Raw genomic sequence first — 72,089 nt, forward strand, 5'->3', positions numbered from 1 at the left:
TGAAGCTTCACCACAATGGACTATGGCTCCGCGGTGACCTCAACCGTCTAGGATGCTCAAACACCCAAGAGTAACAAGATCCGCAAGGGATTAGTGGGGGAATCAAATTTCTCTCGGTGGAAGTGTGGATCGAGGCCTTCTCAACCACTCCCGAGCAAATCAACAAGTTTGATTGGCTAGGGAGTGAGATCAGGCGAAAATGGAGCTTAGAGCAACAATGGAGCTTAGGGTTGGAAGAGCTTAGTCAACGGGGAAGAAGGGGACCCCTTATATAGTGAGGGACAAAGATCCAACCGTTATCCACCTACCAGCCCGCGGCCAGCGGTAGTACCGCACCAGGCAAGCGGTACTACCGTGGGGCCACGCGGTACTTCCGCTTGCTGCCAAGCAGTACTACCGCAAGGTCACGCGGTACAAGTGCTGAGGGCGGTACTTCCGCGGGCACGGTACTACCTCTCCCCCTTGCGGTACTACCGCAAGGCAGGAATCCCCTAGCCTGGGAAGAGAGAGGATAAGGAAACAACCGTGCCTACTTCCGCTGAAAAACGGAAGAAGCAAAAACCCGACACAGTACTACCACAGAGGGGCGGTACTACCGCCTGGCAGCTGAGCATGGTACTATCGTGGTAGGCGCGGATGTAAAAAATTACATCCGCCCCTACTACCGCGGGGGAGCGGTACTAGCCTGGTGGGCCACGGTAGTGCGGCTCCAGGGGAGAGGTACTACCGTGGGCACCTGCGGTACTACCGCGCCGCAGCACGGCACTACCGCTCACCTGGGAGCAGTACTACCGCAGGCCAACACAGCAGCCAGAAACAAGGTGGCGAGATAAACAACGGAGGAAGCTCCAAGGTGCAAGGGAAAGGAGGGGACAAGGAAGAAACGTGTACGTGATGATTCCACCCAAACCTTTCCGACGTGGACCCCCTCTTAATAGTACGGCTTTCCTACGACTCAAATCCACCAAAAAGAAACGTAGAAAAGACGCCGTCTTCAACAGTCTTCGAGGGGCACCCAACCGTCTTGTGCCTAGCGATCAAATGTCTGGGATACTCAAGGCACACGATTAATCCGCAAACGCGTTGTCATCAATCACCAAAACACCTTAGGGATAAATATGCCCTTACACCTCGCCTATGAGTCCAATGGTGATGTGGGCAGCCATGCTCTTCCCTAAACTCTAGGTTGGTGCATCAAAGGAAAATTGAATGGGCTTGGTAATTGGTGCAAATGTCCTTCCTGGAACACGAACTTGAATCGTCCAGCGCTCCTCTTCTGGTAAAGTGGCGGTGAAGGTTCCGGTAAAGCTTGGTATGCCGATGTTCAGGTACCTAGTGACTTCCTTCAAGTGTCGTCCGAAAGGGGTGTCATCATCCGGTTGAGTGAACTTGTTCCTTGGGTCTGACATCTATAGTGTAGAAATAGAGAAGAGTTAGAAATGAGTAGAGAAGAGTATCATGTGGCTTTTCCTAGTGGTCGCGTCCTACAGTCGGCGTGTGCTCTGATACCATATTGTAGAGACCCGATCCCAATGGACCGTAGTCTATGTGCTTAAATGTCATCCCTGGATCAGTATTGCTGACACACAGTACTCGAGGATTTATATCAAAGTTCAATCACACACTTATTACATCGAGTGTCTCATAAAGAGTACTTATTACAATAATATGGCTGAAGGCCATCTAAATAACTGTGGAAGCTTCGAAAATAAATGAGTCCATCCAACTCTAAGGCAAAACTGAGTGCATGACAACGACTTATCGCACCTTACTCTTCGTCTGAAAATTCTGCAACATGATACGTTGCAGCCGTGTAGCTCAGCACATGGAATATGCTGGCAAGATCACACTATAGAGAAAAATGTTGAAACAATAGCTATCACTACATGCATATTTGACTGGTGGAGGCTCTAAGTTTAACATTTGCATAAAGCTAATTTTTCCCTATAACAAAAAAGAATATATTTTATTTAACTACCAAGTTTATGCCATTATTGAGAAGGTTCCCCAACTCAATCCCAAAAGAATATTAATAACCCAACAAATTCAATAAGTAAGTGTCGAGATCAAACAATAATTCAAATATCAGATACTCAAGATGTCCATAACCGGGGACACGACTAATCATGATTAGTTTATAAACTTTGCAGAGGTTTGCGCACTTTTCCCCACAAGACTCGACCATATCCATGATCAGAAGATCGAGACATAGTCTTTCTGAAGCATTAACTCTTTACTCTGGGTAGACAATACCACCTACTTTCTCCTACATCTGCTATAGCCTACCACTGAAAGAGGTCACACAACTTACTCAACTATGCCAGAGCCCATAATGGCTTGTGGCTGCACACGGAAGTTTTTAGCATGAACAATATTATGATCCCTTCGAGCCTGGGTGACATTCCATAGGATGATCACATGGGTACTCCGGGATAGCCTAGGACAACACTGGGTTCCTCAGGTGCCCGCAACCAATCCACCCCAGATGTGTATTAAAGTAGCCACCTTAAGTTTCCCTTAGGTATTACTCTCGCAACTTTCATGAATCACACATACCAATCCCCGTTTACGAGCCTGGCTAAGCAATATGAGCATAATGTATATTCCCGGGGTGACAAAAGGTATTAGGTTCCTACCTCATCAACTACTTAACAACAACTACATGTTCCCAATCCTACTCATGCAATGTTTGAGGGTTGAAACTAATGCATAAAAACTTGGTAATAAAGGGATATGATCAAAGTGTAACTTGCCTTACTGATGATCGGAAAACCCTAGATATACGTAGTAGCAAGCTTCGCACCCCGGAAAATCTATCATAGACAAACAATACATAAGCACTCAAGCATAAGAGGCAAAGGTAAAACCAAATAAAACGATCTAAACAGAAGGTTCAAGTGAAGCACTTCGATTTGCAAAAAGAATCAATCAAATCGGAGATACGAAACTCAAGTTACGAACAAAAGAAGTTCAAATTCAAATCTGATTGAAACCAAATTTTAAACTTTCAAAAACATGATTAAGTTGATTATCTGAACAGAGGGGATCATAGTGAAGAAATTTGGCGTTGGTTTCGTTGGATTTTGATAAACGAGCAAAAAGTTGTGATCAGTTAAAGACCAAGGACTAAACTACGAAGAAAATAATTATGGATAGGTCCCTAGCTGAAAATAAAAAGAAAAATCTAACGAACGAACGTTCGCTATAGAAACCTAACAAACGAAAACCGTTCGCTACCGAGGACTAACGGATGAACGTCCGCTAAATAAACTAAACTAAATAATAAACCGGGTTTTAAAAAATTGATTATGAAAAAACCCGTATCGGGGTCGGCGGTTTATACCGGTTCGGTCGATCGGCGAGAAAAACCGACGGCAGCGGCGACGGTTGGCGGTGGCGACGGCTCCGGCGACGACTGTGGGCGGCGGCTGCGGGGCGATGCGGGCAAGAGGCGGGGTGGCGTGGCGGCGGCGGCTCGGCTTGAGGCGGCGGGAGGTGGCGGCGGTTGTGAGGAGAGAGGGCGGTTGGGCCTCGCCTTTTAAAGGCCAGGGGGCGAGGCGGCTTGGGGAAGGGGGCGGCGGGCAGCTTGGGGAAGGGGGTCCCACCCGGACACGGGCGGCATCCCGCTCGGACACGGGCGGCGGTATAGGTGGCCAAACGGGCCAGGATAGTTGGGTCGGGCCGGTAGCACGGCCGGCACGGCACGTGCTAAACGGGCCAGGCCCGGCACGCGGCATGCCAAGGACCGTGCCTGGGCCTGAATGCCGAGCACGTGGGCCGGCACGACACGGCCCGATTATCTTTTTTGTATTTTTATGTATCCTAATGTGGCCCAAGAGGTAAAATTAGGCTAAAAACGCCCAGTGCGCAAAATAGAAGGCATATTAGCGGGCCTAGCGTGCCGGTGGGCTGGCCCGATTAACATATGGGTCGTGCCTGGGCTGCAGGCTGCAGCACGCGGGCCGGCACGACAAGGCACGTATAATAATCGTGCCTCGGCAGGCCAGGCCGTGCCAAGCACGATTAGGATGGGCCGTGCTGTGCCGGCCCGGGCTAGCCCGTTTGGCCAGCTATAGGCGGCGGCGACACCGTGCGTCGGCCGGACTCCGGCTCGGGGTCGGTGGCGGCGGCCTGGGCCGGCTGGGCTTCGTCCCAGTCGGTCCAAAGAAGTTTTTTTAATAGCACCGTGAAGAAAAATCCGAATAAAATAAAATAAAATTCCTAGAATTCCAGAAACAATTTTCGCCATCCCCTCCTAATATTTGGGACAATGTGAACATTTTTCTAGACTAAATGCAATTTTTAAAAATGGAACTTTTCCCCTAATTTAATAAAATGCAATCGAATAAAATTGCAAATAAAAATCAAATAAATATATTTTTATTCAAAATTAAATTTCCCATATTTTCCTAACTGTTTTGAAGAAGTCATGTGATCTTCTCTCATTATTTCATTTATTTGAAATAATTGGAAAAATAATTTCAAATAAAAAATCACTTTGATCCAATTTGCTAATTTAGAAAAATTCAAAAATGGATTTTTGTGAAAACCTCCAACTCTCTCAATTGGTCCTTGAGTTGCTTAAGATTTCTAGGATCAAAAGTCCAAATAAAATAAATTCAAAATGCACAAATTATGGATGCATATGATGACCTAATGAATAACATTCAAATTGAAAATTGGGATGTTACATGCGAGGGGGGCTAATAAACTCAGACATAGGTGGTAGTTATTGCAAGATGTCAGAAACGATAATGAATAGGTATGTCGTTAGTGTATCCCCCGCCCTTAGTCCATGTTTGTAAGTGATCGAGGCTCGATGCCCCATTCAACATGACTTCCAAAAAAATTTCATTGCTGTTTCATAAAACTAGATGGCGCCCTGCGCGTTGCCGCGGGAACCTTTCTAAAATAGCTGCATAAATAGGTGCTAAAAATAAAATAATTGCAAAAACAATTAAAGATTGCTCTCAATTTATATTCTAAAAACAATAAAGTATATGAAGCATGTGATAAAATGTTGTATAAAAATATCAAACTATTGGATTGAAGTCAATGGGGTGCCTACATAATAAAAACGTGTAACATGATTTACACATATTTGCTCCAGGCGTCCCGTCTATGCCGACAAAAAAATAGTGAAACAAATTGACATGCATGATTGTTGAGATAGCATGATTGAATGGATAGATTAGTGCACAAATTATAATTTATGACCACATGCATGACTCTTTGACGTGGCATAGTTGCACGAAGAGGGAAAAGTCATAGTGGGTTGCAAAAAATTAATAGTAGATGATTTGATTGTTGAGGTGGCATGATTGCATGGATATATTTAGTGCAGAAATTGTAACTTATGACCACATGCATGACTTATGATGTGGCATAGTTGCATGAAGAGAGAATAGGTAGTGGGTTGCAACTATTTAAGAATAGAAGATATGGAAATGAACCTTGCTAACCAATTTAACCTTTTTTGTATCCTTTTATTGTACTTTGAAGAAAAGATGCACATCAATACCTCATCCTTTCTTTAGGGCTTGTTTGCTTAATCCCTCCCCAAGAGGATTAGCGGGGATTGAGGGGGGTTTTGTCTCGCACGGGATTTGTTTCCCCTCAGTTCTCTTCAACCCCATTCAATCCCCACCAAAACAGACAATGCCTTATTGAATTCCAATGTTCACCCCTCAAGTTTGTTTTATGATACCTTTTACCCTATTTAAAGGAAAGAAAATTCCAAACTATCCTAGTTAAGCAACACCCTTCCAAGTTTTACCCCCTTTTAACCATTGCTCTGCTCTTTGGGACTGACATGTCGATGTGGGCATATTTAGTCAACTGATAGGGCAAAGGCATACTTCTTTGGGGGGCAATCATCATGGTGACCGGTAGGTTCGGTAACTCATAGACATGAACGAAACCGTTCGTTCGATGACCGATAGCGAAACCGTACGTGGACGTCCATATTGATCCCTATGAGCACACGAATGGTATTCGAGTGAACGCCTTTGGTTATCATGTGATGTTCCCTATGCTTCGCGATATTTCACAAAATCAGGGATGCATCGGTATCCTCGTGAGTCATCACACGCTCACTATACCGTTATCCTTGTTACCGGTTTTGTTATTCTTTCTCGTTATTGTGTTCCGGCATCCCCGTACGAAGTCACCTGTGTCTGGTCAGGCGGTGATGGATGCCGTCACACCGAGAGGGCCCTAAGAATATCTCTCTCCATCGTTGGAGGAGCAAATTCCACTCTCGAGATATCTAGCCCCTTATCAAACTTTCCGATGAACATGTAAGTTGTTGTTATGGTCACCGTGTTACAGGTGACGTTTGAGCAACCCGAAGGCCCACCATAAGGTAAGGAGTGACTACAATACTCTCATGGTCTAAGGAGCAAAATCACACGTTAACACTCTGTGTTATAACAATTGATTACATATGATATTAACTCAATTCATAATAGACAAGGTTGGTTCGATTCAATATGAGCGTTCTTCCAACGTCATATTCTCAATCTTGTTTTAGGACTATCGTTAACACTTAACGATATCTTAAGCTCTGGAAAACATAATCACCAACAACACTTGAGCTAGTCCTAGAGGCAAGATTAGGGACCTTTTATTTAACCGTTTATCATTTCACACGTGCATATGTGTTTTTCACTGAATCACATATTCTAGGACCATAACAGTTATAACATAGAATATAAACTCTTTAATTATGAATACGGAAATATAATAATACAAATATTATTGCCCCTAGGGCATATTTCCAACATTTGAGAGCGGGGCAAGGGAATGCAAAGGCTAGTCAAGATAAAATGGGCACACGAAGGAGCTCCGAGTGTGGTCTGAGGCCAAGCGACATGTATGGCGATGACTACCCAGGAGCGCGATGAAGCCTTAGCGATCTGCGGATCGCCGCTATCACATTGAGACGGTGACTCGGTTAGGGTAGGGCACCAGGTTGTCGCTAATAGTGAACTCCAGTTTCACCGTGTGTTTCCGGAGTTTTCGCTAATATTGATTTCCATTTCAACTGACTAACATGAAGTCTACAAAACAATTGAACTAGAGGTTCCCGAATACCAATTACCAATTGAGAGGCTGAATACATACATCCAAACGCAACCTTATATGTGACAATTCTTTATTGCAACAACACAAGGTAGTAACTTTGTATATACACATGGAATCTTTCATTATGGAGTTTCTTAATCATTTTTTTTTCTTATTGTTGTGTTTAGACGTCAATTCTTGGGTTTGCCCCCGAAAACTAAACAGTGGTAGATATACCCTGTCAAATGACAAGTAGTGTGGGTGCATCATGACAAGTTTTTTCGGCAACTTACGGTTGAACACAATGGTAATTATTTTGAAGCCCGTGTGAACAACATTCATATATTTTAATATAGTTTCTTCCAATCCCTGGCAAGTAATGTGTAGCATCATGACAATTTTTACACATAATTGTCAAGACATGTTTTTTTAGCACCATGACAAGTGCTCTCTCGATCCTAAATCAGCGACACTTATTTTGAGACGGAGGGAGTAGTGTGTACCCAACATGACGTTTTTTCGCACGATGGCTATGAAAGTGTCTGTGAACAGCATGACAAGTAGCATGTGTGCGTCATGATAATTTTTACACACAATTGACATGATGTGGTCTGAGCGTCATGGCAAGCAGCGTGTATACATAACAGCTAATCCACATACAGCTACCACTTTGTATTATTTTATCCTATAAATATACTGTCCATAGTCAATCATAATTGACCACATGCAATACGTTGGAGCTCGCCACGATTGGTCGCGCACAGGCGGCTCAAAAAGTCCAAAAATTGTTCTTTTCCGGTGACAAACAAGAAGGCCAGTACAGCAGCTAGGCGTCAAAGCGGCCTCTGGAGCTGAGAGCTGTGGCAACGGAAACGCCTTGAGAAACGCCAAAATCGCCTACCAGACTCAACTCGGCGAAGGTTATTGTTTTGGTGTGCCGGTACTTCTGTGGCGCTTTAGCATGACGACTTTTCGATTGTCTATTACAACAAGCTTTGTCGGCTTCATGATAACTTTTACACATGCCATGATGCGGTGTAATGTGTATGCATCATGATAACTTTTACACATGCCATGATGTGGTTTAAGCATGATGATAAATCCACATATAATGACCCATCTGGATTGTTTATCCTACTATCTATATGGTCAATCATAATTGACCCGAAAACAAAATGAGCGCATGCATTAAAAAGTTGGAGCGCGTAGCGATAGGTCGCGCGGAGGCGGCTCAAAGATTGATAAATAAATAAATTCCCCGGCGGCAAACAGGAAGGCCAGTACAGCAGCTAGGCGTCAAGACTCAAGAGCGGTGGCTGGAGCTGAATGAAAGCCGTGGCAGCGGGAAACGCCTTGAGAAGCGCCAAAATCGGCTACGAGCTACTGCTAGGAGACTCGACCGTTGCTGGCAAGCCGACGAGGAGGGTCGGCAAGAGGACACGCGCGCGCAGGCCAAGCGAGCCAGTCACTGACTCACTCAGTCGGCACCTCGCCCCCGGACGCGGCACGCGCTAGCGCACGTGGCAGCGGCCGCCCCTCCGCCCCGCCCCGCCCCGGATCTCGCCTCGGATCCTCCCTCCCTCTCTTCCGGCACCAGCCAGCCCAGTACGGGAGTACTACTGCTACCTGCTGCCAGTAGTACCACCGGACCGGAGGTCAGGAGCCTCTCCCTTCCTCCCATGGCATTGCGTGTGATCCGCTGCGTGGCGCGCGCCTGCTAGACTGCTTTGCCCGCTCCCCCACGTGCCCGCGCTCGCTCCTGCTGCCGTGCCGACGTGCCGTGCCTTGTGGACTTCCTCCCTCCCTCCCTCCCCCGGTTGCGGGCTTGCGGGCGGGCGGGTGGAGTTTCGGTTGGGGAGAAAAGGAGAGGCGGAGGTGGAGGAGGAGGAGCGCTGCCTGCCACGGCCGCTGCGCCAGGTGCCAGGCGAGGTGAGGTGGGTGGTGGCTCACGGGCGCTTCACGGGTTCCGCGCCGCCTTTGCCTTTGCTTTCACTCACACGGAAAGTGCCCTGCGCCGCGCGTGACGCCCCAACCGCCCCAACGCCGACGTCGCCGCGCCGCGCCGCGCCCCGCCCGCATACATATCCCGCGCTCCCCGCGTGCCAGTGCAGTGCCCGCTTCGCTCCTTCCGTCGATCTGCGGTCCCGCGCCGTGCTCCTGCTCGCGCCGCGCTCGACCGATTGGTTCCGACCGACCGGCGACCGGCTGCCGGCGTCGGTGAATGAGCATGGGGCGCTACGCGGCCTCAACGGATCCGGAGGCGGGCAGGGACGGGGACGGGTCCGTCCTGCTCCGCTCGCCCAGCGGGGCCACCGCGCGGGTGCGTCCCCCGTCTTCACTCTCACTACTGCTGGGTTGGGCGTGATTCTGAATTTCTTTCTGATGGGGTTTTGGGCGTTGGTTGCAGGTGAGCCTGCACGGCGGGCAGGTCGTCTCCTGGAAGAACGACCGGGGAGATGAGCTCCTCTTCACCAGCAGCAAGGTCAGCCTGCCCCTCCTCCTGTTCCCCACTCTTCAGTTCAGCTCTGTTCTACTCTGCTCTGCTCTCTTCTGTGCTGGTTAGAGATTCATTTTGGGGAACTGTACAAAATATGAATTCCCCATTCAGCGTGTCACTTGCTTTAACTGCTGCGGATAATTACGGCAATGTGGGGTTGGATTATCACGCAGGCTGTATGCATTTTCTGAATTTAACATTGGGAGGACAGACAAGAGTGTTCAAGTAGACTGTACTGGTGGTTGGAGATTTGGAGTAGACAGCTAGGAATTAAGGTTCATGAGTCACAATGCCTCCCCCCACAGCCAGTTCTCGTGGCTAGCTCCGTCCGATTTGCAAACATGTGGGGGCTGTACTCTACTCCCTCCGTCTCAAAATAAGTGTCGCTGATTTAGTACAAAGTTAGTACAAGGAGGGATTAGTAGTCACTCTTATGTCTTATGTGTTCCATTGTCTTACTAGGCACTTGCATATAACCCAAGTTGTTGGTGTGCAGGCAATCATGAAGCCACCAAAGGCGATGCGTGGCGGGATTCCGATATGCTTTCCGCAGGTACCACATTACTCCAGTTTCTATTTGATTGTCTGTCTACTTACCAGAGAGTACAAATACTGATAGGAGATAAGAGCAGAACTGCTTGTTTTTTCTTGGCGTTACTGATAACTGCAAAACTCTCTCAGTTTGGGAACTGCGGGACCTTGGAGCGACATGGATTTGCGAGGAATAGGATGTGGGGCCTCGATGAGGAGCATCCGGCATTGAGTCGCAGTGACAGTGGCAGCAGATCTTTTGTTGACCTTATCCTAAAGCCATCTGAAGAGGACACGAAGAGCTGGCCACATAGGTATGCATCTCATCTCTGTTGATTAATCTGCACCTACTTTCTGGCTGCACACACTCTCTGTTTTACAACTAAATGAGGGTGGATGTCGAGGTTCTGCAAGCGAGTACTCGAGATGCTTGGTTAACAGCCGAAGCCTGTACCTCTGATGATATTTCGTTCACAATATCCGTATGGTTAGATATGTGCATGTTTAGGTAGAGAGTGTAGTATGATAATACTGATGTTCATACATATAGGGTAATTTTTTTGATGAGTATGGTTAAGATTCAGCGGCACCTCTAATTGGCAACTGGTAGTCGCTTGGAACATAGATGCTGAAGACATAAGAATGAGAGGGGATTTCCTTGTGCTCTCATTCTTGTTTCATATCTGTATCCCTTCCCTACAATGTTTGCATGCATTTTACCTGATCACTTGATTTTGGTTGCAGTTTCGAGTTCCGGCTGAGAATCTCTCTCACAAAGGACGGTGACCTCTCACTAGTATCGCGCATCAGAAACGTTAATGGCAAGCCATTCAGTTTCTCATTTGCCTACCACACATACCTCTCAGTTTCAGACATCAGGTCAGGCGACATGTACCCAACATAAGCGCTTTCTTGCGCCTCACTGTCGAACTGCTTTCTGTTGATGTCATACAATGTTGACACAAATGACTTTTGTCATGCCCTGTTAACTCCAGCGAGGTGAGGATAGAAGGCTTGGAGACCCTTGATTATCTGGACAATCTCAGCCAGCGGGAACGCCATACCGAACAAGGAGACGCCATAACGTTCGAATCAGAGGTGAATAACTGAATATTAAGAGAAGCTTCAACAATAATGTACTACTCCCTCTGTTCACAAATGTCAGACGTTTTGGCAGTTTAAATTTGTGAACAGAGGGTGTAGCACATTCGTAGTTTAGTAGTACACTTGAATCTATTGATGCTAGCTGAAACCCATCTTTTCGAATGTCGGTATGAATTTGACTTCCATTTAGCAATATCAGAGATTCAGAGTCGCACTGCTTCTCTGCAGTGAAGGTGCTAACAACACCTGGTGCATGTGCAAACGTTTTTGCAGGTCGACCGAGTGTACGTCAGCTCGCCGAACGTGATAGCGGTGCTCGACCACGAGAAGAAGCGCACCTTCGTCATCAGGAAGGATGGCCTCCCCGACACCGGTAAGACACAGATCATTTCATCCATTTCCCTCCGTCCGGCTGGCTTGCGAAGCCAGCCATGGTGGTATATATGATAGTAACACAGTCTGCAATGTCCTCGGTGCTGTTGGCAGTGGTGTGGAACCCGTGGGAGAAGAAGGCGAAGACGATGGCGGACTTCGGGGACGAGGAGTACAAGCAGACGCTGTGCGTGGACGCGGCGGCGGCGGAGCGGCCCATCACGCTGAGGCCCGGGGAGGAGTGGACGGGGAGGCTGGAGCTCTCCGCCGTGCCGTCGACCAACTGCAGCGACCACCTCGATCAGCCCGGCATCATGTGAGGATGCACTAGCGTGTAGCGTGGTTGGTTGGTGATTGGTTGCAGTGCTGTCTGTATGTGTAGCCGCCTGTCCGTCTGTCAGGGAGTCGCTTTCGTTGTACTAGCATCTTGTACATGGATGGGATCAGTAGGTTGGTTGGATCCGTGGTGGTCAGCCGGCGGCGCTGGGTTCGCCGGTGCTGAGACCTGGTTTCTGGAATGGCATCAAACCTTTTTCTTTCAAGTCTTCTGATTTCCTTTTTCTAGAAGCAAGTCTTTTGGTTTCTGGAATGGGAAACTCTTACCATCACCTGGCGGATTGCAGCGGCCGCGTCCACCACCTCCCCTGCGTTACATGTCTCCACGTGAGAGCCCGTGTGCCGTCCTTTATCAAACGTTGAAACATATGCAGTGTTGTAATGGTCTACAATGAGTTTACATTTTGCAATAAAACTTCTTTTGTGATTTTTTTCACAATAAGACCTCGATTGCAAAAAAAATGCAACAAAACAATTTTTTGTAAAAAATTCTATAACAAGACCTGTGTTGCAATGGTGGGGCGTGTTCGGCGGCTTGATGCGGCAAATCTGACGGCTCGCGACTCGGCTGATCTTGACGGGTAGCACGCCCTGAAATGGCATCGGACTTTTTTTAGGGTGTCTTTTTTTTTAGGGTTTATTTATCAATCGGGCAGTTGTCGATCCACTTCTTTGACGGCCCACCAAGCGGAGTCAAAAAGCCCGGGAAAACCCCGCCGGAAATGGAGCGCGGCGGCGGCAAAATTTCCCCAATCTCTCCGCTCCCCTCCCACCCACTCCACTGTGACCAGCTCTCCTCGCGCCCTCGCCTCCGCGACCAGCAGCTCCCGCTACACGCACCGGCCAGGCGCCCGAGCCCTAGCGGGGCGGCATGGACTCGGCGATGCTCTCCAGCACCTGTGCCGGCCTCCGCGCCCCGGAGGAGGAGGACGACGACGGAGGCGCCGTCGGCTACGTCAAGGGCGAGGACTGCCTCGGTACCCCACCCCACGCCCCTCCTCTCGCGCCTCACTCGCGCTCCCCTCCGGCCTTTTGGTGTTCGCTGACTGCCTGACTTCCGCTGCGCGTTTGTGCTGACAATCTGAAGGATCTGCAGAGGCTGCTGCGGCGGGAGGTCTTCAAGCAGGTCTGCAAGTGGAGGATCGCGTCCAGGGATCTGGTGCCCATCATCGAGAACTACCAGTCCGACCGCAACCTCGTCATCACGGCAGGTAGATTTTCTATCCCCCCTTCCTGAAACTCTGAAGTTGTTGTCATGGTCTGCACGGACGGAACCCGCACAAGATCTGTCAGTCTCGAGCAATTAGATTAGAGAACTGATTTTGTGGGTAGAGGAGTCTCTGACACTGTCCACATTTTGCTGTCTCGATTCGCCGAAGCTTATGTGCACATTATGTAACAACCAGCTTATATTATTTCTCCTATTGTGATACTGGCCATCATTATGTAACAACCAGCTTATGTGCAAATTATGATACTGGCCATCATTTCTCCTACTGTGCATACCTGTGCAGTTCTGTTGTGCAACCAGCTTATACTGTTGAACAAAAACTAGCGTCTGCCATTTCGGATCTGTTTGTTAAATAACAGTATCCTCTATCTATTTTTAGTATGCATTTTTTTCTTATCCGAGGATACCAGTATGTAGTTTTGAACTTCAGGAAAATCACAAACTTGGTTATGCATGGAATGGAAGAGTTAGTTAGCCAGACTGAAGTTCATCATCCCTCTACTCCTTATATTGACAAATATACATCATTTTTGAACTTGGTTATGCATGGAAGGCCCCAGACTCTACTCCCTATATTCACAAATATGCATTGCTCTAGCCACTGAATTGGTCTCCATGGTGAATTTTTTAGCAAACTTCCGCCATAAATCTTTGAGCATTAATCTCTTGAGAAACAGAATCTTGATCGCTACTTTCAGCCATAACAATTTGGTAAAATCTGTAAGAAATTATTATGGGGGTAATTCAGTCTTATAGATTAGGATATGGTAATCTGATAAGAGTGCACACACCTTCGTGGCATGTTTTGACCTTATAGACCTAAATATCTGTTACTCTAAGGGTCAAATTTTGATTTACTTGTAATTCATCTGGAATTGAGTCTTATCACTGTAATTAATCTGATAAGATGTCAAAACTAGTACATATGTTGCCCTAAGCACATAATGAAAAGAAATTATTGTGATCTAACTAATTTGTAGTTGCTCGCCATTAAGTCCAGCCTGCATTTTCAGGCACAGAAGGAGAAGGCTGCACGGGTTAAGCTGTAAGAATGACAACATCGATAATCATCCCCTATCATCTGATGGAGAAACATCGCAAGCACGCAAGCGCAGGTAATTTCCTGCATAGAGTTGCTTACATGAGTTAATTCTATTGGCGTGATGTGTTTTTCTTTTGAGTTTGTTACTGTTAATGAAAGATATGCAAAGCTTTTGTGTGTGCTCTAAAAAGACTGTTTTACTCTTAAAAGGCCTTTTGTATCAGAAAGTACGATTGCTGACAAATGTCGGGAGTTTTGCCATTTTGTACTCTAAACCGTGAAATTTACATATTTTTGTTTACCTTTATATTAAATGCCGTGGGATATGTGTATGCACAAACATTTAGTTTTGCAAAACCACATCACATTATTTGGTATTGTATAACATTTATTCTTTTGACTATACTACATAGCATGTATTGTGATGTTTGTTTTTTAGTTTCGTCATAGGCAAACATACGACTAATTTAGGAGTGCAGGCAGGTTGCATCTTCCCTCTCTAAGAACTGAGTGCAAACATGCCGCAGATATATGAAGTTATTTATGTTGCCTTGTCCGTTTTGATGTCCTGAGTGTTTCCTTTCATCTATTGCAGAATCAAAACTAAGGAGCTGCCACCGGTGAATCTTTCACCAACTATATCACAACATCAAGAGACTCCGCAAGGCATGGATTCTGATGATGACACTGTTGGATGTATGCTTAGGTGAGCTGATTCGGCTTTATATACATCAAGGACTGATTATTGAATGATCCCTAGGTGAGTATTATAAAGGACCAGATGTGTCATTTTTTCTCAGTGGCCATGAAGCTGTATTACATGCTCAATAGTCAGTTAACTATAGTTATCAGAAAGATGGGTTGCATAACTTAGCAGGCCAAAGATGTCAAAACTAGTACATACGTTACCCTAAGCACATCATGAAAATAAATTAGTGTGATCTAATAACTAATTGGTAGTTACTTGCCATTAAGTCTAGCCTGTATTTTCAGGCGCATAAGGAAAAGGCTGGATGGGGTAAGCAGGAAGTATGACAACAACGATAATCATCCAGTATCATCGGATGAAGAAACATTGCAAGCACGCAAGCGCAGGTAATTTCCTGCATGGAGTTGCTTACACGAGTTAATTCTATTGGTGTGATATGTTTTCTTTGAGCTTGTTACTGACACTGTTAATGAAAGATATGCGAAGCTTTTGTCTGTGCTCTGAAAAGACTGTCATACTATTGAAAGGCCTTTTATATCAGAAAGTATGATTGCTAACAAATGCCCGGAGATTCTGCAGAGATATTTTTGGTTAATTTTATTTTAGGTTGCTATTCATTATGCTGGAAATGCCCTGAGATGTATGAGCAAACATTTGTTTATGCAAAACAACATCACATTCTTTTGATTACTCTCCATAGCATGTATTGTGATGTTCTTTTTTTAGTTTCGTCGTAGGCAAATGTGGAAATAATTTAGGACTCTAGGTTGCATTTTCCCTTGCTAAGAACTTTTAGCTTCGTCGTAGGCAAATGTGGAAATAATTTAGGACTCTAGGTTGCATTTTCCCTTGCTAAGAATTGAGTGCAAACATGCCACAGATACACGAAGTTATTTATATTGCCTTGTCCGTTTTGATGTCCTGAGTGTTTACCTTCATCTATTGCAGAACCAAAACTAAGGAGCTGTCATTGGAGAATCTTTCACCGATCATATCACAGCATCAAGAGACTTCACAAGGCATGGATTCTGACGATGAGACCATACGATCTGTGCTTAGGTGAGCTTATTTGACTTTATATACATCAAGAACTGATTACTGAATGTTCACCAGGTGAGTATTATAAAGGATCAGCTGTCTCATTCTTTCTCAGTGGCCGTGAATATGTGTTACATGCTCAACACTCAGTCATGTATAGTTATCAGTAAGATGGGATGCATAACTAGCAGGCCAAAGGTGTCAAAACTACTACATACTTGGCCCTAAGCACATCGTGAAAAGAAATCAGTGTGATTTAATAATTATTGGTAGTTACTTGCCATTAAGTGTAGCCTGCATTTTTTCAGGCGCATAAGGAAAAGACTGCCTCTGTTAAGCAATATGAATGATAACGGCGATAATCATCAAATATCATCTGATGAAGAAACATTGCAATTGCCTAAGCGCAGGTAATTTCCTGCATGTAGTTGCTTTCATGAATTAACTCTATTGGCGTGATATGTTTTTCGTTTAGTTCGTTCCTGTCAATGAAAGATATGTAACGCTTTTGTGTGTGTGCTCTATAAAAGACTTTTTTACTATTAAAAGGCTTCTATATTAGAAGTATGTTTTCTGACAAATGCCTAGAAATTTTACCAGTATGCAATCTAAATCATTAAATGTAGATATTTTTGTCAACTCTATTTGAAGTTGCCAGTGATTATGCTGGAAATGCCATGGGATGTATGAACAAACATTTGTTTCTGCAAAAACAACATCACATCATTTGGTCTTGTATGACATTTATTCTTTTGAGTACACTTCATAGCTTGTATTGTGATGTTCGTCTTTTAGTTTTGTCACAGGCAAATGTGCAACTAATTTACGACTCTAGGTTGCATTTTTTCCTTAATAAGAATTGAGTGCAAACATGCCACAGATATATGAAGTTATTTATGCTGCCTTGTCTGTTTTGATGTCCTCAATGTTTCCCTTCATCTATTGCAGAACCGAAACTAAAGAGCTGCCGTTGATGGATCTTTCATCGAGTTTATCACAGCATCAAGATACTTCGCAAGGCACAAATTCTGATGGCGAGACCGTAGGATCAATGCTTAGGTGAGCTCATTCTGTTTTATACACATCACGAACAAACCACTGAATGTTTAGCAGCTGATATTATAGAGAACCAGCTGTGTCATTCTTCCTCAGTGGCAGTGAACCTGCATTGCATGCTCAACAATCAGTTTTGTATAGTTATCAGTAAGATGGGTTGCATAACTTAGCAGGCCAAAGATGTCAAAACTAGTACATACATTGCCCTAAGCACATCATGAAAATAAATTAGTGTGATCTAATAACTAATTGGTAGTTACTGGCCATTAAGTCTAGCCTGTATTTTCAGGCGCATAAGGAAAAGGCTGGATGGGGTAAGCAGGAAGTATGACAACAACGATAATCATCCAGTATCATCTGATGAAGAAACATTGCAAAAACGCAAGCGCAGGTAATTTCCTGCATGGAGTTTCTTACACGAGTTAATTCTATTGGCGTGATATGTTTTCTTTGAGCTTGTTACTGACACTGTTAATGAAAGATATGCAAAGCTTTTGTCTGTGCTCTGAAAAGACTGTCATACTATTGAAAGGCCTTTTATATCAGAAAGTATGATTGCGAACAAATGCCCGGAGATTCTGCAGAGATATTTTTGGTTAATTTTATTTTAGGTTGCTATTGATTATGCTGGAAATGCCCTGAGATGTATGAGCAAACATTTGTTTATGCAAAACAACATCACATTCTTTTGATTACTCTCCATAGCATGTATTGTGATGTTCTTTTTTTAGTTTCGTCGTAGGCAAGTGTGGAAATAATTTAGGACTCTAGGTTGCATTTTCCCTTGCTAAGAACTTTTAGCTTCGTCGTAGGCAAATGTGGAAATAATTTAGGACTCTAGGTTGCATTTTCCCTTGCTAAGAACTTTTAGCTTTGTCGTAGGCAAATGAGGAAATAATTTAGGACTCTAGGTTGCATTTTCCCTTGCTAAGAATTGAGTGCAAACATGCCACAGATACACGAAGTTATTTATATTGCCTTGTCCGTTTGGATGTCCTGAGTGTTTACCTTCATCTATTCAGAACCAAAACTAAGGAGCTGTCATTGGAGAATCTTTCACCGATCATATCACAGCATCAAGAGACTTCACAAGGCACGGATTCTGACGATGAGACCATACGATCTGTGCTTAGGTGAGCTTATTTGTCTTAATATACATCAAGAACTGATTACTGAATGTTCACTAGGTGAGTACTATAAAGGATCAGCTGTCTCATTCTTTCTCAGTGGTCGTGAATATGTGTTACATGCTCAACACTCAGTCATGTATAGTTATCAGTAAGATGGGATGCATAACTAGCAGGCCAAAGGTGTCAAAACTAGTACATACATGGCCCTAAGCACATCGTGAAAAGAAATCAGTGTGATTTAATAATTATTGGTGGTTACTTGCCATTAAGTGTAGCCTGCATTTTTTCAGGCGCATAAGGAAAAGACTGCCTCTGTTAAGCAATAGGAATGATAACGGCGATAATCATCAAATATCATCTGATGAAGAAACATTGCAATTACCTAAGCGCAGGTAATTTCCTGCATGTAGTTGCTTTCATGAATTAACTCTATTGGCGTGATATGTTTTTCTTTGAGTTTGTTCCTGTCAATGAAAGATATGTAACGCTTTTGTGTGTGTGCTCTAAAAATGACTTTTTTACTACTAAAAGGCTTCTAGTATATTTGAAGTATGTTTTCTGACAAATGCCTAGAAATTTTGCCAGTATGCAATCTAAATCGTTAAATGTAGATATTTTTGTCAACTTTATTTGAAGTTGCCAGTGATTATGCTGGAAATGCCATGGGATGTATGAACAAACATTTGTCTCTGCAAAAACAACATCACATCATTTGGTCTTGGATGACATTTATTCTTTTGAGTACACTTCATAGCATGTATTGTGATGTTCGTCTTTTAGTTTTGTCACAGGCAAATGTGCAACTAATTTAGGACTCTAGGTTGCATTTTTTCCTTGATAAGAATTGAGTGCAAACATGCCACAGATATATGAAGTTATTTATGCTGCCTTGTCTGTTTTGATGTCCTTAATGTTTCCCTTCATCTATTGCAGAACCGAAACTAAAGAGTTGCCGTTGATGGATCTTTCACCGAGTTTATCACAGCATCAAGATACTTCGCAAGGCACAGAGTCTGATGGCGAGACCGTAGGATCAATGCTTAGGTGAGCTCACTCGGTTTTATACACATCGCGAACAAACCACTGAATGTTCAGCAGCTGATATTATAGAGAACCAGCTGTGTCATTCTTCCTCAGTGGCAGTGAACCTGTATTGTATGCTCAACAATCAGTTTTTGCAGTTACCAGTAAGATGGGTTGCATAACTTAGCAGGCCAAAGATGTCAAAACTAGTACATTCGTCGCCCTAAGCACATCATGAAAATAAATTAGTGTGATCTAATAACTAATTGGTAGTTACTCGCCATTAAGTCTAGCCTGTATTTTTAGGCGCATAAGGAAAAGGCTGGATGGGGTAAGCAGGAAGTATGACAACAACGATAATCATCCAGTATCATCTGATGAAGAAACATTGCAAAAACGAAAGCGCAGGTAATTTCCTGCATGGAGTTGCTTACATGAGTTAATTCTATTGGCGTGATATGTTTTCTCTGAGCTTGTTACTGACACTGTTAATGAAAGATATGCAAAGCTTTTGTCTGTGCTCTGAAAAGACCGTCATACTACTGAAAGGCCTTTTATATCAGAATGTATGATTGCTAACAAATGCCCGGAGATTCTGCAGAGATATTTTTGGTTAATTTTAGTTTAGGTTGCTATTGATTATGCTGGAAATGCCATGAGATGTATGAGCAAACATTTGTTTCTGCAAAACAACATCACATTCTTTGGTCCTGTATGAGATTTATTCTTTTTATTACTCTTCATAGCATGTATTGTGATGTTCTTTTTTTAGTTTCGTCGTAGGCAAATGTGGAAATAATTTAGGACTCTAGGTTGCATTTTCCCTTGCTAAGAACTTTTAGCTTCGTCGTAGGCAAATGTGGAAATAATTTAGGACTCTAGGTTGCATTTTCCCTTGCTAAGAACCGAGTGCAAACATGCCACAGATACATGAAGTTATTTATGTTGCCTTGTCTGTTATGATGTCCTGAGTGTTTATCTTCATCTATTGCAGAACCAAAACTAGGGAGCTGCCATTGGAGAGTCTCTCACCGATCATATCACAGCATCAAGAGACTTCACAAGGCACGGATTCTGACGATGAGACCATAGGACCTGTGCTTAGGTGAGGTCATTTGACTTTATATATATCAAGAACTAATTACTGAATGTTCACCAGGTGAGTATTGTAAAGGATCAGCTGTCTCATTCTTTCTCAGTGGCCGTGAATATGTGTTACATGCTCAACAATCTCTCATGTATAGTTGTCAGTAAGATGGGATGCATAACTAGCAGGCCAAAGGTGTCAAAACTAGTACATACATGGCCCTAAGCACATCGTGAAAAGAAATCAGTGTGATTTAATAATCAATTGGTAGTTACTTGCCATTAAGTGTAGCTGCATTTTTTCATGTGCATAAGGAAAAGGCTGCCTCTGTTAAGCAATAAGAATGATAACGGTGATAATCATTCATTATCATCTGATGAAGAAACATTGCAATTATGTAAGCGCAGGTAATTTTCTGCATGTAGTTGCTTTCATGAGTTAATTCTACTGGCGTGAATGCGTGATATGTTTTTCTTTGAGTTTGTTCCTGTCAATGAAAGATATGCAACGCTTTTGTGTGTGTGCTCTAAAAAAGACTTTTTTATCATTAGAAGGCTTCCATATTAGAAGTATGTTTTCTGACAAATGCACGGCAATTTTGCCAGTGTGCAATCTAAACCGTTAAATGCAGATATTTTTGTTAACTTTATTTGAAGTTGCCAGTGTTATGCTGGAAATGCCATAGAATGTATGAACAAACATTTGTTTCTGCAAAAACATCACATTATTTGGTTTTGTATGACATTTATTCTTTTGAGTACACTCCATAGCATGTATTGTGATGTTCGTCTTTTAATCTTGTTATAGGCAATAGTGCAACTAATTTAGGACTCTAGGTTGCATTTTTCCCTTGATAGGAATTGAGTGCAAACATGCCAGACATATGAAGTTATTTATGCTGCCTTGTCTGTTTTGATGTCCTCAATCTTTGCCTTCATCTATTGCAGAACCGAAACTAAAGAGGTGCTGTTGATGGATCTTTCACCGAGTATATCACAGCATCAAGAGACTTCGCAAGGCACGGATTCTGATGGCGAGACCATGGGATCAATGCTTAGGTGAGCTCATTCGGTTTTATGCACATCAAGAACAGACTACTGAATGTTCACCAGCTTTATATTATAAAGGACCACCTGTGTCATTCTTCCTCAGTGTCCGTGAACCTGTATTGCATGCTCAACAATCGGTTTTGTATATTTATCAGTAAGATGGGGTGCATAAGTTAGCAGGCCAAAGATGTCAAAACTAGTACATATGTTGCCCTAAGCACATAATGAAAAGAAATTATTGTGATCTAATAACTAATTTGTAGTTGCTTGCCATTAAGTCTAGCCTACATTTTCAGGCGCATAAGGGAAAGGCTGGATGGGTTAAGCAGGAAGTATGACAACAACGATAATCATCCAATATCATCTGATGAAGAAACATTGCAAGCACGCAAGTGCAGGTAATTTCCTGCATGGAGTTGCTTACATGAGTTAATTCTATTGGCGTGATATGTTTTCTCTGAGCTTGTTACTGACACTGTTAATGAAAGATAGGCAAAGCTTTTGTGTGTGCTCAAAAAGGAATGTTTCACTATTAAAAGGCCTTCTATATCAGGCAGTATGATTGCTGACAAAATGCCTGGAAATTCTGCCAGAAATATTTTTGGTTAATTTTATTTAAGTTGCCATTGATTATGCTGGAAATTTTATGAGATGTATGAGCAAACATTTGTTTCTGCAAAACATCACATTATTTGGTCCTGTATGACTTTATTCTTTTGACTACTCTCCATAGCATGTATTGAGATGTTTTTTATTTATAGTTTCATCGTATGCAAATGTGCAACTAATTCAGGACCCTAGGTTGCATTTCCCCTTGCTAAGTACTGGGTGCAAACATGCCACAGATTTACAAAGTTATTTATGCTGCCTTGTCCGTTTTGATGTTCTGAGTGGTTTGATACATATCACAGCATCAAGAGACTTGTTCCTGGTGTTGAGACTACTGGTTCAGTTATCATGTAAGCTCATTTGAGTTATTTACATCACATACTTGGAATAGCTTGGTATTTTGTTTGAGATAGAATAGCTTCATATTTGAGGGTGTATGTTTTCCTATGTTATGCACTTATGCCTAGTGAAAGCCGAAAATAGGTAGACATGAATAACCAGCAAGAGTAACTTCCCACCTTTTCAGGGACACTCCTCTCCATCCGGAGCTAAACAATAACGGTGTCCGTGCTGGTGAGGCTGAACTTCTAGATGACTTGAGTGAGCCTGAGCTGGATGACCGTGAACATACTGAACAACGGATCATCGACGATAGAGACATGTCTGAACCTGGGGACAGGTCAGGTGCTTCTTTCAGCCAGAAGGCCAGTTTGAAAAGAAGACACAAAAATGGTAATTGATGACGACGACGACGATGAGCAGTTTGCCTTGAAATTTAGTGAGGATAAAACGTTGGATCCTGCAGCTGTTTGGAGTAGATGGTCTGCTACTGCCGTGGTTCTGAGTTGGGAGCACTGGAATTTTTTAGCAGTAAGCAGATGCAACCTGTTTGTACATGATTTGTTTTATTTTTGAGGCTGATTCTGATGTTAATTTTGGATGGAGCCATCTTGCAATGCTAGCAAATTTCTTATTTGAGATGCCAATTCATTTTCTCTCTTTTGCGACAAAATATTTTCTGTTATGTGGCAGACGTGAATGAACATCAACCGAAACCATATATGTGTAGTACGATTGCCACAGGTTGTGAGCTAACAGATACTCTCTCCGTTCCAAAATAAATGATCCAACGTTGTATTAATTTTGTACTAAAGTTAGTACAAAGTTGAGTCATCTATTTTGGAATGGAGTGAGTACCTCTCTGGCACGTTGGTTTCAGTCTGCTGCAGCAGGCCGCGACGGTGACCCCGGCGGTGCCGGCGCCGTCGGCGCTCTCGTGCCTCCATCAGTCGTCGCCGGATTAGCTAGTCCAGTCCCCGGCACATCACGGCGAGCACTGTTCAAAAGGGTAACCTGCGACGGCTGCTAATTGTAGCAGCCGATCTAACTGTGGATCGTATGAGGATTGATTAGTCCTTGCAGCTTGCTCTGTTTTCTAGGTTCAGACCCACTCGAATTAATAAGAAAGGAGCAATTTGGAAAATCAAACCAACAAATGGTCCCATGGTCTAGTGGTTAGGACATTGGACTCTGAATCCAGTAACCCGAGTTCAAGTCTCGGTGGGACCTGTTTTTTCGTATCATTTTGTTTATGTGCTTGAATTTTTTTGCCATTTCTTTTTTTTTCAAGGAAAAAAGCCTCATAATGCATCCTATATATATTGTCAATTATGATTTCTTATTTGGTTCTCACTATTATTTTGAATCATCTCTACAAAGTTCGTAACCTGTTTTTTCGTATCATTTTGTTATGTGCTTGAATTTTTTTGCCATTCCTTTTTTTTTTCAAGGAAAAAAGCCTCATAATGCATCCTATATTGTCAATTATGATTTCTTATTTGGTTCTCACTATTATTTTGAATCATCTCTACAAAGTTCGTATTTTTGTTTGCTATTTACCATGCAACAATGCTATCATTCTCTATTTCTTATTCACACAACGCCATATTTTTTCAAGCGTTGTTAGAGCAACTTCAACAGTTCTTCTAAAAAAACTTCTTATAAAAGTGCTTTTACAGAATGTCCCTAAATTTTAGGGAAAGTTTTCTGAGAGCTACTTTTGTCAGATTCCATAAATTTCTTCCCCTAAATCTGTTTTTATTTTATTTTTCATTAAACAAAATGAGATAAATGGCCTAAGGCCCGCCAATCAGTGATACACGTGACGGTCTCCGATGAGGGAAGTTGGGGTCAAGTTTACAGGATCCTGTAAATTTATTCCACGTTTACGGGATCTCTTTGAGGCGTTGTTTGGCCCTAACGGTAGTTTTCTTTTACAGAAACATGATTTGTTCAAGTTGCTCTTATGCTATTTTATATCTCTTTTTGTCTCAAATACGTGAACGATGCACCAAACTTTCTTTATCTTATTTCTCATCGAAATAGTTTGTGGCCACTAGCCTGTATACGTTGATCACGATATACAGTGAGATGTGGCGAAACGATATCTTCTCAGTTTCATATTTTGCCTCTCTTTTGGTACCACACTTTTCAAGTCAGGTGTCAAACAAAGCAGATTTCTAAGTTTCTAACTGTTTCGATGGACCGAAGGCTCGTGGAGTTGATATGGTTTTTAGGAATTTGTATCAGTATTTGGTTTTGACTTTGGAAAACAAGACAGGGGAAAGCAGATTTTCTCAGACACTCGACGGTCGTCAGATAGGATGCCTGACCCGCTCTATTATTAATTATATAAATGCTATTAAAATCGAACCAACAAGTGGTCCCATGGTCTAGTGGTTAGGACATTGGACTCTGAATCCAGTAACCCGAGTTCAAGTCTCGGTGGGACCTTTTTTTCCTTCGGTTTTTCCTTGCTAAAAAAACGTGACATTCCCCTTTTCTTTTCAAGAAAAACCTTCCTGATTGATCATATCTTTATCGGAATGTATTACTTCTACTTTCTTATTTGGTTCTTCGCTATTTTTTTGAATCTTCTTTATAGGGTTTGCTCTATTTTGGTTTGCAATTTTCCATACGACAATACGACCATTCCATATTTCTTATTTACTAGAGTAATTTTTATCCGAATCAACATCGTCGTGTCTCCCGTATTTTTCACACGCCATGCCTTGTCGCTCTTTCAAATTTCGTTTTGTCCTACATATGTGAATGATGTATCAAACTTCTTTTGGTCTTCTCATTGAAAATAGTTTCAGTGCTCATTAACATAAAATATAGTTGGATCACAAAATGCAATGATATGCGGTACAGTCTTCTTCAGTGGCGGTGCCAGAACTATAAACCTGTGATGTCAACTACAATTCCTCTCCAAATCTTACAGTATTTCTGAATTTATCCATGGAATTTTACTTGTATATTTAGAAGGTTTTGATCAAAAGCTGTGTAGTGAGTTGACTACACAGCCATAGTGTGGCTTCGCCACTGGTCTTCTTGACATGATATCTCCTCAGTTTCGTACTTTGCCTCTGTGTTGGTACCATGCTTATGAAGGCAGGTGTCAACCAAAGCATATCTATATCCGTTTCGATAGACCGATGGCTCTTGGAGTTTGATATGGTTCATGGGAATTGTATCTATTGTTTGCTTTAAACTTTAAAAAATGCGATAGGGGTAGTGCACCAGACGAGTGAGAACTGTTTGTATCACATAGCTAATGTTCTCCAATAGAACTATCACTAGTGCAGGAAGAGACATCCCACACAGTTGAAACCATTGATCTCATCGGCCTGTGTTTTGACCTAGTTTCTTGAATCGCATTAGACCTTGTTAAATTCCTTTTGCTTGTGACGTAACTAGTTGCCACTTGACCTAGGCATGGCCTGTTGTGGGGCATGCTTGTTCTGAGTCCTAGTTTTTCCCCTACAAAAATGTTGGCAAACAGACATATCAACTTGGACGCTACTAGGGAGCAAGCGATTGCTCCCTACCCCTATCCAGCGTTCATCCAAAATTAGATAACCGCATCGCCCCCTGCTGTCTCATTTTCTTGCAAATGAGAAGCTTGACATGTCTCCTCGCATTGATATGAAGAAAGAGACTCTTGAGTATCTCCAGGATGATCCATGATCTTAAAATTTTGAAAATTAGTCGGCTTGCCAATTGGTCACTCATGAGATTGCTAAGTTCACCCTTGGTACTAGGTCCATGGCATTCTTGTTAATACTTTTTCGTCCTGCGTGGTGTATGCTGTAGTGAATGATTTTTTAGCAAACTATAATGAATGATTGTTATAACCTTTCTAATTAATGAATATATGTTTTTTTAATAAAAGGCAACTAACACCCTGCCTTTCCCTATTTCACGCCAAAACCCCCATGTAGGGCGTTCCTGAGATTTCGGGGACTCAAGGTGAAACTAAAATCTCAGGGCCCTTAATATAAACATCAAATTAATGATCAACATAATTTATATTAATGTCCCAATAAACAGTTAAAAGTTCATCCAGAAGCTATATTTGTACCGAGTAGAGAACACCTAACCTCAATATATGGACTGATGGTAGTAATGGATAAATTGTGGCTGGTGTGCAAAATAGAGCAATAATAGATTCTTCTATACCGAGAAATAAATTAACAGTTCATTTGCTTGCTGTTAGAGCAACATGAGGTCAATATTAGGCATATGTTCACAATAATTTTAGGTGTTTATAGATAGTCTGGAAATTTCAGCAAGGTTTCTATAATTTGACCTTATTATATAGAGACATTTGTCTAACTGCCAATGAACATGACAAACCAACAATATAGACCAGGTTTTGTACTTGCAATTAAGGCTCTTGGAGAAATATCCTCATACCTAGATGATTTTTAGGTTGAAATTTGACCAGTTGAAGGTGTGAAGCTTGACCTACAGACATGAACCCATCGACAACACAATTGATTACGACTAATTAACCAAGAAAAACCGATATTTATATCATACCCTGATGACATGATTTCCCAAATTGTAGACATTGGGTGTTTATTTGGAGAGCTAGTGGATGACTAAATAGCTAGCAGACATCATACCTAATCAATTCTAGTCCTAGAAGATGAGCTTGGCATGAATATGGGGCATCTCCGGCAACGCATAAGCAAGCATCAAGAAAACAAGGTATGGGGCAATCTCTTCTTGGCTGGTGCGGGTTTTGACCGCCTTTCGCTTGTCGGCCTGCATTGCGCTGATTTGGGCCCCCTTCGTCTTGGGGGCCCAGGGCCGCCACCTCTCTTTCCCCCTCTAAGATCGGGCCTGCGTCCATCCCTTCCCCCCTTATAACAATCTAGGAAAAACCTAGGGTACAAAAGGCACGCGCCAGGGACAATACCCCCTCCCCCAAAAATCCTCCCTAGCCACTGCCGTTGCCACCGCCGCACAATAGGCACCGGAGAGGAGGACGAAGAAAATCCTCCTTAAGGAAATTGAAGCAAACAAGAACATATCTCAGGTAATACAAGGTATTTTGTTCATACAAACTGAGCAAAAAAGGAAGATCGTGCCCTGGAAATTGCCTGCAAATTCAGCATATGTTTCCCTTTGATTTCGTTTCTGTTTGTTGGACTTAATTTCCCCCAGTTAGAACTATTGTATATTCACAACCTGTTCTTGCCTGTGCATATACTATTATTTTGCCTCTACTATACCCCAGTTAGCCTAGCTCTATTCCCCTTCTTCTATCTGGCAAACGTTTGTGCTTGATAGGATTGTCCCTCTTCTGGTGCCTGTATAGTGGGAAGGCATTAGGGAAAATAAGAGAGATTATGGATAAAAAACGAAAGAGATGTAAGCAACTATGTGATTGATGTGAAAGCAACAACAAATTGTTAAACAAAACTAAGCAAAACTAGATGCATATAAAAATTCCACATTGTTATCCAGGGCCAGATGGGTTTCGGCCCTCCGGACTAGTTTGATGACAACAATTTCGTACATATTGTATACATTCTGCATGCAAAAAATGACGAATCAACTTTGTGTATGCATGCAACAAGACATTCAGTTTGTTTTCTCTTACTCTTTATTTTGTTTGCCTACAAACAAGGATCATATTCAGAACCACATGCTTGCTATAATCCCTTGATGATGCCAATTTCATGGGTGTGCTTTGATTACAACAAATTAATACATATTCATACTTTTTTGCATGCAAAAAGAATGCAGGTCATCTATCATGTATGCATGCAAAAAAGATTATATTCAAAATAATGTTTAATTCCTCTCTTTTTTGTTTCATAGATGACTGGCCTTGATCTGAATGCGTTACCGGATGAATGCAGTGATGCAGTTACTTGGACTGATGTGCATTGTTCTGCTTTGGAAGATAGTGTGTCCCTGGAGGATGTTACTATTTCCAAGAAGCATCGCCGTGCTTCCTGCCCTGCACCTTTGGATGTCTCTGAATTGCGTCGCAGTTCTCGCCGCACCAGGTTCCAAGGATTTAAGGCTACATTTGTTGCTAATCGTCCCAGGAGGCACCCCTTAGTCAAGCCCCGCCCCTCTTCTACAACTGTAGCTGGACCACACCTACCACTGGTGGCCCCTCCTACTGCTGGTCCATCTGTGCCTGCACCGCCTCCATCGTCCACCTCAATACATGTTCTCGAGCACATCGGTGTCTCCCATTGTAGCATCTCAGCTTCAGAGCGGTCCAACGAGTGCCTCATGCAGGCTCCATCCACTGACGATGATGGGAACTCTACCTGATCGGCTGGATCTTTTCGATCATTGCACCAAGAGTGCACTTATCTTAGTTTCATGTCGTGCCGCGCTTCCATTGCCCCTGTCCCCATTTAATCTTTTGCATGTGTGTTTAAGAGTACTTTGTTGAACTTGTGGTCCATCTAAACTTCTTTCAGTTTATATGAATTTTATTGTTTGGAAGATCTTATGCCGGAACATTCGAGATATTAATCTTTATGAAAAGCTATCTGCATTGCGTGCTAAGATTGATGAATCAGGTAGTTCAATTGTTTGTCTCATAGAGACTAAAAAGTAAGATTTTTACCACACATTCATTTAGAAATTCTACCAAAAAATATTCGACCAATTTGAGTTTATTCCATATTTGTGTGCGTGTGCAGGTTTTCTTATTGTTTGGGATATTTAGAATTTTACTGATTTGGTGCTTCATAGTTAACCTTTCAGTTTATTTCTGCTCTTCTGAATAAAAGTTGTAACCTCACAAATATATATGGGTCGTTCTCTCATCCCGACAACTCTCTGTGAATTAGTTTCATGGGCACGATATTCCCCTTGATGGGTTATGACTTTTTCTTGGCGATCTTAGTTTCATTAGATCAAGTGAAAACAGAAACAAACAAGGTGGTAATGTGGATGATATGAATGAAATCATCAGTGAGCAGTCTATGACTGAAATTCATATTAAAGTTTGTCAATATACATGGAGAAATATGCAAAATAACCCACTGCTTGAAAATTTTGACTGGGTTTTTCCTCGGTCGAATGGACGACGATCTTTCCCAACACTTTTGCTAAGTCACTTGCTAAACCTCTCTCAGATTATGTGACCCTTTGTGGTTAGTATTGACTTTGGTATAGCCCGTTGTAAATTGTTCCATTTTGAGAGCTCCTGGCCACTTCATCCTGAGTTTTTTTAGGTGGTGCAACAATTTTGGAACCTTCCTGCCAAGGCCAACAATAGTGCCTCCTCTTTGTTGGCAAAAAAAAAATCTAAGGCGTGATTTGAAGCACTGGAGTAATTCTATTTCAATGTTAAAGCTTCTTTAAAAAAATTGAAATGAGCTTCTGCTCTAGTTGGTTGCGCTTGAAGAAAAAGGAAAACTCTCTTTTATAGAGTCCAATTTCAAATATGTCCTCAAAAGCACATATTCTCCTCACTTACAAGAATCGTATACTGGAAGAAACGTACCTATCATTGGGTCACCCTTGGTGATGAGAACATAAAAGTATTTTCATGCCAGAGAAAGGGAAAGATACACGTGTGAAAGATCGAGGATGTCGCCTAGAGGGGGGGGGGTGAATAGGCGTTTTAAAATAATTACGATTTAGTGATACGTCTCCAACGTATCTATAATTTTTGATTGCTCCATGCTATGTTATCTACTGTTTTGGGCAATATTGGGCTTTATTATCCACTTTTATATTATTTTTGGGACTAACCTATTAACCGGAGGCCCAGCCCAGAATTGCTGTTTTTTTTGCCTATTTCGGTGTTTCAAAGAAAAGGAATATCAAACGGAGTCGAAACGGAACGAAATCAACTGGAGAAGTTATTTTTGGAAGGAAAGCTACTAGATGGACTTAGACCCCACGTTAGGAGCCAAGAGAGGTGCTCACGAGGGTGGGGGCGCGCCCCCTGCCTCGTGGGGCCCCCGAAGCTCCACCGACGTACTTCCTGCACCCATATATACTCATGTACCCTAAAACTTCCAGAACAAACAATAGACCGGGAGTTCCGCCGCCAGAAGCCTCCGTAGCCACCGAAAACCAATCTAGACCCGTTCCGGCACCCTGCCGGAGGGGGAATCCTTCTCCGGTGGCCATCTTCATCATCCCGGTGCTCTCCATGATGAGGAGGGAGTAGTTCTCCCTCGGGGCTGAGGTTATGTACCAGTAGCTATGTGTTTGATCTCTCTCTCTCTCGTGTTCTTGAAGTGGTACGATCTTGATGTATCGCGAGCTTTGCTATTATAGTTGGATCTTATGTTTCTCCTCCCCCATCTACTCTCTCGTAATGGATTGAGTTTTCCCTTTGAAGTTATCTTATCAGATTGAGTCTTTAAAGATTTGAGAACACTTGATGTATGTTTTGGTGATCAACTTGCGGGTTCCGCCCATGAACCTATGCATAGGGGTTGGCACACGTTTTCGTCGTGATTCTCCGGTAGAAACTTTGGGGCACTCTTTGAGGTCCTTTGTGTTGGTTGAATAGATGAATCTGAGATTGTGTGATACATATCGTATAATCATACCCACGGATACTTGAGGTGACATTGGAGTATCTAGGTGACATTAGGGTTTTGGTTGATCCTGTCCATTGTGTCCCTAAGAAGGGAGGTATTACTGTTGTTCCTAATGATAAAGATGAATTGATTCCACAAAGAATTATCACAGGTTATAGGATGGTAATTGATTTCCTCAAATTAAATAAAGCTACTAAGGAAGATCATTACCCTTTACCTTTTATTGATTAAATGCTAGAAAGATTATGCAAACACACACACTATTGCCTTCTAGATGGTTATTCTGGTTTCTCTCAAATACCTGTGTCGGCTAGAGATCAATCAAAGACTACTTTTACATGCCCTTTTGGTACTTTTGCTTATAGACGTATGCCTTTTGGTTTATGTAATGCACCTGCTACCTTTCAAAGATGCATGATGGCTATATTCTCTGACTTTTGTTAAAAGATTTGTGAGGTTTTCATGGACGAATTTTCCGTCTATGGTTCCTCTTTTGATGATTGCTTGAGCAATCTTGATCGAGTTTTGCAGAGATGTGAAGAAACTAATCTTGTCTTGAATTGGGAAAAGTGCCACTTTATGGTTAATGAAGGTATTGTCTTGGGGCACAAAGTTTCTGAAAGAGGTATTGAAGTTGATAAAGCCAAGGTTGATGCTATTGAAAAGATGCCATGTCCCAAGGACATCAAAGGTATAAGAAGTTTCCTTGGTCACGCCGGATTTTACAGGAGGTTCATTAAGGACTTCTCAAAAATTTCTCGGCCTCCGACTAATTTATTGCAAAAATATATACCATTTGTCTTTGATGATGATTGTGTAGAAGCATTTGAAATACTTAAGAAAGCATTAGTCTCTGCACCTGTTGTTCAGCCACCTGATTGGAATTTACCCTTTGAAATTATGTGTGATGCTAGTGATTATGCTGTAGGTGCTGTTCTAGGGCAAAGAGTTGATAAGAAATTAAATGTTATTCATTATGCTAGTAAGACTCTAGACAATGCTCAAAGAAATTAGGCTACTACTGAAAAAGAGCTTTTAGCGGTTGTATTTGCTTGTGATAAGTTCAGATCTTATATTGTTGATTCTAAAGTAACTATTCAAACTGATCATGCTGCTATTAAATACCTTATGGAAAAGAAAGATGCTAAACCTAGACTTATTAGATGGGTTCTCTTGCTACAAGAATTTGATTTGCATATTGTTGATAGAAAGGGAGCTGAGAACCCCGTTGCAGATAACTTGTCTAGGTTAGAAAATATTCTTGATGACCCACTACCTATTAATGATAGCTTTCTTGATGAACAATTAAATGTTATAAGTACTTCTCGTAGTACTCCATGGTATGCTGATTATGCTAATTATATTGTTGCTAAGTTTATACCACCTAGCTTCACATACCAGCAAAAGAGAAAGTTTTTCTATGATTTAAGACATTACTTTTGGGATGATCCACATCTTTATAAAGAAGGAGTAGATGGTGTTATTAGACATTGTGTACCTGAGCATGAACAGGAACAGATCCTACGCAAGTGTCATTCCGAGGCTTATGGAGGACACCACGCTGGAGATAGAACTGCACATAAGGTATTGCAATCTGGTTTTTATTGGCCTACTCTCTTCAAGGATGCCCGTAAGTTTGTCTTGTCTTGTGATGAATGTCAAAGAATTGGTAATATTAGTAGACGTCGAGAAATGCCTATGAATTATTCACTTGTTATTGAACCGTTTGATGTTTGGGGCTTTGATTGATTATATGGGACCTTTTCCTGCCTCTAATGGATACACACATATTCTAGTTGCTGTTGATTACGTTACTAAGTGGGTAGAAGCTATTCCAACTAGTAGTGCTGATCATAACACTTCTATTAAAATGCTTATAGAAGTTATTTTCCCGAGGTTTGGAGTCCCTAGATATTTAATGACTGATGGTGGTTCACACTTTATTCATGGTGTTTTCTGTAAAATGCTTGCTAAGTATGATGTTAATCATAGAATTGCATCTCCTTATCACCCACAGTCTAGTGGTCAAGTAGAGTTGAGCAATAGAGAGCTCAAATTAATTTTGCAAAAGACTGTTAATAGGTCTAGAAAGAATTGGTCCAAGAAACTTGATGATGCATTATGGGCTTATAGAACTGCATATAAAAATCCTATGGGTATGTCTCCGTATAAAATGGTTTATGGAAAAGCATGTCACTTACCTCTCGAACTAGAACATAAGGCATATTGGGCTATTAAAGAGCTTAACTATGATTTTAAACTTGCCGGTGAGAAGAGGTTATTTGATATTAGCTCACTTGATGAATGGAGAACCCAAGCTTATGAAAATGCCAAGTTGTTTAAAGAAAAAGTTAAAAGATGGCATGACAAAAGGATACAAAAGTGTGAGTTTAATGTAGGTGATTATGTCTTGCTATACAACTCTCGTTTAAGATTTTTTGCAGGAAAACTTCTCTCTAAATGGGAAGGCCCCTATGTTATCAAAGAGGTCTATCGTTCCGGTGCCATAAAGATCAACAACTTCGAGGGCACAAATCCGAAGGTGGTAAACGGTCAAAGAATTAAACATTATATCTCAGGTAATCCCATAAATGTTGAAACCAATATTATTGAAACCGTAACCCCGGAGGAATACATAAGGGACACTTTCCGGAATGTTTCAGACTCTGAAAAGGAATAGGTATGTGGTACGGTAAGTAAACCGACTCTAAAACAATTTTTAAGGCAATATTTCTCCGTTTTGGAATATTTAAAAAAAATAGAAAAATAAGTAGCAGTCCGGGAAGGACACGAGGGCCCCACGAGGGTGGTGGGCGCGCCCCCTACCTCATGAGCACCTCGTGTGCCTTCCGGACTCCGTTTTCTTGCACGATACGTATTTTGGTTGGTAAAAATTCATTATATAACCTCCCGAAGGTTTTGACTCCCGTATCATGCAAACCTCCTCTGTTCTTGTTTCGAGCTGTTTTCTGTCAGGGTTTTCCAGGCTAGGCATCATGTTGTCTCCGTCCTCCAACAATGGTGACAACGATGCTTGGCTAATGAAGATAGATCTGAAGAGGGAAGAACCCACGAGGGTCAACAAAGATGAAAGGATCAAGAAGGCCACAGAGGATCAAGCTCCAGCAGCAAAAGACACCCTCCAACTTGATCATAACCTTCTTACCCCAACCGAGATCGAAGCTTTCAAGATGATTGAGTTAGCTCGTATACAAAACAAGTATCTCACACAAGAAAATATTTTGTTGAAGGAGCATATTGTTGCACTCAAGGGCATTATTCGCAAGCTGGAGGACCTCTTACGCTCGATGTGCGATTATCCGTCACCTCCACCTTCTTCACCGACAAAGGAGATATAATCACATGGGTATGGGCACTCCACTTGGCAACTGCCAAGCTTGGGGGAGGTGCCCCGGTATCGTATCACAATCACAACTCCTATCTTTACTGTTTTTCTTAGTTCGATCCTATTAGTAGTATCTTGATCTAGTAGAATAAAGTTTATGGCATGATCTAGTTTTGAGTTTGCTTTATGATCTCTCTATGTAATCGGGTCCGTGAGCTATATATAATAAAGATTAGTGTTGAGTCAAGGGCTTGATTATTTTGCCATGATCTTGGGTGAATAAAAGAAAAGAGAAAAAGAATAAAAAGAAACAAAAAGTTCATATTGATCTTATTGAGAGTAATGACTTCACATAGAAAGAGTATGATGATTAAAAGTTGTTGGGAGTTGGCAAACATAGCTTTGGTCATTGTTGCAATTAATAGGAAGTAATAAGGAAAGAGAGGTTTTCACATATAGATATATTATCATTTACATCTTTTATGATTGGGAGCACTCATTAAAATATGACATGCTAAAGAGTTGATGTTGGACAAGGAAGACAACATAATGAGTTATGTCTTTCTTATATCTGAGATAAAGTATGTTGTCATGGATCCTCTAACTTGTTGAGCTTGCCTTTCCCCCTCATGCTAGCCAAATTCTCAGCACCAAGTAGAAATACTACTTGTGCTCCCAAATACCCTTAAACCGGTTTTGCCATGAGAGTCCACCATATCTACCTATGGATTGAGTAAGATCCTTCAAGTAAGTTGTCATCGGTGCAAAGCAATAAAAATTGCTCTAAATATGTATGATTGATTGGTGTGGGAGAAATAAGCTTTATACGATCTTGTGATGTGAAAGTAATAAAAGTGACAGACTGCATAATAAAGGTTCATATCACAAGGGGCAATATAAAGTGACGTTCTTTCGCATTGAGATTTTATGCATCCAACCATAAAAGCGCATGGCAACCTCTGCTTCCCTCTGCGAAGGGCCTATCCTTTCTTATTATCTTCTACCTTATGCAAGAGTCACGGTGATCTTCACCTTTTCTTTTTCATTTTATCCTTTGGCAAGCTCAGCATGTTGGAAAGAACATGATATATATATATATATATATATATATATATATATATATATATAATTGGATGTAGGGGAGCATGAACCATTATTGTTGACATTACCCTTGAGGTAAAACGTTGGGAGGCAAAACTATAAGCCCCTAATCTTTCTCTGTGTCCGATTAAAACTCCGTAACCACAAGTATCTGTGTGAGTGTTAGCAATTATGGAGGACTAAATGATAGTTGAGTATGTGGACTTGCTTTTTAGCTCTGACATAGACTCTTTCTGATGTTATGATAAATTGCAATTGCTTCAATGACTGAGATTATAGTTTGTCGGAGCCCAATAAGGTTTATGATTTATACTTTTGCATTGTGAATAGATCATCACTTGAACATAAGTAATCATATGACAAAATCTATATATGTTGCTGTTATGAGAATAATCATGATGCCTTCATGTCCGTATTTTATTTTTATCAACGCCTCTACCTCTAAACATGAGGACCATTTTTATTGTTATCGGCTTTTCGCTTGAGGACAAGCGAGGTCTAAGCTTGGGGGAGTTGATACGTCCATTTTGCATCATGCTTTTATATCGATATTTATTGCATTATGGACTGTTATTTCACTTTATGTCACAATACTTATGGCTATTCTCTCTTATTTTACAAGGTTTACATAAGGAGGGAGAATGCCGGTAGCTGGAATTTTGGGCTGGAAAAGGAGCAAATATTAGAGACCTATTCTGTGCAACTCCAAAAGTCCTGAAACTCCATGGAACATCTTAAAATAAATAAAGAAAAATCCTCACCAAAGATGAAGGCCAGGGGGCCCACACCCTGCTCACGAGGGTGGGGGGCGCGCTCCCCTACCTCGTGGGCCCCCTGGTGGCTCTTCGACGTCCATCTTCTCCTATATGAAGTCTTTCAATGAGAAAAAAATAAGAAGGAACCTTTCGGGACGAAACTCCGCCGCCACGAGGCGGAACCTTGGCGGAACCAATCTAGAGCTCCGGCAGAGCTGTTCTGCCGGGGATACTTCCCTCCGGGAGGGGGAAATCATCACCATCGTCATCACCAACGCTCCTCTCATTGGGAGAGGGAAATCTCCATCAACATTTTCACCAGAACCATCTCATCTCCAAACCCTAGTTCATCTCTTGTATCCAATTCTTGTCTCAAAGTCCGGGATTGGTGCTAGTAGGTTGCTAGTAGTGTTGATTACTCCTTGTAGTTGATGCTAGTTGGTTTATTTGGTGGAAGATCATATGTTCAGATCCTATATGCATATTATTACCCCTCTGATTGTGAACATGAATATGCTTTTGTGAGTCATTACGTTTGTTCCTGAGGACAAGGGAGAAGTCTTGCTATTAGTAGTCATGTGAATTTGGTATTCGTTTGATATTTTGATAAGATGTATGTTGTCTAGCCTCTAGTGGTGTTATGTGAACGTCGACTACATAACACTTCACCATTATTTGGGCCTAGAGGAAGGAATTGGGAAGTAATAAGTAGATGATGGGTTGCTAGAGTGACAGAAGCTTAAACCCTAGTTTATGCGTTGCTTCGTAAGGGGCTGATTTGGATCCATATGTTTCATGCTATGGTTAGGTTTACCTTAATACTTTTGTTGTAGTTGCGGATGCTTGCAATAGAGGTTAATCATAAGTGGGATGCTTGTTCAAGTAAGAACAACACCCAAGCACCGGTCCACCCACATATCAAATCATCAAAGTATCGAACACGAATCATATGAACGTGATGAAAACTAGCTTGACGATATTCCCATGTGTCTGTGATAGCCTGGCTTAATAGGGATGATAGATTACTCATATCAATAAGGAATTCCTTCTTTTCCGGGAGCCCATTCAGACAGAACTCCAAAGTTAAGCGTGCTTAGCTTGGAGTAGTGTCAGGATGGGTGACCGACCGGGAAGTTGCTCCCGGGTGCGCACGAGTGAGGACAAAGTGCGCAGAAAGGACTAGTATTGATCTGTGGGGCCAGTCTAGATCCCGCCAGGAGTAACGACCACCGGCGGGTGTGTCCGGGGCGTTACAAGTTGGTATCAGAGCCGACCCTCGCGGTTACATGGATGTTTGCGGACAGGTGCGTGGTCATGTTGTTCATGACGTTTGTGACCCGTCGTGGCACCCGGCATGGCACATGTACCGGACTAGATGCACAGACATATGTGCCAAGAGGGAACGTTCCTATGGCCCGACGAGGACGTCGGTTCCTCTGAGTGGGGGTGTACGTGATAGCCTGGCTTAATAGGGATGATAGATTACTCATATCAATAAGGAATTCCTTCTTTTCCGGGAGCCCATTCAGACAGAACTCCAAAGTTAAGCGTGCTTAGTTTGGAGTAGTGTCAGGATGGGTGACCAACCAGGAAGTTGCTCCCGGGTGCGCACGAGTGAGGACAAAGTGCGCAGAAAGGACTAGTATTGATCTGTGGGGCCAGTCTAGATCCCGCCAGGAGTAACGACCACCGGCGGGTGTGTCCGAGGCGTTACAGTGTCCTCGGGAGCGCTTTTCCTATTATAAGAGTTTGTTCCGGCTTGTCCTTTGCTACAAAAGGATTGGGCCACCTTGCTGCACTTTATTTACTTTTGTTACTTGTTGCTCGTTACAATCTATCCTATCACAAAACTATCTGTTACCACTTATTTCAGTACTTGTAGAGAATACCTTGCTGAAAACCGCTTATCATTTCCTTCTACTCCTCGTTGGGTTCGACACTCTTACTTATCGAAAGGACTAGATAGATCCCCTATACTTGTGGGTCATCAGTTGCCAGGTGGTTGCCCCCTCTGGTGTGTTCTTAGTGCCAAATATTCTAGAAAAAATCATATTAAATTTTCAGGACATTTGGAGAACTTTTATTTTCAGAGTATTTTTTATTGCAAGGATAATTCAGAAAACAGACAAAAAATACTATTTTTGCTTTATTTAATGTAAATAATAGAAAGTAAAAGGAGGGTACAGAAAGTTGTGCTTTCTAACTTCATCCATCTCATGCTCATCAAAAGGAATCCACTAACAAGGTTGATCAAGTCTTGTTAACAAACTCATTCCGAATCGTATGGAACCGGAGAATTTTCGAATAACACTAGGTTACCTCAACGGGGATATGCACATCCACAACAATAAGAATATCATATTTCTTCTTGACAGTAGGAAGAGGAAATTCAAAACCTCCAATAGTAATCGTTGGAATTTTTCCAATAGAATTGATACTGTGGACTTGAGGTCATTTCCTCGGAAAGTGTACCGTATGCTCATTACCATTAACATGAAAAGTGACATTGCCTTTGTTGCAATCAATAACAGCCTCTGTAGTATTCAGAAAGGGTCTACCAAGGATAATCGTCATACTATCATCCTCGGGAATATCAAGAATAACAAAGTCCGTTAAAATAGTAACGTTTGCAACCACAACAGGCACATCCTCACAAATACCGACAGGTATAGCGGTTGATTTATCGTCCATTTGCAAAGATATTTCAGTAGGTGTCAACTTATTCAATTCAAGTCTACGATATAAAGAGAAAGGCATAACACTAACACCGGCTCCAAGATCACATAAAGCAGTTTTAACATAGTTTCTTTTAATGGAGCATGGTATAGTTGGTACTCCGGGATCTCCTAGTTTATTTGGTATTCCACCTTTAAAAGTATAATTAGCAAGCATGGTGGAAATTTCAGCTTTCGGTATCTTTCTTTTATTAGTAACAATATCTTTCATATACTTAGCATAAGGATTCATTTTAAGCATATCAGTCAAACGCATACGCAAAAAGATAGGTCTAATCATTTCAGCAAAGCGCTCAAAATCCTCACCATCCCTTTTCTTGGATGGTTTGGGTTTCTGAACCCATGGTTCTCTTTCTTTACCGTGCTTCCTAGCAACAAAGTCTCTCTTATCATAACGTTGATTCTTTGATTGTGGGTTATCAAGATCAACAACAGGTTCAATTTCTACATCATTGTTATTGCTAGGTTGAGCATCAACATGAACATCTTTATTAACATTATCACTAGGTTCATGTTCATCACCAGATTGTGTTTCAGCGTCAGAAATAGAAATATCATTGGGATTCTCAGGTGTGTCTACAACAGGTTCACTAGAAGCATGCAAAGTCCTATCATTTTTATTTTTCTTCTTCTTAGAAGAACTAGGTTCATCAACATTAGTTCTCTGAGAATCTTGCTCAATTCTCTTAGGGTGGCCCTCCGGATACAAAGGTTCCTAAGTCATTTTACCCCCTCTAGTCACAACTCTAACAGCATTATCATTTTCTTATTATCTAATTCACTGAGAAAATCATTCTGAGCTTTAAGTACTTGTTCTACTTGAGTGGTAACCATCGAAGCATGTTTACTAATAAGTTTAAGTTCACCTTTAACTCTAGACATATAATCACTCAAGTGTTCAATCATATAAGCATTACATTTCAATTTTCTACCAACATAAGCATTGAAGTTTTCTTGTTTAACAATAAAATTATCAAACTCATCTAAGAATTGGCTAGCAGACTTATAATGAGGGATATCACCTTCATCAAATCTATAGAGATGATTTAACTTTACTACCTGTGTTGGGTTATCAAGACCATGTATTTCTTCAATAGGTGGTAAATTCTTAACATCTTCAGCTTTAATACCTTTTTCTTTCATAGATTTCTTTGCCTCTTGCATATCTTCAAGACTGAGAACTAGAATACCCCTTTTCTTCGGAGTTGGCTTAGGAGTTGGTTCAGGAAGTGTCCAATCATTTTCATTACTCAACATAGTATTCAGTAGCAATTTAGGTTGATCAATAGTTCTTTCCCTGAAAACACAACCAACACAACTATCTAGGCGGTCTCTGGAAGCATCAGTTAGTCCATTATAAAAGATATCTAGTATTTCATTTTTCTTGATAGGATGATCAGGCAAAGCATGAAGTAATTGGAGAAGCCCCCCCAATCTTGTGGGAGACTCTCTTCTTTAATTTGTAAAAAATTATATATTTCCCTTAAGGCAGATTATTTCTTATGAGCGGGGAAGTATTTATCAGAGAAGTAATAAATCATATCCTGGGGACTATGCACACAACCAGGATCAAGAGAATTAAACCATGTTTTAGCATCATCCTTTAATGAGAACGGAAAAAACTTAAGGATAAAGTAATAGCGAGTTTTCTCATCATTAGTGAATAGGGTGGTTATATCATTTAATTTAGTAAGATGTGCCACAATAGTTTCAGATTCATAGCCATTAAAAGGATCAGATTCAACCAAAGTAATTAACTCAGGATCGATAGAGAAATCATAATCCTTATCAGAAATACAGATAGGTGAAGTAGCAAAAGCAGGGTCATATTTCATTCTAGCATTTAAAGATTTTTCTTTCAGCTTAGCTAATAATTTCTTAAGATCATATCTATCATTGCAAGCTAAAAAGTTTCTAGCAGTTTCTTCGTCCATAACATAACCTTCAGGCACAACACATAATTCATATCTAGGGGGAGAATATTCATCATCACTTTCATCAATGTTATTAGATTCAATAATTTCATTCTCTCTAACCCTAGCAAGTTGTTCATCAAGAAATTCACCTAGTGGCACAGTAGTATCAAGCATAGAAGTAGTTTCATCATAAGTATCATGCAAAGTAGAACTTGCATCATCAATAACATGCGACATATCAGAATTAATAGAAGATGCAGGTTTAGGTGTCACAAGTTTACTCAAAACAGAAGGTGAATCAAGTGCAGAGCTAGATGGCAGCTGTCGGTGTCAAAACCGGTGGATCTCGGGTAGGGGGTCCCGAAGTGTGCGTCTAAGGCTGATGGTAACAGGAGGCGGGGGACACAATGTTTACCCAGGTTCAGGCCCTCTCAATGGAGGAAATACCCTACTTCCTGCTTGATTGATCTTGATGATATGAGTATTACAAGAGTTGATCTACCACGAGATCATAGAGGCTAAACCCTAGAAGCTAGCCTATGATTATGATTGTTGTTGTCCTACGGACTAAACCCTCCGGTTTATATAGACACCGGAGGGGGCTAGGGTTACACAGAGTCGGTTACAAGGGAGGAGACCTACATATCCGAATTGCCAAGCTTTCCTTCCATGCAAAGGAGAGTCCCACCTGGACACGGGACGAAGTCTTCAATCTTGTATCTTCATAGTCCAACAGTCCGGCCAAAGTATATAGTTCGGCTGTCCGAGGACCCCATAATTCAGGACTCCCTCAGTAGCCCCTGAACCAGGTTTCAATGATGATAAGTCCGGCACGCAGATTGTCTTCGGCATTGCAAGGCGGGTTCCTCCTTCGAATACTCCATAGAAAATTTTGAACACAAGGATCATGTCCTCTGCAAAACAAATTCCACATACCACCGTAGAGAGTATATTATTCCACAAATCCAATCTGTTGACAACTTTTCATAACGTGGCGTCCTGCCGTGGCCCGGTTATTACGAACCATTTTTCCCGGCCTGCCACTGCACATATTGCGAGGCGGTTTTATTGGCACGTCTTGTCGAAGCAGAGATCGTGTTCCCCTTATCACAGGATTCGCATCAATATAGACATGGGTACCCCAACCGCGCCATCAATCGCGGTGCTTGGGGAATAAGCAATTTTATGGTGCAAGTAGGGAGGCGCACAGTTTCTACTACCTTTATAAAGGGACAAGGGCTCCTCTTTTTCACCCACGCCTTCTTCTTCCCCTGCCCATCCATTCTCGCGTGCTCGAGCTCCAGCGCCCAAGTTCTTATTTTCTCCATAAAGCCATTCCAAACATGTCCGGAGCGGGGGACACAAGTGGATGGTCTCCTCCATTACGGAGGAGAACATTATGAAGCTTCGGGAAGCCGGATACCTAGCCGCAGACATCGCGCACCGGCTCCTAGACACGGGGCAGATCGTCCCTACTCCAGCACCCCACAAGAGGGTTGTATTCCTCACCCACTTCGTCCACGGGCTGGGATTTCCCCTCCACCTGTTTGTCCGCGGGCTCATGTTCTACTACGGGCTGGACTTCCATGATCTGGCCCCCAATTTCATCCTCAACATCTCGGTGTTTATTGTCGTGTGCGAGGCCTTCCTCCGCATCAAGCCCCACTTCGGCCTGTGGCTGAAGACCTTCAACGTGAAACTGAAGGTGGTGGTTGGCCAACAAGCGGACTGCGGAGGCGCCATGGTGGGCAAAATGCCCAATGTCACCTGGCTCAAAGGCTCCTATGTGGAGACCGTGAAGGGGTGGCAATCGGGGTGGTTCTACATCACCGAGCCACGCGACACCAACTAGGTGGCGGCCCCCGAATTTTGATCTGGCATCCCCACGCGGCTCACCTCCTGGAAAGAGAAGGGCCTATCCTGGGGTTCATCGGTGGAGCTGACCGTACTCCAGAACTGTGTTAAAAATATGATAAGCAGGAAAATCAAGCTTGTCAACGTGGTCCAGGTCATGCTCTTCCGCGGGATCGTTCCGTGTCAAAGACGGGCATTCAATATGTGGGAGTTTGACCCAGCCAAGCACCAGACGCTGCGAGAGCTTTTCGACATGACACACCAAGACGTCTGGAGGGTCCTGTTCAAGGCCGCCGAGGTACCTCCTCCCCTTACCGAGGATCGCGGACTCAGCGCAAAGCGCCCTGCCAATCCGGTAAGCTCTTTATATCTCATAAGATGTTTCTTTCCCCAGTATAATCATGTGAGGGATCTGAGCCTCCACGCCATTTTAACAGGACTGGGTAGCGACAGGGGAGCAGATCGATTGTCCGGCCACACTGCCCCGAAGATCCAGCAAGGGCTCTCTTAACGGAGATGCTGGTTCCGGCGCCCTATGAGGCGTCCGAGAAGAAGGCCAAGAAGAAGGCTGCGGGGACCAGAAGAGGTCTCCGGTGCAAGGTTATATCAGACTCATCGTCCAAAAACACTGAGGTGCACTCCTCCCATGAAAACGAGGAGGAGGAAGAGGAAAGTTCTCCCCCCCAGCCCCGGGAGACAAGAAAAGGAAGGCCGCCCCATCTGGGGAGGCCGAAGGGTCCAAGAATGTAAGGATCCTCCTTCCGGACTGCTCCACAACAGCTGCTTACAGCGACAAGGAGTGGTTGCCCAGGGACAAGCCCCTGGCGAAGTCGTAAGTATCCGGATACTATAATAGTTATGGTATGTTTTGTTTTATTACTTATCATGTCAAACATGATCATGCATCCCATCCAAAGCCCATATCGACGTATCCTCTTCGGACGAGTCTTTGGGCTAGTCGGTGATGAACATCGATTCACTCCCGACAGCCACCTCCCCCCGGCCTACGGACGACATCAAAGTGTTGTCTCAAAGGGCACCGTCTGGGAGCATGGGGCGCAAGACTCCCGTGGGCTCTAATGTCGGGGGCCGTAGCAAGTTTGGCCCCCAGCAGGATACTGCGTCGGAACCTCCAGTGGTTCCGGATTTTGTCAGGCGACCCCTCGCTACGGGGGGTGAGTCGTCTGTGCCGATGGCCTTTGTCCAGCCTGAGGCATCAGACAACTTGCTGGAAGCGCTTCGCGGCGCTTCCATTGAAGAAGAGCACCGCACTATCATGAGTGCGGTGGTCGAGAAGGTTCGGTCCGCCAAAAGCGGACTGACCGAAGCCTGTGTGTAACATCCCAAAATTCTAAATTTTGAAATGTTATAAACAAATAGATTGATTGATTGATTGTTTGATTGATTGCGTGAAATTTGAGTGAAATTCGAATTCTTTTGAAAGTTAAATGAGAGGGAATAAAAGGACTTTCCCAAATTTTCATATTTGCTTTCTGATCTCTATGAATTCAAATGCTTTTCAAACACTAAACCCCGGAGAGAAGATGACATGACTTCTTCCATTTATTTAAATGACAAGGGGTGTTGAAAATATTTGAATTTCATTTGAAAATATTCCAATTCTGAAACTTTATGCGACTCAATGATTTTCACGAGAGAAGATAAAATGACTTCTTCAAATTATATGAAATATGAGTTGGGAGTTTCAAAGAATTAAATTCAAAGTTCTTTTGAATTTATTTTTCAAATTGGAATACATTAGATCATCATGCATATCCTATTTTCTTGCATTTTGGTCGATCCTAGAAATTTCACGCAACTCAAGGACCTTCGGAGAGAGTTGGAGATTTCGTTATTTTCATATTTGAGAGTTTTCTCGAATTTGAAAAGAGGGTCATTTGATTTATTTATTTCATCTTCAATTATTTTTCCGACGTCAAAAATATAAGAGAGGGAATAATATGACTTTCCCAAAATATAGGGAAAATGAAGATTTAATAAATAGATCAAATTTTGTTTTCCGGTGTTTGTTTGTTCTTCTTTGGATAGGGAAAAATGCGCGTTTTTGAAAATTGCATTTTAGGTCCGGAGAAAAGTTCATTTTGTTCAGCTCATTTTTAAGAGTCGGGGAAAATTTACTTTAGATTTTTCGGAGTTCGTTTAGATCTCCTTTTTTTTCTGCGCGCTGAACCGTTTATAAAAAAAAAACTGGACCAAGGCCGGCCAGGCCAAGGCCCAGCCGGGCCAAAGGCCACCGCCCAGGGAGCCGCGCGCCTAGCGCTGGCGCAGGAGGCCGCCGCCTCGCCTCTTGCTTAAACCAAATCCTAGTAGGACTTTTGTCCTACTTCCGTTATTCCTTTCTTTTTCTAGATCTTTCCTATCTTATTCTTATTTCTTGTCCCCTACCCCAAGTCTCCTCACCCCTCCCCAATATAAATACCCAACACCCCCCCTCTCCCCACACAAAATCCCAAGCCCCTCTCTCCTCTCCAAGCCGCGCGCCCACCCCGCGCCTCTCACCGCCGCGCCGCACCTTGCCGCGCCGCCGCCGCCCTGCGTCACCGCCACCGCCGCACCTTGCCGCGCCGCCGCCGCCCTGCGTCACCGCCGCCGCCGCCTTGCCCGCGCCGCGCCGCCTCACCCGCCGCCTCACCCGCGCCCCCGCCGCCTCACCCGCGCCGTGCCGCCTCACCCGCCGCCTCACCTGCCGCCGCCGTCGCCGCCGCCGCCCAACGCCGCCGTTCGCCGGAGCCCCTCACCGGAGACCTCGCCGGAGGTACCGCGCCGCGTCTCTTTCTTTTCCTCGGATCGGTTTTCTTCTAAATCGTTCCGATTCTTTTCTTCTCTTCTTTTCGTTTTCTTTCCGGTTCTTCGCTAAACCGTTCCGGTTTTCTAGATCGGTTTTCCGTTTCTTTTCGGTCTTTTTCTCCGAAAACCCTAGATCGGTTTTCGTTCTTCTTTCGGACCGTTCGTTTCAACGAATGTGATCACCGATTCTTCTAGGTTAACGACGTCCGTTCGTTTAACCGTTCTTCTTTTTCTTCTCGTCGGATTTATTCCGCGATCGCGATCTCAGATCCGATCTTCGTTCTAGTTTATCTTCTCGCCCGTTTATCGGAATCAGGTGATTCAAACGCCTGGAGTTTCGTCTCGAAACCGCCGTTCCGTCTAATCAACTTGAACAAGTTTTGCTACTGTAAAATTTTGACCTAGTTTCAACTTGCTAGAACCGAGTTGTTTTCTTCCGCCGTTTGTTTTTCGTTTCTTTGTTCGGTTCGTTCTTTCTTTGCAACCGGAGTTCTTAAGTTGAACCTTCTGGTTCGTTCTCTCGTTCGAGTTTTACCTGTGCATTAGATGAGTACTTATTGTGTGGTTACTATTGTTTGCTTACGATAGATTGACCGGAGTGTGACGAGTAGATCTATCATGAGTTTTGAGTGCGAATCATCTTCATCAACATTGCAGGCAAGTTCACACTTTGATCATACCTTTTCTACAACCCAGTTTTATTGCATTAGATCAATCCTCACACATTGCATGATTAGGATCTAATTAAATTGTGGGATGGGAAGTAGATGAGGTAGTACCTATTACCTGTATTATTATGAAACCTTTGGGAGTTACTTCTACGTTGCTTATTAGGCCATGCTATGCTAGTAGACGTGGATTGGGTGAGTGATATCCATGACAGATGTGAGATTGATAATTTTAATGGTTTATCTAAGGTGGCAACCTAACACACATCTGGGTGGATTGAGGCACCTGATGTCTATCAGGACTTGCCTGTTTTTTTTCTGGACCGCCACCCAGGCTCAAAGGGATCATAAGATAATTCATGCTAAATACTTCCGTGTGCAGCCACATGCTACTATGGGCTCTGGCATAGTTGACTAAGTTGTGCGAACTCTTACGGGGTGGACTAGCAGATGTAGGGGTTGTAGGTGGTACGGTCTACCCCACATGTAAGGTGCTAGCGCTTCTGAAAGACTATGTCTCGGTCATCCGTTTCTCAAACACCTTGTAGTGCGAGAAAACAAACGGGGGCGATCGAGTCATGTGGGGAAAAGTGCGCAAACCTCTTCAGAGTAACAAACTAATCATGATTAGCCGTGTCCCCGGTTATGGACAACTTGAGTATCTAGTACTTGAATATCCTGTGGATCTCAACATGTTACTTCTAATTAATGTTGTTGGGTTTTAATTATTTTTCTAATTGGGATTGAGAATGCTGTCAACCATTCTCAATGTTTAACAACCACCATGATAGTTAAATAAACTTATTCCTTTGCAGTAGGGAAAAATTGGCTTTACGCAAAAACCTTATAACCATAGAGCTTTTCCACCAGCCAAATATGCATGTAGTGATAGCCATTGTTCTTTCTCTATGGTGTGAATTTGCCAGTACATTCAATGTACTGACCCGTTTTCGGGCTGCAACGTCTTATGTTGCAGGTTTCTTACGACGAGTAAGTGATACGTTAGGGTTACGATTTCTACACTCAACTTTGCCGTTGGTGTTGATGGGAAACCACAACCTTGTTGCTTCCGCTATATTTGGATTGAGGTAATAGTATTTATGTTACTTTATACATGTGATTTACCTCTGTTATAAATCCTTCGAGTACTGTGTGTGTCAGCATACTGATCCAGGGATGACACATAAGCACAGAGACTTGATCCATTCGGGTCGGGTCGCTACACTGTGCCAGCCTCCTAACAGGCTTTGAGGTAAGTAATAGAATTATGAGAAAATATCACAATATAGACAGTAGCCCCTGATGCTCTATTTGGTGTTCGCAAAGAAAGGCCGAACAGAGGATCAAATAATAATCACAGGAGTCTAATCAAAATATGTCTATGTGAATAAGCAGGCTTTGCTGCTGGCCACTGCCGCTCGTACTGCGGAAGTATCTGGACTGAAGCGGGACCTTGAGCGGTCCGAGGAAGAGCTCGGCCTTACCAAGAGGCAGCTCAAAGAGAACGAAGGTAAGTGATACCCCGTTTGTATATTGATAAAGAAAAAAAAGTTGTTACTAGATTGTGCTCATCATGAATTTTGCTAGGGGCCATGACCGAAGTGGCACCCTGAAGAAAGCGCTGTTCGAGGCCGAAGACAGAGCAGCCCAGGAGCACATCGAGCGTGAGAAGCAAGAGGCCCGAGTCGGCGAGCTTCAGCAAGAGCTCCAGGATTTCGTCAAAAAATACGAGTCCTTGGAGCGTGACTCTAAGACGCAGGGGTCTGAGCTTGCGAAGGCCCTCAAGAACGCACAAAATGCCAAGGCCGAAGCTCAAAAGGCCCTCCAGGAGATTCAGGCGGTCAAGAAGATAGCGGCGGGTAAGGCATTCATTATGCAAAGCAAGCATGTGAAGGAAACTTTCCTTTTACTTACCCGAATTCGGAGCTCTCCAGGAGCGTTCGCAGATCTACCCAGCAGCATATCGGATGCCGCGGAGTTCTACCGGGCCGAGGAAGGGAGCTTGACGGAAAAGTTGTTCTGGTCTCAATATTCTGGGACCGAACATCCTATGCCCTTGAGCGACCGACTGAAGCAATTAGTCGAGCTTCACAAGGCGGCCGAACTGGCCATGAAGGGTCTCATAGTCCGGATGTGGCCTAGCGAGCCCCTGCCTGGCAGCTACTTCGGCCTGGTAAAGCGGCTTGTGAATGCCTGCCCACGGCTTGAAGTCATAAAGTGGTCCGTCTGCATTGAAGGTGCGCGTAGGGCCTTTGCCTGTGGGAAGGTGCACTGGGAGAAGATGGACGCCGAAAAGCTGGTGAAGGAGGGGCCACCGGAGGGCAAGGGGCATCGCCACCCCGAAAAGTATTATGACAGTGTTCTGAAGGGTGCCCGCCTTGTGGCGGAGGAATGTGCTAAGGATGTAATATTTGAATGAATATACTCATATGATCCTGTAATATGAAAACGAGTTCATGTGCGCTATATAACGCTTGTTGATTTAAAATATTACCTTCTGTACGACCATTTATAAAATCTGAGAGTTGGCCAATCGTCGGCTTCTGCCCCCATGTAACTAGTACTGAGGTGTTCGGGATAAATCTTAAACACTCTTTATACAAAAAAATTGGTCCTTTAAGGAGGTGTTTAGCCCAGCGAACGAGGCAATCAGACTATACAACTTTATCACTCTCACTTAGCCATAAAAGTCTAAAATTTTAAATTTTGGTGAAGCCACTAGTATTCGGAAGGTCGAACTTGGGGCGCTATATACGCCTAAATCGAACAAGGCTGATTCCTCGCCCTAAGCGGAAAAATCTTTAAGGATTTGAGACCACTCGAACAGCGACCAGCTCTCGCCGTATCATGACAGTCAGTTTTCGGCTTTCTCTACTGAGGTGCTCGTCCGGAAGAACCGGGACACAATCGCAGTAGTTCTCCCAGTGCTACCTTAGCCGATATAGCGGAACGTAAGGTACCAAAACATGGGAGCCGGGCAAACCCAACTATTGACCCAAGACATGATTCGGAGCTGATGCATATAATGCTATAAGTTCGGGGTGCCGCATTGTCGAAAGTGTTCGGACTTTTCTTGCCGTGTTATGGGGTACACTGAAGCCCCTGGCGCACTGGACGTACCAGAATGTACGGGTGCAATTTGTCATAAATAAGCAGACATGGAAAAAAGATGAAGAAATGCAATAATAAGCTAACGCTGTGCATTGTTATTTAAATGATACGTCAAAGCGTATGTATACAAGTAGTGCAATAAGAAAAAATAGGACTATTTGACATGTCCTGTCCAAGGGCAGGTTGCGTGTGGGTATGTAAAACAGGTATAGCGATCGTTATCAGAGACCACCTGGGGATTCCCTTGTACGTCAAAGCTTCTTGCTTCCTTGGTGTTTCCTTCCTGTGATGGGTCCGATAATCAGGGTATCGGAGAGGGCCTTCAGAGAATAGGGTCATGAAAGGAAGAAAATGGTAAAGATATGCGGGTCCTGAAGCGGTTGAGCCGCATTGTGGGACGTGCCATAGCCGTGCCTCCGCCTATGCCCATGGTATCTTGAGTGCATAATTATGGGCGCGCGGCAGAAATTTCGCAGCTTTACTGGGACTAGGACGGAGGCCGAATTGCTAGGCGAGCTCGGAACGTGCCGGGAGATCCTGTTGCAGGGTACTCCGGATTCGCTTGAAGGTGCCCGAGGGCTTTATCGCCGAATTGTCGGTTTGCCTCAGAAGGCTGTTTTGTATTTCTGCTGCGAGGGCGGCAGTGTGCTCCTCCGTACGGAGCGAGCGTTCTATGTTTCCATTAACTATTATAACCCCGCGAGGTCTTGGCATTTTGAGCTTGAGGTATGCATAATGCGGTACCGCATTGAATATGGCGAATGCGGTTCGTCCGAGCAGCGCGTGATAGCCACTGCGGAAGGGGACGATATCAAAGATCAACTCCTCGCTTCAGAAGTTGTCCGGGGATCCGAAGACTACTTCCAGTGTGATTGAGCTCGTGCAACAGGCCTCTACACCTGGTATGACACCTTTAAAGGTGGTTTTTGTGGGTTTGATCCTTGATGGGTCAATACCCATTTTGCGCACTGTATCCTGATAGAGCAGGTTCATGCTGCTGCCACCGTCCATAAGGACTCGAGTGAGGTGAAATCCGTCGATGATGGGGTCAAGGACCAATGCGGCAGAACCGCCATGACGGATACTAGTAGGGTGGTCCCTACGATCGAAAGTGATCGGACAAGAATACCATGGGTTGAACTTTGGGGCGACTGGCTCCATCGGATAGACGTCCCTTAGTGCACGCTTCCGTTCCCGCTTGGGAATATGGGTTGCGTATATCATGTTCATTGTTTTCACTTGGGGAGGGAATTTCTTCTGTCCTCCTGTGTTCGGCGACCGGGGCTCCTCCTCGTCGTGGCTATGCAGCCCCGTTTCCTTGTTTTCGGCATTCAACTTGCCGGCCCGTTTGAACACCCAGCATTCTCTGTTGGTGTGGTTGGCTGGTTTATCGGGGGTGCCTTGAATTTGGCACAAGCGATCGAGTATGCGGTCCAAACTAGACGGGACCGAATTGCTTCTTTTGAATGGCTTTTTCCGCTAACCGGGTTTAGAGCCACTGAATCCGGCATTGACTGTCGTGTCTTCGGCGTTGTCACCGTTGTTGCAGCGCTTGTGTCTGTTGCGACGTGGCTTGCCGTTGCTATCTCTGGCGTCTGAATTGCCAGGATTTTTAGATGTGTTGTTGCTGCGGGCCAGCCAGCTGTCCTCGCCTACACAAAAGCGGGTCATGAGTGTCATGAGGGCTGCCATGGACTTCGGCTTCTCTTGGCCGAGGTGTCGGGCGAGCCACTCATCATGGATGTTATGTTTAAAGCTGCTAAGGCTTCGGCATCCGGACAGTAGACAATTTGGTTCTTTTTGGTTAGAAACCGAGTCCAGAATTTCCTGGCTGACTCCCCGGGCTGTTGGGTTATGTGACTCAAGTCATCAGCATCCGGCGGTCGCACATAAGTGCCCTGGAAGTTGTCAAGGAATGCGTCTTCCAAGTTCTCCCAACTGCCAATGGAGTTTGCCAGCAGGATATTCAGCCAATGCCGAGCCGGTCCCTTGAGTTTTAGTGGGAGGTACTTGATGGCATGTAGATCGTCACCGCGGGCCATGTGGATGTGGAGGAGGAAATCTTCAATCCATACCGCGGGGTCTGTTGTACCATCATATGATTCAATGTTTACGGGTTTAAACCCTTCTGGGAATTCATGATCCATCACTTCGTCAGTGAAGCATAGGGGGTGTGCGACGCCTCTGTGCCGGGCTATATCACGACGCAGTTTGTACGAGTCCTATCTGCTGTATTCGGCCTGGCCGGATTTGCTTTTAGTATATCCGTCGTGACGGTCGTCGTCACACGCTGGGGCACACCCCCGTGATCCGTAGATCGATCTTGTATGTCCTGCTTTGTTTTCCAATACGTCTCGCAGATCCTGCGTGTAGCCCCGGGCCTTGGTGTTTTTGTTTGACTGGCGACAGGGTGCGGGCTGGACTTCGGGCTGATATGCCGCTTTGTCTCGGCCACAAGGTGGCCGGTCAGCCGCATCATACACTAGTAGTGTAGGCTTTAATGCTTCCTCCTCGAGTTGGGGTAGCAACCTGCGCTTTGGGTAACTTTTGGTTGGGCGCTCGGGTTCATTTTCCTCGGCTGCCAGGACCTCGGTCCATCTATCCGCTAGCGGATCTTGATCAGCTTGAAGCTGCTACTGCTTTTTCTTCAGGCTTTTTGCTGTGGCTATGAGCCGGCGCTTGAAGCGCTCCTGTTCGACGGGATCCTCAGGCATGATGAATTCTTCGTCGCCGAGGCTCACCTCATTTTCGGAGAGGGGCATATAATTGTCATCCCCTGATTCTCTATTTGTCGCTTGTTCCTTAGGGCTCGCTTGCCCATCCTCCTGCTCGAAGCCTGGCTGGAGGGGATTGTCTTCGTCTTCGGCACTGTTCGCAGCGTTATTGTCTCTTGTGCCAGTATCGCTGCTTTTGCTACGGTGGGGCTTAGAGCGGCGTCGATGACGCCGATGCTTTGATTGCTTCTCGAGGGGATTATCCTCCGTTGCCTTATTGCCATTGCTTTCTTTGGGGGTGTCCACCATGTATATGTCATATGATGAGGTGGCTGTCCAGTGCCCTGTGGGCGGTGGTTCCTGTTCTTCTCCTACATCGTCGTCCATACCGTCGATGTCTTCGAAGTCGACATCAAGCATGTCGGTTAAGTCGTCGACAGTAACTATTAAGTGGGTGGTGGGTGGGGAATGAATTTCGTCGTCCGCTTCCCACTCAAGCCGGACATAGTTCGGCCAAGGGTCTCCTGACAAGGAGAGGGACCTAAATGAATTTAGCACGTCACCCAAGGGCAAGTATTGAAAGATATCCGTGGAGGTAAACTCCATGATCGGTGCCCAGTCAGATTCGATAGGCATGGACGCAAGTGGTTCGGAGCCTGTGGCCGGGGACGAATCCAAGGGTCCGGTAACACAGGTCTCATAGGAGGTGAAGTTAGTATTCGGCTCTATCGCCACAGAGTGTGCGGCCTCCGTGGCGGGGTCTATCCACCCGTCCTCGGACGAAACGATCTGCTCCAGATTGAAAGCTGGAGTGGCCACATGTGTGATCTCCCGAACACCGTCCGACGACAGAGCTAAGTCATGCTCGTCGTGACTGTGCGGCGCACCTGACATGGGCTCGAATCCGTCGTAGATCAAGTCTCTGCGGATGTCGGTAGTATAGTTCAAGCTTACAAACCTGACTCGATGGCCAGGGGCGTAGCTTTCGATCTACTCCAGATGCACAAGTGAGTTGGCCCGCAGTACGAAGCCGCCAAATACGAAGATCTGTCCGGGAAGAAAAATCTCACCCTGGACCGCATCGTTACCGATGATCAAAGGAGCCATCAAGCCTTTATCGTGACGGCACGGTGGAATTCTCAATGAAAGCACCAATGTCGGTGTCAAAACCGGCGGATCTCGGGTAGGGGGTCCCGAACTATGTGTCTAAGGCTGATGGTAACAGGAGGCGGGGGACACAATGTTTACTCAGGTTCGGGCCCTCTAGATGGAGGTAATACCCTACTTCCTGCTTGATAGATCTTGATGATATGAGTATTAAAAGAGTTGATCCACCACGAGAACGTAGAGGCTAAACCCTAGAAGCTAGCCTATGATTATGATTGTTGTTGTCCTACGGACTAAACCCTCCGGTTTATATAGACACCGGAGGGGGCTAGGGTTACACAGAGTCGGTTACAAGGGAGGAGATCTACATATCTGAATTGCCAAGCTTGCCTTCCATGCAAAGGAGAGTCCCACCCGGACAGGGGACAAAGTCTTCAATCTTGTATCTTCATAGTCCAACAGTCCGGCCAAAGTATATAGTCCGGCTGTCCGAGGATCCCATAATCCAGGACTCCCTCAATAGCTCCTTACCTCCCCTCATAGTTGAGGGAAAAATCTTGGTTCTTTCATCTTTCAAGTTCCTCATAGTGATCAGCAGATATAAATCCCAAGTGACTCAAAGAATAGAGCTATGCACCTCGGCAATGGCGCCAGAAAATAGTCTTGATAACCCAAAAGTATAGGGGATCGCAGCAGTTTTCGAGGGTAGAGTATTCAACCCAAATTTATTGATTCGATACAAGGGGAGCCAAAGAATAATCTCAAGTATTAACAGTTGAGTTGTCAATTCAACCGCACCTGAAAGACTTAATATCTGCAACAAAGTATTTAGTAGCAAAGTAATATGAAAGTAACGGTAACGGTGGCAAAAGTAACAGTAGCAGTTTTGTAGTGATTGTAACAGTGGCAACGGAAATGTAACTAAGCAGAGATCAATATGTGAAAAGCTCGTAGGCAATGGATCAGTGATGGATAATTATGTCGGATGCGATTCCTCATGCAATAGTTATAACATAGGGTGACACAGAACTAGCTCCAATTCATCAATGTAATGTAGGCATGTATTCCGAATATAGTCATACGTGATTATGGAAAAGAACTTGCATGACATTTGTTGTCCTACCCTCCCGTGGCAGCGGGGTCCTATTGGAAACTAAGGGATATTAAGGCCTCCTTTTAATAGAGTACCGGACCAAAGCATTAACACTTAGTGAATACATGAACTCCTTAAACTACGGTCATCACCGGTAAGTATCCCGATTATTGTCACTTTGGGGTTAACGAATCATAACACATAATAGGTGATTATTGACTTGCAAGATAGGATCAAGAACTCACATATATTCATGAAAACATAATAGGTTCATATCTGAAATCTGGCACTTGGGCCCTAATGACAAGCATTAAGCATAGCAAAGTCATAGCAACATCAATCTCAGAACATAATGGATACTAGGGATCAAACCCTAACAAAACTAACACGATTACATGATAAATCTCATCCAACCCATCACCGTCCAGCAAGCCTACGATGGAATTACTCACACACGGTGGTGAGCATCATGAAATTGGTGATGGAGGAAGGTTGATGATGATGATGGCGACGGATTCCCCTCTTCGGAGCCTCGAACGGACTCCAGATCAGCCCTCTCGAGAGAGATTAGTGCTTGGCGGCGGCTCCGTATCGTAAAACGTGATGAATCCTTCTCTCCGATTTTTTTCTCCCCGAACGTGAATATATAGAGTTGGAGTTGAGGTCGGTGGAGAACCAAGGGGCCCATGAGGCAGGGGGCGTGCCCAGGGGGTAGGCGCGCCCCCACCCGCATGGACAGGGTGTGGGCCCCCTGGCCTTGATTCTTTCGCCAGTATTTTTTATATATTCCAAAATTATTCTCCGTTGATTTTCAGGTCATTCCGAGAACTTTTATTTCTGCACAAAAATAACACCATGGCAATTCTGCTGAAAACAACATCAGTCCCGGTTAGTTCTATTCAAATCATGCAAGTTAGAGTCCAAAACAAGGGCAGAAGTGTTTGGAAAAGTAGATATGATGGAGACGTATCATAGACATAGAAATTTGCAAAATACATATGTATCTGAATGTGGTAGACCCGTTGACTAAACTTCTCTCACAAGTAAAACATGATCATACCTTAGTACTCTTTGGGTGTTAATCACATGGCGATGTGAACTAGATTATTGACTCTAGTAAACCCTTTGGGTGTTGGTCACATAGCGATGTGAACTATAGAGTGTTAAATCACATGACGATGTGAACTATTGGTGTTAAATCACATGGCGATGTGAACTAGATTATTGACTCTAGTGCAAGTGGGAGACTGAAGGAAATATGCCCTAGAGGAAATAATAAAGTTGTTATTTATATTTTCTTATATCATGGTAAACGTTTATTATTCATGCTAGAATTGTATTAACTGGAAACTTAGTACATGTGTGAATACATAGACAAACAGAGTGTCCCTAGTATGCCTCTACTTGACTAGCTCGTTTATCAAAGATGGTTAAGTTTCCTAACCATAGAAATGTGTTGTCATTTGATGAATGGGATCACATCATTAGAGAATGATGTGATGGAAATGACCCATCCATTAGCTTAGCATAAATGATCGTTTAGTTTTATTGCTATTGCTTTCATCATGACTTATACATGTTCCTCTGACTATGAGATTATGCAACTCCGGAATACCGGAGGAACACCTTGTGTGCTATCAAACGTCACAACGTAACTGGGTGATTATAAAGATGCTCTACAGGTGTCTCCGATGGTGTTTGTTGAGTTGGCATAGATCGAGATTAGGATTTGTCACTCCGAGTATCGGAGAGGTATCTCTAGGCCCTCTCGGTAATGCTCATCACTATAAGCCTTGCAAGCAATGTGACTAATGAGTTAGTTGTGGGATGATGCATTACAGAACGAGTAAAAGAGACTTGCCGGTAACGAGATTGAACTAGGTATGATGATACCGACGATCGAATCTCGGGCGAGTAACATACCGATGACAAAGGGAACAACGTATGTTGTTATGCGGTTTGACCGATAAAGATCTTCGTAGAATATGTAGGAGACAATATGAGCATCCAGGTTCTGATATTGGTTATTGACTGGAGATGTGTCTCGGTCATGTCTACATAGTTCTCGAACCCGTAGGGTCCGCACGCTTAACGTTCGATGGCAATTTGTATTATGAGTTATGTGATTTGATGACCGAAGTTTGTTCAGAGTCCCAGATGAGATCACGGACATGACGAGGAGTCTCGAAATGGTCGAGATGTAAAGATCGATATATTGGAAGGATATATTCGAACATTGGAAAGGTTCTGAGTGTTTCGGGTATTTTTCAGAGTACCGGAGAGTTACGGGAATTCGCCAGGGCAAGTATTGGGCCTTAATGGGCCATACGGGAAAGGAGAGAAGGGCCTCAAGGGTTGGCCGCACGCCCCCCTAATGGCAAGTCCGAATTGGACTAGGGAGGGGGCGGCGCCCCTGAGGGAGTCCTGGATTAGGGGGTGTCCGGATGGCCGGACTATACCTTCAGCCGGACTCCTGGACTATGAAGATACAAGATTGAAGACTTCGTCCCGTGTCCGGAAGGGACTTTCTTTGGCGTGGAAGGCAAGCTTGGCGATACGGATATGTAGATCTCCTACCATTGTAACCGACTTTGTGTAACCCTAACCCTCTCCGCTGTCTATATAAACCGGAGGATTTTAGTCCGTAGGACAACACACAACAACAATCATACCATAGGCTAGCTTCTAGGGTTTAGCCTCTCCGATCTCGTGGTAGATCTACTCTTGTACTACCCATATCATCAATATTAATCAAGCAGGACGTAGGGTTTTACCTCCATCGAGAGGGCCCGAACCTGGGTAAAACTTCGTGTCCCTTGCCTCCTATTACCATCCGGCCTAGACGCACAGTTCGGGACCCCCTACCCGAGATCCGCCGGTTTTGACACCGACATTGGTGCTTTCATTGAGAGTTCCTCTGTGTCGTCGCCGTCAGGAAGGATGCCTCGCCCCGTCTTTGAAGATGGCACCGTTGCTAAGGGAGCTTTGGATGTCGGCCAAACCCTCCGGCTAGGTGGTTTTCTTATGACCGCCTGTTCGGCTTCTGCGCCAATGATGACCTCCCGAGCCATCAAAAACAATCTTCATGTCAGCTTGGAACTCGCCGAGCAGTTAGATCCAATGGAGCTCTCCTCCATAAACGAGCTCTTGGATCGCTTCGCCGCCCTGGGAGTTGCTATGGATTACGACCAGATTGGGCCTAAACCCGATCTGAGAGAGATTAACTCTCGCCAAGTCACCCATCACATTGCCGTGGTAGAGGGACAGTGTGGCGACCCTTCATCTATCTTAAGGACTCGCTATGTCCGGATTCCCGATCCCTCCAAGCCGGATACCCGCGGAGGGGAGGATATCACTCAAGACCTGAACTTAGAGTCAAGCGACGGGCTGGATTCATTGGACAACATCCAGGAATCCAAATTTTCGAGTCCGGAAATTCCTCGGCCTCTGAGCCTCAGATGGGGTGAGGCTTCGGATTTAATTCCACCCACCCACCCCAACATAAGCGATCTATCCAAAATCAGGCAAGAGCCCGATGAAACAGTACATCATTACTGGGCCAGATTCCTCCTGGTCAAGAACAGGCTAAGGGACTGCCGCGAGGAAGACGCAATCTCAATCTTCTGCAATAATTGCACGGACAAGGGAATACTCAACACCATAAGTCACCGTGATATTACACGCTTCGCTGACTTGGGGTCCATTGTACGAAAGTACTGTGCGATGGAAAGCGCCTGGAAAACTGAAATAAATTTTTGGGACAATCCGGCCCCGAATACAAACCCAGTCCGAAATAAACGGGTGCATCACCACCAGACACCCGGGTCAAGCACTAAAAAGCAAAAATCCTCTACAGGGCATGGAACCGTACTGGAAGGATGGCTCAATGGACCCTGTAAAATTCACAATACAGAGGACGCCACACCAACTCAAAGCCTCAGAGCATGTTGGATACTCCGGCAGGTGGCCAAAATTGGCGAAAACCTCCTAATTCCGGAGGCCACAGAAAGCCACCCCAGAGACACCAATACGGTATTAACAGTCTTCGAGACTTTCGCATCAAATAATATGCGAAAAAGGACACTCCGCAGCCTTGCCGAAGTCTACCAAGTAGCAACAATAAACCCATGGAGTCACACGACTATTACCTTTAACGCCAGCGATGAACCTAAATTCCGAACAGCCCGAGCACCAGCCGCATTGGTCCTCTGTCCAATAGTGGACGGCTTTCGTCTTACCAAGGTACTCATGGACGGCGGTAGCGGATTGAACCTCATTTATGAGGAAACCCTTCAAAAAATGGAAATAGACCGGAACCGCATTGAGCGAAGCAGCACAACCTTTAGAGGAATAATCCCCAGTCGGGAAGCGCGCTGTACAGGAAAAATCACACTAGATGTGGTGTTCGGCACGCCGGATAATTACAGGTCCGAAGAGGTCACGTTCCATGTGGCTCTGTTCAGCAGCGGTTATCATGCCCTGCTAGGGCGGGAAGCGTTTACAATCTTCCAAGCAATACCCCATTACGGGTACATGAAGCTCAAGATGCCCGGGCCTAATGGGATCATCACTCTCGCTAGTGATCCAGACATAGCACTCCGCGCCGAAAACAAGACAGTCGCACTGGCCCTTGAGGCACTATCTGATGCCCTCACGGCTGAGGAACTGACTGCGCTGCGCTCTACGGTGAATAGGGACGATGTGGTACTCGACAAAAGATCCAAGTCCACCTCCTTTAAACCGGCGGACGAAATAGTCAAATTCCAGGTCCATTCAACGGACCCCAATAAAACAGCTTCCATGGGGGCACATTTAGACCCTGATGTAGACGCCGCACTGCGAGAGTTCCTACGAGAGAACTGGGACATTTTTGCCTGGCACCCTTCAGACATGCCAGGAGTCCCACGCAGGCTGGTCGAGCACAGCTTAAATATCCTAAAAGGATTCAAGCCTGTCAAACAAGCTCTTCGGCGTTTTTCCGAACCTAAGAGACAGGCCATGGGAGAAGAGCTAGCAAAGCTATTGGAGGCCGGATTCATCAGAGATATAAAACATCCGGACTGGCTAGCAAACCTGGTGATGGTACCAAAGAAGGACAAATCCTGGTGCCTGTGCGTTGATTTTAAGGACCTTAACAAGGCTTGACCAAAGGATCCCTTCCCCCTCCCCCGCATCGATCAAATTATCGACGCTACCGCAGGACACGATTCGTTGTGTTTCCTCGACGCATATTCCGGCTACCATCAAATCAAGATGGCAGAACTAGACCAAGCCGCAATGGCATTCATCACACCATACGGCCCATTCTGCTTTAACACAATGCCCTTCGGGCTCAAAAATGCCGGGGCAACATATCAATGCATGATTCAGACATGTCTGGCAAACCAGATCGGCAAAACAGTGGAGGCATATGTAGATGATGTGGTCATAAAAACAAGACATGTCGAATCTCTAGTAGACGACTTGAGGCTCACATTCGATAACCTCCGAACATACGACATCAAGCTCAACCCGGAAAAATGCGTTTTCGGCGTTCCAGCCGGAAAGCTCTTGGGCTTCATTGTATCCGGTAGAGGAATTGAAGAAAATCCAGCCAAGATCCGAGCTCTGTCACAACTGGATATCCCAAAGGACCTCAAACAAATACAAAAGTTAACCAGCTGCGTGGCGGCTCTAAGCCGCTTTATCTCTCGCTTGGGAGAAAAGGCCCTACCCCTTTACCGCCTCCTTCGGCGCACCGAACACTTTGAATGGACAGATGCAGCCACGGCCGGACTCGACGAAATAAAAGCCATATTGGCAACAAACCCAGTCCTGGCCGCACCAAACATCGGCGAACCAATGCTATTGTACATTGCACCAACACATCAGGTTGTAAGCGCAGTACTCGTCGTCGAACGAGAAACGGACGGACACAAATTCCCTCTTCAAAAGCCGGTCTATTATGTGTCCACTGTCCTCACTCCCTGCAAATCACGGTACCCGCATTATCAAAAGATTGCGTACGCGGTATTCATGGCATCCCGGAAGCTACGACACTACTTTCAAGAGTGTTCAATAACAGTAGCCTCGGAAGTACCACTTAACGATATTATAAACAACCGTGACGCAACGGGCCGGATTGCAAAATGGGCCATTGAGCTCCTCCCGTTCGACATAACTTATAAGCCACGGCGAGCCATCAAGTCACAAGTCTTGGCCGACTTCGTCGCAGAATGGACGGAGGACGAACTCCCTAAAGAGTACGACACATATTCAAATTGGATCATGCATTTCGACGGCTCCAAGATGTTGGCCGAACTAGGGGCTGGCGTCGTTTTGACGTCCCCCACAGGAGACAGAGTTCAATACGTACTCCAGATTATGTACATGGACTCCAACAATGCAGCCGAATATGAGGCCCTTTTACATGGTCTCCGGATGGCAGTATCCATGGGCATTCAACGCCTAGAGGTGCGCGGGGACTCGAACCTCGCAATATCCCAAATAAATGGAGACTTCGATGCCAAGGATCCAAAAATGGCAGCTTACCGCAATGCCGTCCTAAAAATGTCAGCTCGATTCGAAGGGCTTGAATTCGCCCTATAGTGAGTCGTATTACAATTCACTGGCCGTCGTTTTACAACGTCGTGACTGGGAAAACCCTGGCGTTACCCAACTTAATCGCCTTGCAGCACATCCCCCTTTCGCCAGCTGTAGTATGGGAAGGGGAGCCGAACAATAACAGCCCGGACCCAACCGCACTGCCCGACACCAAACATTCCGACACAATCGGAGGCTCTGCCAATGAAATAACAGCTTCAGCCCACGTAATAATGGCCGTTATCACCCCGTGGACAGAACCATTCCTCGCATACCTTACTAGGCAGGAACTCCCCGAGGACCAAAATGAGGCACGCTGCATAGTGCGGCAATCCAAAGCCTACAAAGTCCACGAGGGAGAGCTTTATAAGAAAAGCACTACCGGAGTCCTTCAAAGGTGCATCTCCGAAGAGGAAGGGCGGAACCTCCTGGCTGAAATTCATGCCAGACTCGGCGGTCATCACGCGGCAGCTCGGTCCCTTGTAAGCAAGGCCTTCCGTACAGGCTTTTATTGGCCGACGGCCCGGGCAGACGCCCAGGACTTAGTCCAATGATGCACCGGTTGCCAGCTCTTTGCAAACCAAAGCCATATGCCACCCACCGCCCTCCAAACTATCCCCATCACTTGGCCCTTTGCGGTCTGGGGGCTCGACATGGTTGGACCCCTTAAAGGTGGAACCCACAAGCAAAAATACTTACTGGTCATGGTGGATAAGTTCACCAAATGGATAGAAGCCAAGCCTGTTAAGACGGCCGAATCCGGACCGGTGATAGACTTTATATCCGGGGTTGTACACCATTGCGGCGTCCCCCACAGCATCATCACGGATAACAGCACGAATTTTACGGCCGACGAGGTAAAACTCTGGTGCAAAAACATGGGCATCAAGCTCGATTATGCTTCCGTCTATCACCCACAAACTAACGGCCAGGTCGAACATGCAAATGGTCTTATCATGAGCGGCATCAAACCTAGATTAGTGCGGTCCCTCAAGGAATCTAACACGCACTGGGTAGAGGAGCTCGACTCGTACTCTGGGGGCTGCGGACCACGCCAAATCGCACCACTAGATACACACCATTCTTTATGGTGTACGGCGCAGAGGCAGTTTTGCCTTGCGACATAATTCATGACTCACCTCGAGTGCGCATGTACGAAGAAAGAGAAGCCGAGCTCGATCGACGGGACAGCTTGGACGCATTGGAGGAGGAGCGTGACGTGGAAAAAGCCCGTTCCGCATTCTATCAACAGCAGGCTCGAAGATACCAAAGCAGAGAAGTATGGGCCAAAAATTACAACGTTGGCGAATTAGTTCTACGACTACCGGACAAGAAAAAGGACAAACTCAAGCCCAAGTGGGAAGGTCCCTTCATAATTGACCAAGTCCTGACTGGTGGAGCGTACCGCCTGCGAGATGCATCGGATAACCGACTCGAGCCAAACCCATGGAACGCAGCCCGTCTCCGAAGATTCTATGCCTAGCGCCGGACTCTGTGTTTGTCTCCTTCATATGTCCATTTTTTATATACTTTCTGTCTTACATTCCTCTTCTTCTCTCTCTCTTATAACCTTTAAAGGCTCATAAAGGGACACGCTATCCATGCTCATTAAACCTAGGGGCTTCTTTAAACAGAAGCTTATTTATACGGGCTTCATGCCCAACACATGTGTCACACTTCCGCATGTACCTTTTATTCACCATTATATGCATCGATATGACTTAAGTTTTGGCCAAGCTGGGTTGCCTGGCTCCTGTGCTTACCCCTACGTTCCCGATTGTTCGGCTAGGTGGTAAAGGGAGCACCTCTGCGATTGTTACTGCCGGGTCAGCCGGACCTGTACCTCAGACTGGGTGAAGCCGAAAGCTAGCTTCTTAAGGGAATATTCAGTCGGTGAACTAAAGATGATCTTTTTTTATTTTATTTATCTATAGGCCCCCAGATGTTTTTCCTGCGTTTCTTTTCGCAGCATGGACATGCACTTTAGGGCATGCCTCCCAGGGAAAGGAACCCCTAACGGAACTATTCTCCCTGGAAGATGTTTCTTACTAACCATGTAATATAACATAACTAGTCGGGCACTTGTCTGTTCACGCACTAATGACCCCTACGCCTGGTCTCCATTCATTCCCCGGTTCCTATATAACTGCAAGGGAATTCAGACACACTCCGGACCGTCAGGTCCCGAGGCTGAAGCGAAAAGGTCGGCCATGACAAATGATCTACAATCCGGCTAGAAGGCATTATAAATGTCAATTAAATTACATAGTCATTTTGACTGACTGTATTCCTCTTCAATACCATCTAATAGGCTGTCTAATTTATAGTCCTGCTGGGAATACTTTGCGGCCAACTCTACTTGGCTGTATACTAAGCTTACAGGGATCTCCTTCCCATCGGGCCCTACAGGACCTACCTCGGCCATGTGGTTCGGGTCAGCCTTTGTGTACCGCGTCTTCACCATGGCCCAGGCCTCCCTAGCGCCTTGACGGCAGGCCGATATCTTCCACAATCGGAAGCGCCGCCGTGCTCCCTTTAGCTTCTCCGCAAGCTCTCCAAGACCTTCGGGCATGGAGATGGATGGCCACAGGGCCTGGGCGACGCCTTGCATCGCCTGCCGAACTCGATCGAGCAGTTGCGGGAGCTCGGGAAGAAGGTCACCCGTAGAACAGGGCATCTCCTCTGCAAGACGACCTGTTAGCACACCTATAGACATTGCTCTGTTAGTCGACTTCCCTGCCGGACTTTCTTTCAAAGGTTTGTTCAAGCACTTACTAAATATGCCGCACCGAAGCCGCTGATTCTCCTTAACGGAGTCTGACAGCTAGGCACGAACATCTTTCAGCTTGACGCCCAGCTTGGTGTTGGCATCTTGGAGATCGTTCTTCTCCCGCCTCACCTTTGTCAGCACCTTCTCACCAGCCTTTAGCTGGCGTAGGAGGTGTTGCCTTTCCGGATTCAGTCCGGCGCCATCTGCAATTTCATTTGTCAGATTCGCATCCATGCCGTGCTTCGCAAAATACTTATCTTTCGAAGTGTATATTACCAGAGGGGGTCTCCTTGGGCTCCCCTGCCGCAGCTAGTGCGGCCTCAAGTTGGGCTTTGCACTCTTCCAGCTCCTTGGACAGTAGGGAATTCTTTTTTGTAAGAACCTGCATAACAAATGATCCTTAAATCAGTTATTCTAACTGTTTCAAGTCTCAGGGGCTACTGGTATATATATATATAATTACCAAAATTTTCTTACCCGTATGTCTTTTACATATTGCTCCATGGCTCTGGCTAGACCATTTTGAGCGGCATGGAGGTACGCATCTCCCGAATTAAAGGCATCTAATGCCTCTTGGGAGAAACAAGCATCGCGAAGAATTGTCCGGCGACGCCTGTGGTTCATGGCACTCTCCACCTCAGAGTTGGTGGTAGACAACCTGTCCACATCCTCCATCGGAGGAGCGTCCGGTGCGCGCCTTGTGTTCGGCTCCGCCTCCGGACCAGGCTTCGGAGCCTGGCTGGTGGAGGCGTGGTTGGCAGCCTCTCCGGGTATAGTCCGGCGAGGTCTCTTTGTCCTGAAGAGAGCATGAGTGTTAATATGCCTCGCAGGTGTAACACCTGGGATAAGGGGGCGCGCCATACCTTTGCGCTGACGCCTCGGTCCGGACTGCGCCTCTTTTTTGCCCACAGGCCCCTGCGGCCCCTCGTTGGCTTGCCGCCGTAGGTTCGGCCTCCCGTCTCAAAAACCTCCCCTGCAAAGCTCAGTTGTAATCAGGAAACTGAAAACACGAGAGGGCGGACACCTATTCGGGGTACTGGGACTTCGATCTCAGTTACCTGGGAGGCCGGGATTAGCCCAGGGTAACCGGCCGTAATGGCCACCAAGGCGTTGTCCTTGCTCAATTGATGGAACACTCCATCAATCAGCTCCACAGATATGTCCGGATCCTCTTGAGAGGTCGGGTCAAGGGACCGTCCTGGGTCCTCGGGTTGTGGAGGAGGGCTGTTTATTTCCTTAACAGCCCGGTGCAGTTCCTGCATTGAAGTCGTTAGACTGAATATTTAACAATGGGAATACAAAACGGATGGGCAAGTAAATGTGACCGCTTACCCAGCTTGGGGGATTGTGCATAGAGAATCCACCCTGTGGGTTGACGCGGAGAAATTCCTCCTCTTCTCCCTTATACAAAGTGGACAAGATCTTTAGTAGAGTGGCAGCTGAATCCGGCCCCTTACGACCGTAGCGGGTGGCGTCGTCCTCCCCGTTGAAGTCCTACATGGGGTGGCTTCTATACTGAAGCGGCTGCACCCCCCGCATGATGCATTCGGCCATAACCCCGATCATGGTCAGTCCGGAATGGGCTAACAATCTTATTCGGCCCATCAGGTAAATGATGTCCCTGTCACTTTCCCTCTGAGGGCTCCGTGGACGCCAACTTAGGCGCTTCTTTAAGGGAGCATTGTTGAACTCAGGTAGGCCAATCCAAACAGGATCCGGCAGCGGGACATCCTCTATATAAAACCATTCCGAAGGACAGTCTTCAGACGCCTTCTTTGGAGTTCCGGATAGATATCCGGTCCCGGCGATGCGCCACACTTCGGCTCCGCCCACTTGATACATTGACCCCTCCTTAGAGCGGGGCACAAGGCAGAATAACCTTTTCCATAGCCCGAAATGAGCCTCGATACCCAAAAATAGCTCGCAGAGGGCTACGAAGCCCGCGATATGCAATACGGAGGCAGGCGTGAGATTGTGTAGCTGGAGGCCGTAGAACTCCAGCAGCCCCCGAAGAAATGGATGGATTGGAAACCCGAGCCCCCTTATTAAATAAGGGACGAGGCATACCCGCTCTCCTTTGGAGGGATTAGGGGCACTCTCCGCTTGCTTTCCGCTGTTATAGACGGCAAGACCGGCTCGAACCGGGATCATATAGGCCGGGGGGAGAAATCCCTTGGTCTGGAGCGTCACTAGCTCGCTATGAGGCACGGAGCATTTCTCCCAATATCCAAGCTGAGGGCTGGAAGGGCGAAAGGAGGAGTTGTGATGGTTGGCCATGGTGGAATGGACCTTTGTCGGATGCGCTCTGATGAACACTCGCGAAGGGGAGAAGGTGTGGTTTGGATCTAAATCCTCATCCCCTTAAATGGGCGGCTCATTTACGCGGCTAGGGGTGTGAATGTAAAAACACTCAGACTTTTCATATTCGTTTGACACGTGGAAGACGGCCATTATTGGGCGTAGAAGCCAAGGAGCGCAACATTTACAAGAAGCCGAACTTTATTCCACAGGTACACGGAATTTGGAGGAGAACCCGCCTTGCAATGCCGAAGACAATCTGCGCGCCGGACTCATCGTCATTGAAGCCTGGTTCGGGGGCTACTGAGGGAGTCCTGGATTAGGGGGTGTCCGGATGGCCGGACTCCTGGACTATGAAGATACAAGATTGAAGACTTCGTCCCGTGTCTGGAAGGGACTTTCCTTGGCGTGGAAGGCAAGCTTGGCGATACAAATATGTAGATCTCCTACCATTGTAACCGACTTTGTGTAACCCTAACCCTCTCCGGTGTCTATATAAACCGGAGGGTTTTAGTCCGTAGGACAACACACAACAACAATCATACCATAGGCTAGCTTCTAGGGTTTAGCCTCTCCGATCTTGTGGTAGATCTACTCTTGTACTACCGATATCATCAATATTAATCAAGCAGGATGTAGGGTTTTACCTCCATAGAGAGGGCTCGAACCTGGGTAAAACTTCGTGTCCCTTTCCTCCTGTTACCATCCGGCCTAGACGCACAGTTCGGGACCCCCTACCCGAGATCCACCGGTTTTGACACCGACAGCCCCCCTCTCTTTCCTTCTCCCTCTACTACTCCTTCCCTCTCTCCCCTCTTGGAAAAGGAAGGAGACTCCAACTAGGAATGGGAATGGTGATGTATAGGAATGAGAGGGGAAGAGTGTTGTCCACATACCCTCGTAGACGGTAAGCGGAAGCATTATGACAACGCAGTTGATGTAGTCGTACGTCTTCACGATCAACCGATCCTAGTACCAAAAGTACGACACCTCCACGATCTGCACACGTTCGGCTCGGTGATGTCCCACAAACTCACGATCCACCAGAGTGTCGAGGCAGAGCTTCATTAGCACGGCGGCATGATGACGTTGATGATGATGCTACCGGAATAGAGCTTCGCCTAAGCACCATTACGATATGACCGGGGTGGATTATGGTGGAGGGGGGCACCGCACACGGCTGGAAACAATCAATTTGTGTGTTCTAGGGTTCTCCCTGCCCCCGTATATAAAGGATCAAGGGGGAAGGCCGGCCGGCCCTTGGGGCACGCCAGGAGAGGAGGATTCCTCCTCATAGGAGTAGGACTCCCCTTTCCTACTCCTACTAGGAGGGGGAAAGGAAGGAGGAGAAGGGAGAAGGAAAGGGGGGCGCCGCCCCCCTTCCCTAGTCCAATTTCGGACTAGAGGGGGAGGGGGCGTGCGGCCTGCCCTGGCTGGCCCTCTCTCTCTCCACTAAGGCCCATGTGGCCCATTAATTCTTCGAGGGGGGGGGGGTGGGTTCCGATAACCCTCAAACACTCCAGTTTTCTCCGAAATCACCCGGAACGCTTCCTGTGTCCGAATATAGCCGTCCAATATATCAATCTTTATGTCTAGACCATTTCAAGACTCCTCGTCATGTCCGTGATCACATCCGGGACTCCAAACTACCTTCGGTACATCAAAACACATAAACTCATAATACTGATCATCACCGAACGTTAAGCGTGCGGACCCTACGGGTTCGAGAACTATGCAGACATGACTGAGACACGTCTCCGGTCAATAACCAATAGCGGAACCTGGATGTTCATATTGGCTCCCACATATTCTATGAAGATCTTTATCGGTCAAACCGCATAACGATATACGTTGTTCCCTTTGTCATCGGTATGTTACTTGCCCGAGATTTGATCGTCGGTATCTCAATACCTAGTTCAATCTCATTACCGACAAGTCTCTTTACTCGTTCCGTAATGCTACATCCCGTAACTAACTCATTAGATACATTGCTTGCAAGGCTTATAATGATGTACATTACCGAGAGGGCCCAGAGATACCTCTCCGACAATCGGAGTGACAAATCCTAATCTCGATCTATGCCAACTCAACAAACACCATCGGAGACACCTGTAGAGCACCTTTATAATCGACCAGTTACGTTGTGACGTTTGGTAGCACACAAAGTGTTCCTCCGGTATTCGGGAGTTGCATGATCTCATTGTCATAGGAATATGTATAAGTTATGGAGAAAGCAATAGCAACAAACTAAACGATCATCATGCTAAGCTAAAGGATGGGTCAAGTCAATCACATCATTCTCTAATGATGTGATCGCATTCATCAAATGACAACTCATGTCTATGGCTAGGAAACTTAACCATCTTTGATTAATGAGCTAGTCAAGTAGAGGCATACTAGTGACACTCTATTTGTCTATGTATTCACACATGTACTAAGTTTCCGGTTAATACAATTCTAGCATGAATAATAAACATTTATCATGATATAAGGAAATATAAATAACAACTTTATTACTGCCTCTAGGGCATATTTCCTTCAGTCTCCCACTTGCACTAGAGTCAATAATCTAGACTACATTGTAATGATTCTAACACCCATGGGGTCTTGGTGTTGATCATGTTTTGCTTGTGAGAGAGGCTTAGTCAACGGGTCCGCAACATTCAGATCCATATGTATCTCGCAAATCTATATGTCTCCCTCCTTGACTTGATCGCGGATGGAATTGAAGCTTCTCTTGATGTGCTTGGTTCTCTTGTGAAATCTGGATTCCTTTGCCAAGGCAATTGCACCAGTATTGTCACAAAATATTTTCATTGGACCCGATGCACTAGGTATGACACCTAGATCGGATATGAACTCCGTCATCCAGACTCCTTCATTTGCTGCTTCGGAAGCAGCTATGTACTCCGCTTCACACGTAGATCCCGCCACGACGCTCTGCTTGGAACTGTACCATCTAACAGCTCCACCATTTAATAAAAACACGTATCCGGTTTGTGACTTAGAGTCATCTGGATCAGTGTCAAAGCTTGCATCGACGTAACCATTTACGACGAGCTCTTTGTCACCTCCATAAACGAGAAACATATCCTTAGTCCTTTTCAGGTATTTCAGGATATTCTTGACCGCTGTCCAGTGATCCACTCCTAGATTACTTTGGTACCTCCCTACTAAACTAACATCAATACACACATCAGATCTGGTACACAACATTACATACATGATAGAACCTATGGCTGAAGCATAAGGAATGCCTTTCGTTTTCTCTCTATCTTCTGCAGTGGTCGGGCACTGAGTCTGACTCAACTTCACACCTTGTAACACAGGCAAGAAACCTTTCTTTGCTTGATCCATTTTGAACTTCTTCAAAACTTATCAAGGTATGTGATACATCTCCAATGTATCTATAATTTTTTATTGTTCCATGCTATTATATTATCTGTTTTGGATGTTTAATGGGCTTTATTATGCACTTTTATATTATTTTTGGGACTAACCTATTAACCGAAGGCCCAGTGCAAATTGTTTTTTTTGCCTATTTCAATGTTTCGCAGAAAAGGAATATCAAACGGAATCCAAACGGAATGAAACCTTCGCGAGGATTGTTTTTGGAACAAACGCAATCCAGGAGACTTGGAGTGGACGTCAAGGAAGCAACGAGGAAGCCACGAGGCAGGAGGGCGCGCCCAGGGGGGCCAGGTGCGCCCCCACCCTCGTGGGACCCTTGTGGCTCCACCGACCTACTTCTTTTGCCTATATGTACACTCATATACCCTGAAAACATCCAGGAGCACCACGAAACTCTATTTCCACCGCCGCAACCTTCTCTACCTGTGAGATCCCATCTTGGGGCCTTTTCCGGCGCTCTGCCGGAGGGGGAATCGATCACGGAGGGCTTCTACATCAACACCATAGCCTCTCCGATGATGCTTGAGTAGTTTACCACAGACCTTCGGGTCCATAGTTATTAGCTAGATGGCTTCTTCTCTCTCTTTGGATCTCAATACAAAGTTCTCCCTGATGAATTGTGGGTTTATGATCAAGATTATCTATGAACAATATTTTATTATTCTCTGAATTCTTATATGGATGATTTAATATCTTTGCAAGTCTCTTCAAATTATCAGTTTGGTTTGGCCTACTAGATTGATCTTTCTTGCAACGGGAGAAGTTCTTAGCTTTCGGTTCAATCTTGCGGTACTCGATCCCAGTGACAAAAAGGGAAACGACACGTATTGTATTGTTGCCATCGAGGATAAAAAGATGGGGTTTATATCATATTGCTTGAGTTTATCCCTCTACATCATGTTATCTTGCCTAATGCGTTACTCTATTCTTATGAACTTAATACTCTAGATGCATGCTGGATAGCGGTCGATGTGTGGAGTAATAGCAATAGATGCAGAATCGTTTTGGTCTACTTGTCACGGGTGTGATGCCTATATACATGATCATGCCTAGATATTCTCATAACTATGCGCTTTTCTATCAATTGCTCGACAGTAATTTGTTCACCCACCGTAGATTATGCTATCTTGAGAGAAGCCACTAGTGAAACCTATGGCCCCCGGGTCTATTCTCCATTATATTATTTTTTCATCAACTAGCTATTTCTGTCACTGTTTATTTTGCAATCTTTACTTTTCAATCTATACAACAAAAATACCAAAAATATTTATCTTATTATCTTTATCAGATCTCACTTTTGCAAGTGGCCGTGAAGGGACTAACAACCCCTTTATCGCGTTGGTTGCAAGGTTCTTGATTGTTTGTGCAGGTACGAGGGACTTGCGTATAGTCTCCTACTGGATTGATACCTTGGTTCTCAAAAACTGAGGGAAATACTTATGCTACTTTGCTGCATCACCCTTTCCTCTTCAAGGGAAAACCAACGCATGCTCAAGAGGTAGCAGTATGTGCTTTGTGAAAGTCCAATTAAGCGTCTTGATCTATCTCTATAGATTTTGATGCCTAATATATAAGCAGCTTCACCGAGGTCTTTCATTGAAAAATTCTTATTCAAGTATCCTTTTATGCTATTTAGAAATTCAGTATCATTTCCGATCAACAATATGTCATCCACATATAATATCAGAAATGCTACAGAGCTCCCACTCACTTTCTTGTAAATACAGACTTCTCCAAAAGCCTGTATAAAACCATATGATTTTATCACACAATCAAAGCGTATATTCCAACTCCAAGAGGCTTGCACCAGTGGATAAATGGATCGCTGGAGCTTGCACACTTTGTTAGCACCTTTTGGATCGACAAAACCTTCTGGTTGCATCATATACATCTCTTCTTTAAGATATCCATTAGGGAATGCAGTTTTCACATCCATTTGCCAAATTTCACAATCATAAAATGCGGCAATTGCTAACATGATTCGGACAGACTTAAACATCGCTACGGGTGACAAGGTCTCATCGTAGTCAACTCCTTGAACTTGTCGAAAACCTTTCGCAACAAGTCGAGCTTTGTAGACAGTAATATTACCGTCAGCGTCATTCTTCTTTTCGAAGATCCATTTATTTTCTATGGCTTGCCGATCATCGGGAAAGTCAACCAAAGTCCACACTCTGTTCTCATACATGGATCCCATCTCAGATTTCATGGCCTCAAGCCATTTTGCGGAATCTGGGCTCATCATCGCTTCCTCATAGTTCGTAGGTTCATCATGGTCAAGTAACATGACCTCTAGAATAGGATTACCGTACCACTCTGGTGCGGATCTTACTCTGGTTGACCTATGAGGTTCGATAGTAACTTGATCAAAAGTTTCATGATCATCATCATTAGCTTCCTCACTTACTGGTGTAGGAATCACTGGAACTGATTTCTGTGATGAACTACTTTCCGATAAGGGAGCAGGTACAATTACCTCATCAAGTTCTACTTTCCTCCCACTCACTTCTTTCGAGAGAAATTCCTTCTCTAGAAAGGATCCATTCTTAGCAACGAATATCTCACCTTTGGATCTGTGATAGAAGGTGTACCCAACAGTCTCCTTTGGGTATCCTATGAAGACACATTTCTCCGATTTGGGTTCGAGCTTATCAGGTTGAAGCTTTTTCACATAAGCATTGCAGCCCCAAACTTTAAGAAACGACAACTTGGGTTTGTTGCCAAACCACAGTCCATAAGGTGTCATCTCAATGAATTTCGATGGTGCCCTATTTAACGTGAATGCAGCCGTCTCTAAAGCATAACCCCAAAATGATAGCGGTAAATTAGTAAGAGACATCATAGATCGCACCATATCTAATAAAGTGCGATTACAACGTTCGAACACACCATTACGCTGTGGTGTTCCAGGTGGCGTGAGTTGCGAAACTATTCCGCATCTATTATATAATTAAGACAGAAGGCAAATAAGACACCACGTTAATCCACATAGATTAAATTATCTTGACCGTAAAATATAGATATGAATGGTTGAGATTTAAAAGATACAGCGTTACATA

General features: G+C 44.6%; 2 protein-coding genes and 2 non-coding genes across 12 annotated transcripts; all 4 read left to right on the plus strand.

Annotated features, from left to right (window-relative positions):
* The first annotated feature begins 8,479 nt into the window (after window positions 1-8,479).
* LOC125529884 (putative glucose-6-phosphate 1-epimerase) lies at window positions 8,480-12,111 on the plus strand. Its single transcript, XM_048694308.1, has 8 exons — window positions 8,480-9,385; window positions 9,473-9,547; window positions 10,059-10,115; window positions 10,244-10,407; window positions 10,838-10,972; window positions 11,089-11,191; window positions 11,471-11,570; window positions 11,684-12,111. Exons 1-8 carry the CDS (start codon window positions 9,287-9,289, stop codon window positions 11,887-11,889), a joined length of 939 nt encoding a protein of 312 aa, XP_048550265.1. The 5' UTR covers window positions 8,480-9,286; the 3' UTR covers window positions 11,890-12,111.
* Window positions 12,112-12,613: 502 nt separating this feature from the next.
* LOC125529893 (interaptin-like) lies at window positions 12,614-22,852 on the plus strand. Of its 9 annotated transcripts, none has more exons than XM_048694314.1 (18): window positions 12,616-12,882; window positions 12,993-13,116; window positions 14,150-14,251; window positions 14,774-14,884; window positions 15,172-15,273; window positions 15,836-15,946; window positions 16,234-16,335; window positions 16,874-16,984; window positions 17,271-17,372; window positions 18,004-18,114; window positions 18,402-18,503; window positions 19,045-19,155; window positions 19,441-19,542; window positions 20,129-20,239; window positions 21,169-21,279; window positions 21,567-21,668; window positions 22,182-22,229; window positions 22,406-22,852. In XM_048694314.1, exons 1-18 carry the CDS (start codon window positions 12,777-12,779, stop codon window positions 22,617-22,619), a joined length of 1,983 nt encoding a protein of 660 aa, XP_048550271.1. In that variant the 5' UTR covers window positions 12,616-12,776; the 3' UTR covers window positions 22,620-22,852. The 9 variants fall into 9 exon arrangements, with proteins under 9 accessions (XP_048550311.1, XP_048550291.1, XP_048550306.1 ...); XM_048694318.1 differs by having other exon boundaries at window positions 12,617-12,882; window positions 13,002-13,116; XM_048694334.1 differs by lacking the exon at window positions 19,441-19,542 and having other exon boundaries at window positions 12,615-12,882.
* Window positions 22,853-23,376: 524 nt separating this feature from the next.
* On the plus strand, window positions 23,377-23,448 carry TRNAQ-CUG. The gene has a single exon. It is a non-coding gene; the product is annotated as a tRNA-Gln (tRNA).
* A 1,152-nt stretch (window positions 23,449-24,600) lies between these two features.
* On the plus strand, window positions 24,601-24,672 carry TRNAQ-CUG. The gene has a single exon. It is a non-coding gene; the product is annotated as a tRNA-Gln (tRNA).
* Window positions 24,673-72,089: the final 47,417 nt, after the last annotated feature.

Source organism: Triticum urartu, chromosome 1 (genome assembly GCF_003073215.2).
Source record: "Triticum urartu cultivar G1812 chromosome 1, Tu2.1, whole genome shotgun sequence".
Taxonomy (NCBI): Eukaryota; Viridiplantae; Streptophyta; class Magnoliopsida; order Poales; family Poaceae; genus Triticum; species Triticum urartu.

Bases quoted from the DNA above. Each gene is read 5' to 3' on its own strand.
- LOC125529893 (XM_048694314.1), top strand. From the start codon at position 12,777: ATGGACTCGGCGATGCTCTCCAGCACCTGTGCCGGCCTCCGCGCCCCG. The intron at 15,947-16,233 runs GTGAGCTTATTT...GCATTTTTTCAG, and splicing joins ACCATACGATCTGTGCTTAG to GCGCATAAGGAAAAGACTGC. The intron at 21,669-22,181 runs GTAATTTCCTGC...TACATATCACAG, and splicing joins TTGCAAGCACGCAAGTGCAG to CATCAAGAGACTTGTTCCTG.
- LOC125529884 (XM_048694308.1), top strand. From the start codon at position 9,287: ATGAGCATGGGGCGCTACGCGGCCTCAACGGATCCGGAGGCGGGCAGG. The intron at 9,548-10,058 runs GTCAGCCTGCCC...GTTGGTGTGCAG, and splicing joins TCCTCTTCACCAGCAGCAAG to GCAATCATGAAGCCACCAAA. The intron at 10,408-10,837 runs GTATGCATCTCA...TTTTGGTTGCAG, and splicing joins ACGAAGAGCTGGCCACATAG to TTTCGAGTTCCGGCTGAGAA.